The 66,042-nt window shown below is 36.7% G+C and overlaps 1 protein-coding gene and 1 long non-coding RNA gene across 2 annotated transcripts; one reads left to right on the top strand and one right to left on the bottom strand.

The window, feature by feature from the left end:
* The first annotated feature begins 5,761 nt into the window (after positions 1-5,761).
* Positions 5,762-7,557, top strand: LOC134310651 (uncharacterized). Its single transcript, XM_062992284.1, has 5 exons — positions 5,762-5,854; positions 6,555-6,648; positions 6,852-6,939; positions 7,033-7,056; positions 7,177-7,557. Exons 1-5 carry the CDS (start codon positions 5,764-5,766, stop codon positions 7,555-7,557), a joined length of 678 nt encoding a protein of 225 aa, XP_062848354.1. The 5' UTR covers positions 5,762-5,763.
* Positions 7,558-9,856: 2,299 nt separating this feature from the next.
* On the bottom strand, positions 9,857-32,392 carry LOC134310402 (uncharacterized). Its single transcript, XR_010011300.1, has 3 exons — positions 32,278-32,392; positions 31,481-31,813; positions 9,857-9,928 (listed from the first exon to the last, which is right to left on the bottom strand). It is a non-coding gene; the product is annotated as an uncharacterized LOC134310402 (long non-coding RNA).
* Positions 32,393-66,042: the final 33,650 nt, after the last annotated feature.

Raw genomic sequence — 66,042 nt, 5'->3', positions numbered from 1 at the left:
GCGCCGGGTTAAGTCGAACAAGCCTAATAGGAGCGTGGCTCCGCACGGGATCTCCAGACACAGTCGTAAACAGCGAAAATAGTAGTGTAAAAACCAAAACAAGCACCAGTTTGGTGTCCATTGTGCATAAAAACAAGTACAACACTTAGCTAACAAAGAGTAAAACTTAAGTACTTACAAGTAAGGAAAAAAAATAAGAAAAAACTCAAACATGTTGCAACAGGCAGCCACCTCCGCGGCGCCTTCCGGAAGTACGTATATCAAAACAAAGTTTTGGAGTTGGTGTTTTTTTTAAAACATGCCTAATACTTTGTTAACAGTGACTTCACAAAATCTATTTTCGACGTCAGAAAAGCTTAACGAATCTCGTTTAGCCCAGTTCTGTAGTGTTTCAGTCTTTTTTTACATTCCTCCAAAACTTTTAAAACGTTTTAAAGCGCTTCTGTGAGCTTGTCTGATACTGAAATGCAATTTGATATGTCACTATGAACGAAAAACTCACAATGTTCAAATACAGTAAAACATTTTAGACCAAAATATGAGAGAAAAAACACCGGAGAACCATACTCAATTGCTTGTCTGATGATGAAAAAAGCATTGTAAATGTCATTATCAATAAAGTCATTGGAATGTACAAAAACAATGAACCTGTCCAGAACTGTGCATAAAACGCTTTTTGAGGTTGTCTGATTCTGAAAAGACATGCTGTAATGTTACAACGAACAAAGTAATAAAAATATACAAAAACACTAAACCACTACAGAACTGGGGTGCGTTTCCCAAAACGTCCGTAACACTAAGTACTTTGTAACCTCGTACTTACAAACATTCTTAAATTTACGAGTGTTTCCCGAAACCCTTCGTAACTAATGTAGTACTTAAAATCGTTCGTATATTACGAGTAGTCTAACCCATTCGTAACTCACTAAGTACTCCTTAACTTGAACTTTACGTGCACAAAAACGTAAAATTCTGTAAATTCAGCCAATTTGCCTTTAAAAAAGCTCACAGACGCACAAGTTCTATACACAGCAACATCACCTTTATAAAAAATATTAACTATCATGAAATATATATATTGAATTGAATTAACTTTATACTTGAATTATGCTTACCTAATATACACACACACACACACACACACACACACACAGATCAGCCATAACATTAAAACCACCTCCTTGTTTCTACACTCACTGTCTATTTTATAAGCTCCACTTACCATGTAGAAGCACTTTGTAGTTCTACAATTACTGACTGTAGTCCATCTGTTTCTCTGCATGCTTTGTTAGCTCCTTTCACCCTGTTCTTCAAAGGTCTGGAACCCCACAGGACCACCACAGAGCAGATATTATTTAGGTGGTGGATCATTCTCAGCACTGCAGTGACACTGACATGGTGGTGGTGTGTTAGTATATGTTGTGCTGGTATGAGTGGATCAAACACAGCAGCGCTGCTGGAGTTTTTAAATACCATGTCCTCACTGTCCACTCTATTAGAAACTCCTACCTAGTTGGTCCACCTTGTAGTCAGAGACGATCGCTCATCTATTGCTGCTGTTTGAGTCGGTCATCTTCTAGACCTTCACAAGTGGTCACAGGATGCTGCCCACGGGGCGCTGTTGGCTGGATATATTTTTGGTTGGTGGACTATTCTCCGTCCAGCAGTGACAGTGAGGTGTTTAAAAACCCCATCAGCGCTGCTGTGTCTGATCCACTCATATCAGCACAACACACACTAACTGGTTTTAATGTTATGGCTGCTCAGTATATAAATAATGCAGGTCATTCATTCTAATTTGACTATAAAATATGCAATGTTGTATTTCAATGTTTAAATCATTTTATTCACTTATAAAAAGTACATGAGATCATTTGTTAATGTACACATCTAAATGAAATAAATTAAATGCTTGTTCAGAGGGCAGTATAACTGGCAAAGAAACTGGCCATTTGACTGGACTGTGCAGAGGAAGGCCCAGGAGATGACCCAGGACTGCTGTAAAGTGAAGGTTGCACAGGGGATGTAAGCAGAGGTGGGAAGATGAGAACTTTAAACATACATCTACTCCCCTAGATATCCCTTCAGTGGCTGTTGGGCCTAGTATTCTCAGTGTTGCTTCCTCTTGCACAGTAAGGCCTGATGCAGATAGCTGACATACACCAGTCTTGGCCCTCTCTTTCCTAAATTGTGCCCCCGTTTGCGCTATAGGCTCGCCATGCTTCTGAATTGATGCATGAAAAGTTAATTGTGCGCCCATTTATAGGCTTGATATGCAACAGATAGCGATTGCAAATGTAATGTTTTTATACCACTAATTTAAAGATCTATTGGTTAGTAGTTTATAAAAAAAATGTTTTCTTAATGAATTATTTGCTTTTTGTGAGGTAATAATGAGAAATTGTATGATAATCGGTGATTCAGTTTTCGGCTGGCGGTGCCTTTTCAGAGGCGGAGCAAACAAAGAACTACTTACACCTTGTTTGTAGTTTCGGAGACTTGCGAGGGCTTTTGGGAAACACTCGCAAAATTGGCGTTCGTCATTCTTAAAGTTGTTCGTAAATCGATCAATCGAGATCAATCGTTATCGGGAAACGCACCCCTGAGCATTAAACGCTTCATAGAGCTTGTCTGATGCTTTTCTGAGCTTGTCTGATAATGAAAAAGACAATGATACAATACAGAAATGTGCTCAAAGCGCTTCTGACGCTAAAAATAATACATTTAACAAAATTTTGGAAAAAACACTTTAGAAGTGTTCTTAATGCTCTTCCTTGAGCTTATCTGACTGAAAAGGCATTATTCAATTACAATATCATCAACGTAATAGGAATGTAAAAAAAGACTAAAACACTACAGAACTGGGCTAAACGAGATTCGTTGAGTTTTTCTGACGTTGAAAATAGATTTTGTGAAGACACTTTTAACAAAATATTAAGCATGTAGAAAAAACACTAACTCCAAAACTTTGTTTTAAAGCACTTCTTTGAGCTTGTCTGATCATGAAATTCATTTTGATATGACACTATGAACGAAAAACTCACAATGTTCAAAAACAGTAAAACACCCGAGAACCATGCTCAAATCGCTTGTGTGATGCTTTTATGAGTTGTCTGATGATGAAAAAAGCATTGTAAATTTCATTATTTATTATGTCATTCGAATGTACAAAAACAATTAAACTCTTCAGAAATGTGCATGAAACTCCTTTTTGATGTTGTGTGATTCTGAAAATGCATGTTGTAATGTTACAATGAACAAAGTAATAAAATTATACAAGAACACTAAAACCACTCCGGAACTGCGCTAAATGCAGGTGTTTGGGCTTGGCAGAGGCTATTTAATGTCACTATCACCAAAGTATAAGAACTGTACAAAACACTGAAACACTCCAGCACTGTGCCAATCGGTTTGTCTGACGCTGAAAATGCTCCCTTTAATGTCACTATCATCAAAGTAAAATGAATGTAAAAAAAAAACACTGAAAAACTACAGAAGTAAATTCTATAAGCTTGTCTGATACTGAAATGCATTTTGACATTTCACTATATACGAACATTTTAAAATGTTTTAAAACATTTAAATCTGTGCTCAAAGGGCTTTTATAATCTCGTTAGATGCATTAAATGCATTGTTGAATGTCATTATCAACAAAGTATTATGATTGTAAAAAAAACACGAAACGACTCCAAAACTGTGCTTAAAACTATTCTCTAAACTTGTCTGATGCTGAATATGCATTTTGATTTGTCACTATAAACGAAAAAATAAATATCTTCAAAAACAATGATACACTGCAGAACTGTGCTCAAAGCACTTCTTTGAGCTCGACTGACGCTGAAAATGATATGACATTTAAACAAGTTTTAGAAAAAACACTTCAGAAGTGTTCTTACTGCTCTTCCTTGAGCTTGTCTGACTGAAAAGGCAATAGCAATATCATCAACATAATAGGAATGTAAAAAAGGACTGATACAGAACTGGGCTAAACGAGATTTGTTAAGCGTTTTTGACGTTGAAAATGGATTTTGTGTCACTTTTAACAAAGTATTAAGCATGTACAAAAACACTAACTCCAAAACTTAGTTTAAAAGCGCTTCTTTTAGCTTGTCTGATACTGACATGTCTGACATGTCCCTATGAATGAAAAACTCACAATGTTCAAAAACAGTAAAACACCCCTGAACCATGCTCAAATGGCTTTTCTGAGCTTGTCTGATGATGAAAAAAGCATTGTAAATCAGTAGTCATTGGACTGTACAAAAACAATTAACCTGTCCAGAACTGTGCATTAAACGCTTTTAGAGCTTGTCTGAATGCTTTTCTAAGTTTGTCTAACGATGACAAAAGCATTGTAAATTTCATTATTATTAATGTCAAAGGAATATACAAAAACAATTAAACTCTCCAGAACTGTGCATAAAACGATTTTTGAGGTTGTGTGATTCTGAAAATGCATGTTGTAATGTCACAATAAACAAAGTAATAAAATTATACAAAAACACTAAAACCACTCTTGAACTAAGCTAAACGAACGTGTTTGGCCTGGCTGACGCTATTCAATGTCACTATCACCAACTTTGGTGATAAGATATGTGCATGAACATTGAAACACTCCTGCACTGTTCCAATCAGTTTGTCTGACACTGAAAATGCTCCATTTAATGTCACTATCATCAAAGTAAAAGGAATGTTCAAAACCAGTGAAACACTACAGAACTAAATTCTATAAACTTGTCTGATACTGAAATAGATTTTGACATGTCACTATACACGAACAAAATGTTTTAAAACACTAAAACACTGCTCAAATGGCTTTTTTTAATCTCGTTTAAGATTGTTAAATGTCATTTTCAACAAAATATTATAGTTGTAAAAAAAACTAAATGAATTATATGACATTTAACGAAGTTTTAGAAAAAAACACTTCAGAAGTGTTCTTAATGCTCTGCCTTGAGCTTGTCTGACTGAAAAGGCATTATTCAGTTATAATATCATCATCGTAGTAGGAATGAAAAAAAATAGACTGAAACACTACAGAACTGGGCTAAACGAGATTCGTTAAGCTTTTCTGACGTTGAGACTAGATTTTGTGAAGTCACTTTTAACAAAGTATTAAGCATGTAGAAAAAACACTAACTCCAAAACATTGTTTTCAAGCACTTCTTTGAGCTTGTCTGATACTGAAATGCATTTTGATATGTCCCTATGAACAAAAAACTCACAATGATCAAAAACAGTAAAACACCCATGCTGAAATGGCATTTCTGAGCTTGCCTGATGATGAAAAAAGCATTGTATATGTCATTATCAGTAAAGTCTAAAGCTGCGTCCGGAATCGCATACTTCCATACTCAATAGTACGCGAAATGAGTACGTGAGAGCGGTTAGTATGTCCGAATACATAGTATGCATAAAGAGAAGTACCCGGATGACCTACTTCTTTGGCAGCCATGTTTGAGTATGCAAGCGATGCACACTTGCGGTCCGCTAATGTATCCCATAATGCAACTGGAGCTGCGTAGGCGTTCGAAGCGGAAGAAGAAAGAAGAAGAAAGATGGCTGAAAACGCGAGCTGCGTCCGGAATCGCATACTTCCATACTCAATAGTACGTGAAATAAGTATGCGAGAGCGGTTAGTATGTCCGAATACATAGTATGCATAAAGAGGTACGCGAGAAGTACCCGGATGACCTACTTCTTTGGCAGCCATGTTTGAGTATGCAAGCGATGCACACTTGCGGTCCGCTAATGTATCCCATAATGCAACTGGAGCTGCGTAGGCGTTCGAAGCAGAAGAAGAAAGAAGAAGAAAGATGGCTGAAAACGCGGAGTCCTCTGTGTACAAGTGTAAGTAAGATAAACAAAAAAAATTTTTTATTATTGTGTACAACCCTAAATAACGTTATGATTAGCTTTATGTAAAACGACAGAATTGATTTTGTCTGATTTTAAAATTGTTATACACATTATCTGTGAGTTTTTAACTCAGCCAAGGTTATTGTTGTACACCCGAGAAATATAATCCGATAACGCATGTGCTAGGATTAACGTCGGTGCTGGTAGATTTACATCTTGTCATTCTGGTAGGACAATAAAAGCGATATACTACTTTTTATTCAATGTATTTAACTACATAGTGTTGTACAACTTTACATGTGTACTTAATACATGTATTTTAATACTTGCATACTTTAATACTTGCTTACTAAAATATAATATAATAATATACTATAATATGAGATATATAATATACTATAATATATATATATATATATATATATATATATATATTATGTTATATAACATATTATATTATGTATATATATATATATATATATATATATATATATATATATATATATATATATATATATATATATATATATATACTGTATATTATATAACATAATATAATGCATTAATATATGGGCCAAACTATCCTTAAACATATCTAGCTTTGGGGTTGTTGAGGCTAAATATTCATGATTGTTGTAATGTTGCTGCACAGTCACACTAGCCATCTCTTTTTAAAGTAATGTTTGATATTGCAGGGTCTGATGAAGACACAAAAAATCTTATCCGGTGGAGAGTGGCCAACCAGGCCCTCTTCACCGGAAAACGGAATGCAGCCGTTCGAGGGTTTGAGTAAGTAACTGTTTGTTTGACGTAACACAAAATTTGTGTTACATCTTATGCATAATATTAATTACAAAGGGTGGTATAAAGACAAGTTTTAGTATTTAAGTTTTGCTAACTTTTTCAAAGCATTAAAAACTTTTAATGACCAAACTTTTTTGAAGCAGTGTATGCTATATACATTAATAACTGTTATGTGCATTATATTGTAGAGCCTTTGTGTTGGAGAACAGAATGCAGGGGAAGGTGACTCCCACTTATGTGAAGAGGAAGTGGGAGAACCTCAAACAAAAATACAAAGTAAGCTTTGTTTGTTGGTAAGATCAGTAAAAATATCAGAAAATATTTGTAATACAAGTTAAGGTCCTTGTACTGTGTTTATGAATCTTGTAGGAACTTAAGTGTCCACCTACTGGGGTAAGTACAGAGGGTGGTGAAGTAACAGCAGCATCCTGGAAATGGTACGTGGATATGGATGAGGCAATAGGTGGGAGACCATCAGTTAGCCCACTGACCCTTATTTCCTCATCCGGCCAGGATGCTGCTGAAGCTTCACCATCCTCGAGAAGCATGGAAACCCCAGCCAAAAAGAGACGAGTGGAGACAGATTTTGTTGCATATCTGAGAGAGATGGAAGAAAGGGAAAATGAGAGGCAGATAGAAGCAGCAGAGAAAGAGGAGAGAAGATGGAGAGAGGCTGAGGATAGGGAGGAAAGAAGAGAAAGGGAAAGAATAGAACGAGAGGAGAAGAGGGAGCAAGAGGCGCGCGAGAGAGAGGAAAAGCGAGAGCGAGAGACACGAGAGAGAGAGGAGAGGAGAGAGCAGGAAGCAAGAATGAGGGAGCAAAGGAGAGATAGGGAGGCAAGAGAGAGAGAGGAAAGGTTTATAAAAATTTTAGAGATTCTAATAAAAAAATAAATAGTTGAAAATCAAAAAGTGTTGTAGTGTTATTGCACGTTGTGAGAAAGAAAATGTGTTGGCAATTAATGGAAATAAAGGATTTTCTTTTTAATTTAACATTAATTAAAAATAGAAAAAGTGGTAAAATTGGAAATTGTAATTAAAAAAATATTCAAGAAATGAAAAATTTTGCTAAGAAAGTTTTACTTTTAAATAATGCATAAACTGTAAATGTAAATAGACAATCAAGAACTGTACAACTAAACGTAAAAACAAACAACATGAACCTATTAACAAAACATTTTTCTAAACATAGTCATGCTCATAAAGAGCTGGTATGCGGTGCTGTGGTGCTGAGACAGCTGCAGCTAGACGCTTTCTTGCATCTTCACCTGACGTAATGTCATTTATTACAGGCTCTGGTTGGTCAACATGTACCTCTGTTAATTCTGGCTCAATGTCTCCATGAGCGATACAGAGGTTGTGGAGCACCGCACAGCATGCAACAACCTCCGGGGCGAAGACAGGGCTCACCTCAAGGGCTTTAAAGAAAATGGAACGCCAACCTGTCTTCATCATTCCAAAAGCCCTTTCCACCACATTCCTGGCCTTGGACAGTTTGCTGTTAAAACGAGCCTGTACAGGGTTCTGCACAGGCTCTCGATAGGGGGTCAGGAGCCGGATGGGCGTGTTAATGCAGGGATAACCCCCATCCCCAAGAACGTATAGGCTGTTCTTTAGTACCCTTGCATCATGAACCGACCCAGGGTAACCAACAAAAATGTCTCTGAACTTCCCCAGGTGGTCACAGATGGCTTGAAGCTGAATTGAGTGGAACAGCTTCCTGTTTAGGTAGCACTGTGCGTTGGCAGAAGGGGGTTTTATACGAATGTGGCACCCATCAATAGCACCAACTGCCACTTTAAAACATTCGGATCCGGCCAAGTGGGCAAACCCAGCTCCTACACACTCTAGTTCATCACCAGTTGGTAGGGTGATGATCCTCCTGACTAGCCCTCTGACAGCCCTACTCATTCTGTGTACAATGTCGTGCACAGACGATTTGGGTATGGCAAAGGCTCATGACACAACACGATAAGATGCTGCATGTGCCAGCCAATAGAGGAACACCAACACTTCAATGTCCCTGCTCCACCCATGATCAGCTTCAGTTTTTAATGAAGTGATGAGTGAGGCGATGGTGTCCCGGGAGAGACGAAGGTCAGCCCTGAGGTCTGCACCACTAAAATACAGCTGCAAGATAGGCACAGCTGTGTTCAGGTTGCAGTACGATCTCGGGTTCACATGCTGTAAAATAAATGTACATAGTTTAGTTTTTGTTCTTACTGGTTTTGCATTGTTTTATTTATTATTATTATCATTATTATTATTGTTATTATAATTGTTTTTATGTTAACTATCTAAAATAAAATCAATGTGTGTTGAACTTCAATCTTCACTCATAAGTTTTTTGTCCTTTTTCGAAAAATTATTCTACCATAATTATTAAGAAGAAGAACCTTTATTGTCATTATACTTGCATACAACGAAATTTAGTTAGACACTCTCCGAAAGATAAAAAGAAGAAGCAAAGTATTTACATAAGCATATGGTTATTTAAAAAGAGGCAAACATATTTACATAAGCATATGGATATTTACACAATAACCAGTACAATCTAAAGTATGGATTTCAAGATAAATAATAAAATAAAATATGGGTGAATATGTAAAGTGACTGTGCTGTGTGGAGATACCAGTTCAGTTTCAGAAATGATTTATGTTGAGTGAGAGAATGGTTGTATGAAGATGTGCAAATACGCAATGTTCAAGTTCACAGTCTATGAGGTGTTGGGAGGGGTGATGGAGGCCACAGCTCTTGGAAAAAAGCTGTTTCTCAGTCTGTTCGTGTGTGCACGAATAGCTCTGTACCGCCTCCCAGATGGTAGCAGGGAGAACAGATAGTTCCCAGGGTGTGTTGCATCCTTACTGATGCTGTCGGCCTTGTTCTGTAAACGGCTGTTGTAAACACTGTCCAAGTTGGGGAGTTCGGTCCCGATTATACGTTCCGCCGCTCTGACCACCCGATGTAGGTCCTTCCTCTCTGAGGCTGTGCAGCTGGAGTACCACACAGTCATACAGTTGGATAGGACGCTCTCGATGGTGCTGCGGTAGAAGTTCATGTGTCAGATCTATCATTTTGTCATGTTTTTTTATTGTATTAGTCTAATCATGGTAACTAATCATGGTAATGTTACTGTTGCTAAAAAGGTTAGTAGTACTTACATTATTTCTGAGGTAAAAAATCTATAATTTTCTTAGTTCTCTTCTGCGATTTACTGCTCTCTGCCGTCTCAGTGTGGAGTCGGGATACATGACTATGGATTAATCTGTAAGTGGCGCAAAAAGACAAGATAAATACTGTTAGAATAATTAAAATTGGACACCCCACCAATTAGCAAAGTGAAGGATGTAGCAAAGTAAAACAGTGAGTTCCAATTAAGTTGGTGCAAGGTCGGTGTGAATAGCTACAGGTAGGGAGTGAACAGATAATTGGTAGCACACAGCTCCATAGAAGAACTCCCTAAATACCTTATACCGATAAGGCCGGTTCGGTGCCTCGGACAAGGTCAATGGCGCTGAGAAAGCAACATCTGAAAGAATTAATTAGGACTGGTTTGAACAGACCATGAGAACAAAGAACTCAGAAGGTGTGGGCAAAATTATAAAAGCACGTTGAACCCTGCGCTCGGGGTCTGTATCTCTCTGACTTGCATTGATTATTCTCTGAAAGCAGAAGTACAGAGGCCTGAGGAGAACCAAACCTTTTCTAAATAAATTTTGTTAGACTTGAGAACTTGGCTAGTTGATCATTTGTCACCCAAAACTCGATTTATCGGTTAATACCCAAAATATTAGCGAGTGGCGCTTGAAATGAGCATGCGGTCTGTAACTATGGTGATATTACGTCATCACGTCCTCACGTCATCACTTGACATTGGTAAGATGGCGGACGTAGTACGTACGGGTATTGTGTGCATACTGCGTACTTACGTACTGAAAGTACGTACATCTTTACCGGCCGAGTAGTGCATACTTCCTCCAATCTGGTACGTACTCAGTAAGTATGCGATTCCGGACGCAGCTATTGTGTTGTGTTCATTATTCATATAATTGCTTCAGTGTACCGATAGATGGCACTGTTGTAGTGGAGTAACTGTGATATGTGTAGGAAAAAAGAAAAAGTGAATAAGAGATGATGGCTGCTGCATAGTGTATGATGTGATGTTGTAGACGAGACTGTGTTTATTGATATTTGTTTGCCTTCTCAGTAAACTGTTCTTTGAGACTTCGGTGTAGCCTTTTTCATTCATAAGTCAATACCACATTTTGGCGACGAGTGGACCTACATATTTTTTTACTGAGTCAGCATGTCGGCAAACGTGCCTCCGCCTCTCCTGTTTTTGCCTTGCCCGGGAGACCCACAGATGCCTTTCGATACGTGGATGCGGATTTTCAACAACTATTTGGTGGCGATTAATGCAACCGGAAATGCGTGGCCTGATGTTCGCAAGAAAGCGACGCTACTTCATTGCCTCGGGGCCGAAGGTCAACGAATTTTCTACACATTGCCAGATACAGGTGACACCTTTTCCTCTGCTGTTGCTGCATTAAAGAAACAATTTACACCCAAAATTAATGTTGTTGTGGAAAGGCACACTTTCAGAAAACGAAGTCAAGCATCTCATGAGACTATTGCACAGTATATGGCTGCACTGCGTGACCTTGCTTCAAACTGTGGATTTGATGATAAAACAGATGAAATGATCCGTGACCAGCTAGTTGAGCACGTGGCTAACCCAAGCATCAGAGAGAGACTTTTGCTTGAACCAGATCTGACACTGGACAAAGCAGTTACATTTGCAATACAAGTAGAATCTGCTGTTCAACAAGCCAAAGCAATTTCAACAGATGGTAGGATCTCAGTACAGGCTGTTCAGCCCCGTCCACAGGACTCTAAAAAGAAGTACAAACGGTACACCCGTGGGGATAAATCCTCCAAAGCTTCTGCTTCCTCCTCTCGTACCTGTTTCAGGTGTGGCTCTGACAAACATCTGGCCAACTTCCCTCAGTGTCCTGCTGCCAAGGTAACCTGTAAGACTTGTCATAAAGTTGGACATTTTGCTTGTGTTTGTCGCTCATCTAAGACCACTGATGTGGGTGAGATACAGCTACCTTAACTGACTGTGCTATACTTAAAAGACCCTTACCATGCACCAGAGACACTTAAGTGTAAAATGTACCTGCTTCCCTTCCCTCTGAACATGACTTAGTAGTGGATACTGGCTCTGCAGTGTCTATTTTGCCACATCACATATATGCTCAGTACTTTAATAGTTCACCACTGCTTCCACCTGTTAATCGTTTAGTGACTTACACAGGAAAAATAATTCCAGTACTTGGCTGTCTGCAAGTCCAAGCTAGTAGAGGTGTTTCAACTGCCACAGTTACATTTTTTGTAGTAAAGAAGGGCACCCCTCTCCTAGGAAGAGATCTACTGGAATCATTAAATATTTGCATCAAAGGCAATACAGTCCTTCCTCCACCTGCTTCTCCTTCCACTGCTCCACCTGCTCCTGTGTTGACTACCGACGCTACTCCTGCTTCCTGCATTCCCGCTGCTCCTGACATTGGTTGCGCACGCAACTTTGTACATAAGGTAAAAGTTGACCCTACTGTGAAACCTGTACGTCAGAAACTACGACGCCTACCATTTGCCGTGAGGGCTTCCCTCTCAGCAGAATTGGACCGCTTGCTGAAAGCTGGCGTCATTCGCCTATCGTAGTCACAGGACGGAAAACTGGAGGAATACGTATGTGTGCAGATCTTCGTGAACCAAACAAAGCTGTAGTCACAGGTTCCTACCCCTTGCCTCATATCGAAGAATTATTTGCAAGTTTACAGGGTGCTAAGATGTTTTCTACAGTCGACCTGGCTAATGCATACTACCAGCTGCCCCTCCATGAAGACAGCAAAGACCACAGCATTTATTACACATGATGGTCTTTTTAGATTCTGTAGAGTTCCCTATGGCCTTGCTTCTGCTCCTTCAGCCTTTCAAAAAATGATGGCTGACATTCTTACAGGACTCCCTGGTGTCCAAAATTATTTGGATGACCTAATTATACAGGGGTTGGACAAAATAACTGAAACACCTGTCATTTTAGTGTGGGAGGTTTCATGGCTAAATTGGACCAGTCTGGTGGCCAATCTTCATTAATTGCACATTGCACCAGTAAGAGCAGAGTGTGAAGGTTCAATTAACAGGGTAAGAGCACAGTTTTGCTCAAAATATTGCAATGCACACAACATTATGGGTGACATACCAGAGTTCAAAAGAGGACAAATTGTTAGTGCACGTCTTGCTGGCGCATCTGTGACCAAGACAGGAAGTCTTTGTGATGTATCAAGAGCCACGGTATCCAGGGTAATGTCAGCATACCACCAAGAAGGACAAACCACATCCAACAGGATTAACTGTGGACTCAAGAGGAAGCTGTCTGAAAGGGATGTTCGGGTGCTAACCCGGATTGTATCCAAAAAACATAAAACCACGGCTGCCCAAATCACGGCAGAATTAAATGTGCACCTCAACTCTCCTGTTTCCACCAGAACTGTCCGTCGGGAGCTCCACAGGGTCAATATACACGGCCGGGCTGCTATAGCCAAACCTTTGGTCACTCGTGCCAATGCCAAACGTCGGTTTCAATGGTGCAAGGAGCGCAAATCTTTGGCTGTGGACAATGTGAAACATGTATTGTTCTCTGATGAGTCCACCTTTACTGTTTTCCCCACATCCGGGAGAGTTACGGTGTGGAGAAGCCCCAAAGAAGCGTACCACCCAGACTGTTGCATGCCCAGAGTGAAGCATGGGGGTGGATCAGTGATGGTTTGGGCTGCCATATCATGGCATTCCCTTGGCCCAATACTTGTGCTAGATGGGCGCGTCACTGCCAAGGACTACCGAACCATTCTGGAGAACCATGTGCATCCAATGGCGGTGCCGTGTATCAGGATGACAATGCACCAATACACACAGCAAGACTGGTGAAAGATTGATTTGATGAACATGAAAGTGAAGTTGAACATCTCCCATGGCCTGCACAGTCACCAGATCTAAATATTATTGAGCCACTTTGGGGTGTTTTGGAGAAGCGAGTCAGGAAACGTTTTCCTCCACCAGCATCACGTAGTGACCTGGCCACTATCCTGCAAGAAGAATGGCTTAAAATCCCTCTGACCACTGTGCAGGACTTGCACATATGTCATTTCCAAGACGAATTGACGCTGTATTGGCCTCAAAAGGAGGCCCTACACCATACTAATAAATTATTGTGGTCTAAAACCAGGTGTTTCAGTTATTTTGTCCAACCCCTGTATATGGTAGCACTCCTGTTGAACATGACAAAAATCTCAGAAGTGTCCTCCAAAAGCTGAAAGAAGCGGGACTGGTGCTCAATGACAATAAATGTCACTTCAGAAAACCCTCTTTACGCTTCTTAGGTCATATCATCACTACAGATGGCATCCTGCCTGACCAAGAGCATATTGATGCTGTCCTAAAAGCTCCTTCTCCTTCTGACATTGTTGCTCTACGATCTTTCCTAGGCCTTGTCTCTTGGTACTCATAGTTTCTGCCTAACTTTGCAACAGTTGTGGCTCCTATGCGTGCATGTGCCAGTGACAAGAATACCTTCACATGGACTCCCGCAGCACAGACCAGCTTTGAGGAAATTAAGCAACTCCTTGTGGCCAGTCCTGCACTTGCCTTATTCAACCCTTCTCTACGCTCTGTCATATCTACAGATGCTAGTGATTATGGACTTGGTGCTGTCTTTGCACAAGTACAGCTTGATGGCACTGAGAAGCCCGTAGCTTTTGCTTCTCGCACACTGACTGCAACAGAACGGAAATATTCTATTGTTGAAAAAGAAGCTCTCGCCTGCATGTGGGCTGCAGAAAAATGGAGAACATACCTCTGGGGACGTCGTTTCACTCTTCGTACAGACCACCAGGCACTAACAACACTGCTCAGCACAAAAGGTATTGGTCGAGCTGGAATGCGTGTTGCTCGATGGTCTGCACGCCTGCTCTGTTTCGACTACGATGTCATCTACCGACCCGGTTCCCAGAACTACACCGCTGATTGCCTCTCACGCCTTCCATTGCCTGTGCCTCCTGATTCCACTCTAGATGCAGAACCTGAGTTGGTGGCATAGATCTCTGCTGCACTGAGCTCCCTGCCAGTGACTGATTTTGATTCTGCCTGCTCCTCTTGTCCTGAACTGGCAACCCTACGCTCACAAATGGAAAGTGGATGGCCTCCCTCCATTAAGTCGGTGAGTGAATCATTGTCTCCATACTACAAAATAAGAGATGAGCTCTCAGTCAAGGACCACTACATCCTCAGAGGCTCGAGACTCATTGCTCCACTCTCCCTGCGGCACAAACTGATTACACTAGCACATGAGAGTCACCAAGGGATTGTCCGCACAAAACAACGCCTACGAGATCTCTACTGGTGGCCAAAAATTGACACACAAGTACAGTCCTGTATAGCTTCATGTACAGTCTGCCAGTTTAATGATAAAACAGCATGCACTCGTCCTGCTCCTTTGCAACCTGTCCCATTGCCTGATGGGCCATGGAAGAAACTTGGTCTGGACCATTCGAAACAGCTGTCCCTGCCTGCAGGTATGCAATTACATTGATAGACTATTACTCCAAGTGGCCTGAACTTGCCTTTTCACGAACTGCCACCACTGGGGATGTTATAGACTTCCTGACTTCTGTTTTCAGTCGTCATGGCAACCCAGAGAACGTTGTTACAGATAATGGACCACAATTCACATCGGCAGTTTTTTCTTCATTCCTGCATGACCGAGGCATATGGCATAGCAAAACGTCTGTCTACTACCCAGCTGCTAATGGTGCTATTGAGAGGTTCCATCGTGCCCTCAGAAGTTGCATCCAAACTGCAATCCAACAGTCACAGCCGTGGAAAGAAACTGTTATGAATTGGCTTCAAGTGTATCGTGCAACACCACATGATACAACTACAATCTCACCACATGAGCTCCTGTATGGCAGAAAGATGCGTACTAAACTGGACATCCTTCCCCTGCCATCCGCCATGTCTTCTTTGGACGTTTCTGCCCGTTATGCAGTTCAGAGACAACAATACAAAATGAAGCATTATACTGATGCCAAACGTGGTGCTCACATTCCTTCTTTTCGACCAGGGGAGAGGGTAAGGATAAAGAAGCCTTACCACGTCCCTAAAGCACATCCGAGATTCACTTCCCTAGCAACTGTGAAAAAGACAGTTGGCCCAAACTCTTTATTACTGAGTGATGGGAAGACTTGGAATGCGTCTTGCCTAGCTTCCTTTCCTTGTGTGGTTGGACAAGACTGTGATGCTTCAAGATCACAGAATGGTCATACTGATCATCGCACAGCTCACAAACAACCACGTGTTAAATACAAACCCAATTGGCTTAAGGACTATGTTACACTATAAGGGTATAAATTAATTTAAAAATAACTTGATTATTGCAGTCAAAAAATGGTTAACATGGTTCAAAACATTGTTGTTAATGTTCTACAGAAATTGTGGTTTAGCTTGGGAGTAAATTTAATTCCTCATTCATATACACTGTTTACTTGTTGATGTGCCTTATGTGAAGTTACTCTATTCCTCTTGTTTTATGCTAATGGCACCTTAAGAGATGATATTACTACTGAAGGAATTTACTTTTGTGATCTGTTCTGTACTATAAGCTCTTATTTTATATGGGAGTGTAATCTTTTACAGAGAGGGGAGATGTTGTGTTCATTATTCATATAATTGCTTCAGTGTACCGATAGATGGCACTGTTGTAGTGGAGTAACTGTGATATGTGTAGGAAAAAAGAAAAAGTGAATAAGAGATGATGGCTGCTGCATAGTGTATGATGTGATGTTGTAGACGAGACTGTGTTTATTGATATTTGTTTGCCTTCTCAGTAAACTGTTCTTTGAGACTTCGGTGTAGTCTTTTTCATTCATAAGTCAATACCACACATTGGAATGTACAAAAACTATTAACCTCTCCAGAACTGTGCATTAAACGCTTTTTTGAGGTTGTCTGATTCTGAAAATGCATGTTGTAATGTTTTTAATGAACAAAGTAAAACAATATACATTAAACCACTAACAATATACACAAAATCATTACAGAATTGTGCATTAAACGCTTTTTAGAGCTTGTCTGATTCTTTTTTTTTTTTAGTTTGTCTGATGATGAAAAAAGCATTGTAAATGTCATTTTTAATAATGGCATTGGAATGTACAAAAAGAATTAAACTATCCAGAACTGTGCATAAAATGTTTTATTGAGGTTGTCTAATTCTGAAAATGCACGTTGTAAGTAAGTAAGTAATTTATTTATAAAGCACATTTACAACCAAAGTGCTGTACATGTTGAAACATAAAACACACATATAAAACACAAAGTATAAAACAGTAGAACAACAGAAACGTAGACCATGACACTCATCCAGGAAACGCTAGATGGTAGAAGTGCGTTTTTAGTCTAGATTTAAAAACAGAAAAGGAGGAAGCGGCCCTGATGTCCAAAGGTAGACTGTTCCACAACCTCGGAGCAGCAACTGCAAAGGCTCGATCACCTTTGAGCTTTGACCGTGACCGTGGCACAGCCAAGAGCAATTGATCGGATGACCTAAGAGATCTAGGAGAACAATAGAAATGGAGCAAGTCTCTTATGTAAGATGGTGCCAATCCATATAAGGACTTAAAAACAAACAGAAGAACTTTAAATTGGATCCTGTAGCTTACAGGAAGCCAATGGAGAGATGCCAGGACCGGGGTAATGTGGTCAAACTTCTTTGTACCTGTGAGCAGACGTGCTGCTGCATTTTGGACTAGCTGTAACCGAGCTAATGAAGACTTACTTATACCCATATACAAACTGTTACAGTAGTCTAGGCGACATGAAATAAGTGCATGAATTACCTTTTCCAGGTCTTGTGGTGACAAAATTGATTTGATCTTAGCAATTGATCTAAGGTGAAAAAAGCTGCTTCTAACAACAGAGTTTATTTGTTTATCGAATTTCAGGTCAGAATCAAATATTACCCCAAGATTCTTTACCTGTGATTTCACATAGTCTGACAGTTCCCCAATGTTTTCTATTAAAGGATCTGTATATTTGGGAGAGCCAAAGAGAATAACTTCTGTTTTATCCTCATTCAGTTGAGGAAAACTATTTGCTAACCAACACTTAATCTCTTTCAAACATTCCTTCAGGCGTTTAAAAGAGCACAAATCGGTTGGACGCAGGGGGAGGTACAGCTGGGTATCGTCGGCATAACAATGAAATTGAATACCATACTTCCTGATGATTTTCCCCAAAGGAAGCATATATAAAGCAAACAGTACCGGCCCCAGGATAGATCCTTGAGGAACCCCACAGCCAATGGTAGAAACAGAAGAAAAGAAATTACCGACATGTACTGAGAAGGTCCTATTGCAAAGATAAGACTTAAACCAACTCAGTGCTGCCCCCCTAAGGCCAACCACATGCTCAAGACGTTGAATGAGCAAATTGTGGTCAACAGTATCAAAAGCGGCGGTAAGGTCTAATAAGACTAAAATAGCACACTTTCCTGCATCTGCAGCAAGCAGCAGGTCATTAGTCACCTTTAGGAGGGCTGATTCTGTACTATGAAAAGGTTTAAAACCAGACTGAAAAATTTCAAAGATGTCATTTTTTGTCAAATGAGCCCACAGCTGTGAAAGCACCACTTTCTCCAATACTTTAGAAAGGAAGGGTAGTTTTGAGATTGGTCGATAATTATTAAGTATAGAGATATTAAGATTATGTTTTTTAAGTAAGGGCTGCACAGCAGCATGCTTAAAACACACAGGAACAGTACCAGAAGATAGACAGGCATTTATTATAGTCAACAGAGTAGGACCAATTGTATTAAATGTTTCCATAAGGAGGGAAGTGGGGATAATATCACCAGGAGACGTTGTGCAAAAAACCACATCTTTCAATGCATAAAGAGAGATGGGCTCAAAAAGATAGAAGCTATCCGAACACCCCAAATTTGGATGGGGGTCATTATTAGAGGGTGTTATATTTAATTTGATTGTCTCAATTTTCCCCATGAAAAACTGCAAAAAATCCTCACAAATTTTAGAGGACTCGACAGGGTAACAAATTGGTGGATTTAGAACAGAGTTAATAGTAGTGAATAAAACTCTGGGTTTGTTACTGTGCCTAGATATAATATTTGAAAAATAGCTTTCTCTAGCCAGCCTAGTAGCTTCTTGAAAAGCAAACAGGCAGCTCTTTAAAATCTCAAAAGATATCTGAAGCCTGTCTTTCTTCCATTTCCGCTCTGCTTTCCGACACTCTTTTCTAAGGATGTGGATATTATCATTTACCCATGGCTGATTGGGTTTACCCTTAGCCCGCCTGGTTGTGAAGGGAGCCACAGAGTCATGGATTGATGAGCAGGTGGAGTTAAACATGGTGACCAATTCATCAGCAGTTGAATTAGATAAAGGAGGCACATTGCACTCTAGAGGGGACATCTTAAGAAAAGATTCTGAAAAAATGCTTGCTGTAGCAGAGTTTATAGGCCGATAACGACAGCTTGTAGCTCTGGTGCTGGTGGCTTGCATTGGCAATGTGATATTAAAAAATACTGATTTATGATCAGAAAACCCAACATCCTCGATTACAGTATTATTAATAGGAAAACCATAAGATAAAACAAGATCAAGAGTATGACCGAGACTATGAGTGGGACCACTGATTGACTGTACAAGGTTAAAAGATTCTATTAGGTGCATAAATTCACTGACCATAGGTTTGTTTGGGCAACAGACATGAATATTAAAATCCCCCAGAATTAAAAGTCTGTCTGCAGTAGGTATAATCCAAGCCAAGAAGTTAGAAAATTCATTGATAAAATTACCAACCACTTTAGGTGCTCTATATATAAGAGCACAAATCAGAGGATTACTACAATCCAGTTGTATAAGCTGCACTTTAAAACTAGTAAAATGTTCGACTGAAAGAGCTTCACATTTAAATCGGTTATTAAAAACCACAGCCACACCCCCTCCTCTACCAGTGGCTCTTGGACAGCTTAAAAAGGAACAGTCCGGAGGGCACAGTTCCAGTAGAGGGCTAAATTCGTCAACACTGAGCCATGTTTCAGTTAAAAATATAAAATCTAACTGATGATTTAAGAAGAAATCTTTCAGGATAAAAGTTTTGTTCGTGAGCGATCTCACATTGGCCAGTGCCAATTTCATCGGGGTGTATACAGCGGCCGAGCTCGGTTCCGGGACGAATTCTCGTAGGTTTGCGAGTACCGCTCCCTCTCTTCTACGGCGAAGTGGGCGTACCCGGACAGGCCAGCTGAGCGCCGATTTGTCAGGCTGAACACACCTGAGATGAACAGGTTTGAAATCTAATGAGTAGTCGCGGACAAGATCAGGTGCAAAGTCCACTCCGCGTTTCCCATCCCACTCCGTGGACAGCGTTGTCATTGAGACTAAACCGCTACTATTGTGCAAGGCAGCAGTGCTCTGAAGATGTGTTTGCGGAGCGGCAGTGCGCACGGCTGACCAGAAGGATGGAATAGCGTTACCGTTACGAAAATAAACAAGCTTTCTCCGGGAGCCCCTGTGAATATAACGAGGCCGGCGAAGGAGTCCAAGCTGTTTGATGACTAGAATACACGATGGAGTAGTGCAATTGTTGAACTTCATCAGCTGGTCAACGGAATAGTTCAACATTGTGCCGATCCCAGGAAAACTCATCCACCGTTCGCCACCAGCCGCAGACGCGATGTACAGTAGAAAGAACAAAAGTATCAAAGAACAAATGAAAGTATCAAAAGTAACATAAAAAGAAATAGAGCCACAAAATGTGTAAAAAGATGAAAACGAAAAACGATAAAAATACAATAAAATACGATAAAATACGGTAACGGTAGCGGCAGCCAAATGCGCCAGCGTCCACCATTACCATGTTGTAATGTTTTTAATGAACAAAGTAAAAAAATATACATTAAACCACTAACAATATACACAAAATCATTACAGAATTGTGCATTAAACGCTTTTTAGAGCTTGTCTGATTCTTTTTTTTTTTAGTTTGTCTGATGATGAAAAAAGCATTGTAAATGTCATTTTTAATAATGGCATTGGAATGTACAAAAATAATTAAACTCTCCAGAACTGTGCATAAAACGTTTTATTGAGGTTGTCTAATTCTGAAAATGCACGTTGTAAAAACGTGCAACAAAAATTAAAAACTTTGTTGTTTTTAATGAACAAAGTAAAAAAATATACATTAAACCACTAACAATATACACAAAATCATTACAGAATTGTGCATTAAACGCTTTTTAGAGCTTGTCTGATTCTTTTTTTTTTTAGTTTGTCTGATGATGAAAAAAGCATTGTAAATGTCATTTTTAATAATGGCATTGGAATGTACAAAAAGAATTAAACTCTCCAGAACTGTGCATAAAACGTTTTATTGAGGTTGTCTAATTCTGAAAATGCACATTGTAATGTTTTTAATGAACAAAGTAAAAAAATATACATTAAACCAGTAACAATATACACAAAATCATTACAGAATTGTGCATTAAACGCTTTTTAGAGCTTGTCTGATTCTTTTTTTTTTTTAGTTTGTCTGATGATGAAAAAAGCATTGTAAATGTCATTTTTAATAATGGCATTGGAATGTACAAAAAGAATTAAACTCTCCAGAACTGTGCATAAAACATTTTATTGAGGTTGTCTAATTCTGAAAATGCACGTTGTAATGTTACAATGAACAACAGGCACGTGCACAGACATTGTTGGGGACAGGTGCTCAAGCCAAAAAAAAGGGCACCTATCGCCAAAATTATTAATAAAATTAAAAAAAAAACAGTAGGATATTTAACTTATATATTTATTTTCACAATCAGTACACATCTAATCAAATAACTAAAATTATCAAATTGCATAAATAAATGAAAAACAGGCAAAAACAAGGCCATATTGTGCACACTTTTTAATAACCAAACAATATATTAAATAATCATCAAAAATAGCTGAACCCACTTTGGGTATTTAATGTTACTATGCCAATAAAATAAAATAAACAGCTAAATAACATTTTCCTATTTATTCATAATTTTTTTGTATGCTGTTCTATATCATAGAGCATTATATTTAGCCTCTACATATATTAGTTTGTAATGTTAATTACCTAGCAAAATTATTCCTCATTTGTAAACCTCAACTGTTGAAGTGGCCAGTGATAGCTCAGTGTTTAAGGTACTAGACTAGTAAACAGAAGGTTGCCGGTTCAAGTCCCACCACCACCAAGTTGCCACTGTTGGGTCCCTGAGCAAGGCCCTTAACTCTCAATTGCTCATCGTGCTCCGCTCATTGTGTAAGTCGCTTTGGATAAAAGTGTCTGCTAAAAATGTAAATGTAAGTATAAATGTTTGCATGAAAATAACTCCTTGACTAAAAGGAGTTTAGTGACTTTTCCTGCACAGTGTTCTGGCCAGGATGCTGTAATTATAAAATATTGTATGTTTGTATCTATTTTCAACACTTTACTGTGGGAGCTACTTGACATTCTCCTGCAAAATATTTGTGCTCATGCTTTTTTTTTCTTCAGGCTTTCACATCAAAATGGGTAAGATTTTAAATGAAGCAAAACTAGTGAACTTGTCTAATTTGTAAAACAGTTAAACACTTTTGGGGGGAATTGATGACAGAGAGGGTAATTTTTATTTTTAAATATTGATGAATGTAGAAAAAAATTGGGCTCCAGCAAAAAGGGCACTTTTATCATCCAGGGCAAAAGGGCAGGTGCTTGAGCACCACTAGGGGTCTATCTGTGCACGTGCCTGATGAACAAAGTAATAAAATTATACAAAAACACTGAAACCACTCCGGAAATGTGCTTGGCTTGGCTGACGCTATTCAATGTCACTATCAACAAAGTATAAGAAATGTACATAAACACAACCTACCGATCTGACGCCGAGATGCTCCTTTTAATGTCACTATCATCAAAGTAAAAGGAATGTTCAAAACCAGTGAAACACTAAGAACTAAATTCTATGAGCTTGTCTGATACTGAAATGCATTTTGACATGTCACTAAATGTTTCAAAACACTGAAACACTACAGAACTGTGCTCAAATGACTTTTTTAATCACGTCTGATGCTTTAAATGCATTGTTGAATGTCATTATCAACAAAGTTTTATGATTGTAAAAAACACTAAACGACTCCAAAACTGTGCTTAAAACTATTCTCTAAACTTGTCTGATGCTGAATATGCATGTTGATTTGTCACTATAAACAAAAAATAAATATCTTCAAAAACAATGATACACTACAGAACTGTGCTCAAAGTGCTTCTATGAGCTAGACTGACGCTGAAAATTAATAATAATAATAATAATAATAATAAGTTACATTTTTATAGCGCCTTTCACAGACCCAAGGACGCTTTACAAGGCAATATCAAAAAAAAGTAGTGGAGGAGGAAGAAAAATATGCATTAAAGAGAAAGAGGAAAAGGAAGAGCAGTTCCGAAGAGATTGAGGAAGTGAAAAAAGGACCTCCCTCCCAAAGTGGAGAGTCTGGTGCATGGGACAACAAGTAAATTATAACAAGAAGACCCAAGAGAGCGAGAGGGAGTGTAAGAGGTCAGCAGTTCTCTGAGGTAGGGTGGAGCAAGGTTATGCAAGGCTTTGAAAGTAAGTAGTAAAATTTTAAACTTTATCCGGGACGAGACTGGCAGCCAATGTAACTAAAAAAGAATGGGGGTGATGTGAGCTGAACGCTTAGTGTGGGTAAGAACTCTAGCCGCAGAGTTCTGAATGTACTTTGACAATAGATGTTTAGGGCTTTTGTATAGATTTTACAGGGAGATCAACAAAAAGGTCTTCTTTATCGGTCAGGAACGGTCGAAGATGAGCAATGTTACATAAATGAAAGTATCCTGTCTTAGTGAGGAACTTGATATGCAGATCAAAATTAAGTGATGAGTCGAATAAAACACCAAGATTCCTAACAACAGGTGCAGGCTTAACGAGCAGGCCATCAATACTAGCTGAAAAATTGGATGACTGTCAATAGATGTTTAGGGCCAACCAGTAAGACTTTTTTCCGTTTTGTCCGTATTTAGCATAAGAAAGTTATTGTGCATCCAGAGCTTTAAATCAGAAATACAGTTAGTTAATTCAGTTCTAAGCCGGCTGGGAGGGGAAACTGAGGATGTATGTGTACTGAGATATAACTGAATATCGTCAGCATAAGAATTAAAATTTAGGCCATGGGTACAAATGATCTGGCCAAGGGGTAAAATGTAAATTAAGAAAAGTAGGGGTCCAAGAACTGAGCCCTGCGGGATGCTACATGTAACAGTAAAAGTGGAGGACTTCTGTGAACCTAATGTGATGAACTGCTGCAAGATACGACCTGAACCACTGTAAAGCTGTGTCAGTGTTAGAGAGAAAGCGAGAAATGAGAACTGTTAACAGTATCAAAAGCTGCACTTAAGTCGAGGAGAAGGAGAATATTGAGAGAACCACTATCAGCAGACTGGAGAAGATCATTAACTACTCGCAGAAGAGCTGTTTCAGTACTGTGGTGAGTACGGAAACCCGACTGAAATGGCTCATAGAGAGCATTATCACTCAGAAATGTCTGGAGTTGGGAAGCAACCACTCTTTCCATTACTTTAGCTAAGAATGGAAGGTGTGAGATGGGTCTGTAATTAGAAAGTGAAGTCGGGTCCAATTCAGGTTTCTTAAGTATAGGAGTAACTGCAGCAGTTTTAAGGGCACAACCAGAAGAGAGACATGAATTTATCACTGTAACAATTGAGATGTTAATTACAGATGAACAGGCCTTAAGTAGAGGGGTGGGAGCAGGGTCAAGCTGACAGGAGGAAGCATTAGACTTAGTGATGAGTTCAGAGACAGAGAAAGTGTCAGCAGGTGTGAAACAAGTTAGCTTTGTGTCCAAAGTAAAAGGAGTAAAAGGAGAGTCAGTAAAGACGAATGACTGAGAAGTAGAAGGAAAGAGACTATAGATCTGATTAATTTTCTTTACAAAAAAATGTAGAAAGTCCTGACATTGCTCAGCTGAATGGGGGCACGCTGATACAGCAGGATGGAGAAGTTTGTTAACAGTTCGGAAGAGAGTTTTTGGCCTAGACTTAGCATTATTAATGATGGAGGAGTAGTAGTTAGAGCGGGCAGTATTAAGGGCATCCCTATATTTGTGGGTGTGTTTACTGTACTGTAGAGAGTGGACAGTTAGGTCAGTTTTTTTTATACAGGCGCTCAAGGCGCCGACCAATGGCCTTCAGCACCCTTAGTTCAGGGGTAAAACACGGACAAGAGCGAGTGGTAGGGAGAAGTCTGTTCTTAAAAGGGGCAAAATCATTAAGTAGTCCAGAGATTCATTATAAAGAGAAACCATACTCTCAGGGGATGATAGGTTATGTAAGTCAGACAGGGTTATGTAAGTCAGACAGACTGAAGAGAAGCAGCAAACAGATAAAGATTGACAGACCTAATATCACGATAGACAACAGGGATTTTTCCACAGGGGGAAGGAGTAGAAGTATGAAAACTACATTCAATGAGCTTATGGTCAGAAATACCAGAAACTGAACCAGAGACAGAGATATCATTCAAACCAGTAGAACAGAGTAAATCAAGAGTATGACCATGAGTATGAGTTGGAAAGTCAACATGCTGCAACAGGTTAAAACACTCTAAAGCTGAAATGAACTCAGATGTAAAAGAGCATTTAGTATCAACATGGATATTAAAGTCATCAAGCACAATTATGACAGAGCAAAGAGATGAGATGATTGTAAGAAAATCATTAAGTTCAGACAAGAAATTTGCAGCAGGTTTGGGAGGGCGATAAACTAACAGAAGTAGTAAAGGTGAGGAGGAGACAACCTTTAAAGCAATATATTCAAAGGTTGTGGTATTGAATAGTGAAAGTTCTTTAACTGTCAAACCAGAAGCCACAGCCAGACCACCTCCTCTCCCTTTCAGTCGGGGTTTTGAGAGATAACTGTAGCCTGGGGGTGTCAACATGTTTAAATTTAAATAGTCACCAGGTTGTTGCCAGGTTTCAGAAAGAAAAAACATATCCACTTTACTTTTTTCTGGATGATGGGGTCATTGATTAACAAGGCTTTATTGGTTATGGATCGCGCGTTAAGATGGGCGAGGTTAAAGTAGCGACAGCTTGGGAGGGAAGTTTCAACCAGTTTTGAAAGTGGACGAAGATGGCCATGATTTACTCCACGGATGGCTTTAGTGTCACACCGGCGAGCACGATTATATGTCCATGTAGTCGAGAACCGCGCATCAGAGCCATCATAGCCATAACTAAACGAGAATGCTCTTTTTAAACGGTGGATGTAACGTGGACCTTGTGTTTAAGTCGATGTGTTTAAGTTCAGACCGTGAGTATTTAAACATTGCCAGAGCGTAAAAAATAAAAAAATGCACAGCACAACTCTAGGCCAACAACAAAAACTCTTTTATATGACATTTAACAAAGTTTTAGAAAAAACACTTCAGAAGTTGTCTGACTGAAAAGGCATTATTCAATTACAATATCATCAACTTAATAGGAATTTAAAAAATGACTAAAAGACTACAGAAATGGGCTAAACGAGATTCGTTGAGCTTTTCTGAAGTTGAAACTAGATTTTGTGAAGTCACTTTTAACAAAGTATTAGGCTAGTAGAAAAAACACTAACTCCAAAACTTTGTTTTCAAGCACTTCTTTGAGCTTGTCTGATACTGAAATGCATTTTGATATTTCCCTGTGAATGAAAAACTCACAATGTTCAAAAACAGTAAAACACCACAGAACTAATGGCTCTTCTGAGCTTGTCTGATGATGAAAAAAGCATTGTAAATGTCATTATCAGTAAAGTCATTGGAATGTACAAAAAACTATTAACCTCTCCAGAACTGTGCATGAAACGATTTTTTGAGGTCTGATTCTGTAAATTCATGTTGTAATGTTTCAATGAAAAAAAGAGTAACAAAATTTAAAAAAACACCAAAACAGAACTGTGCAGTACACGCTTCTTAAAGGTAAATTCAATGAGCTTGTCTGATACTGAAATGCATTCAATTACAATATCATCAACGTAATAGCAATGGAAAAAAACACTAAAACACTGAAACAAAGTAGTAAAAATATACGAAAAGACACTAAACCACTACAGAAATGTGCAGTACACGCTTTTAATAGCTTGTCCGATGGTTTTATGAGTTTGTCTGATGATGAAAAAATTATTGTAAATGTCATTATCATTAAAGTCATTGGAATGTACAAAAACAATTAAACTCTCCAGAACTGTGCATGAAACGCTTTTTTGAGGTTGTCTGATTCTGAAAATGCATGTTGTGATGTTTCAATGAACAAAGTAATAAAAAATACAAAAACACTAAAAATGAACTGTGCAATACAAGCTTGTTAAAGCTTGTCTGATGGTTTTCTGAGTTTGTCTAATGATGAAACAAGCATTGTAAATGTCATTTTTAATAATGGCATTGGAATGTACAAAAACCATTAACCTCTGCATGAAACGCGAGCTCTTTTAATCACGTCTGATGCTTTAAATGCATTGTTAAATGTAATTATCAACAAAGTATTATGATTGTAAAAACACTAAATGACTCCAATACGGTGCTTAAAACTATTCTCTAAAGTTGTCTGATGCTGAATATGCATTTTGATTTGTCACTATAAACGAAAAAATAAATGTCTTCAAAAACAATGACACACTACAGAACTGTGCTCAAAGCGCTTCTGTGAGCTAGACTGAGGCTGAAAATGAATTATATGACATTTAGCGTAGTTTAAGAAAAAACACTTCACACAGAAGTGTTCTTAATGCTTAATGTTCTTAATGCTTCCTTGTGCTTGTCTGACTGAAAAGGCATTACAAAATCATCAACGTAATAGGAATGTATAAAAAGACTGAAACACTACAGAACTGGGCTAAACGAGATTCGTTGAGCTTTTCTGACGTTGAAAATAGATTTTGTAAAGTCACTTTTAACAAAGTATTAGGCATGTAGAAAAAAACCCTAATTCCAAAACTTTGTTTTCAAGCACTTCTTTGAGCTTGTCTGATACTGAAATGTATTTTGATATGTCTCTATGAACGAAAAACTCAGAATGTTCAAAAACAGTGAAACGCACTAGAACCATGCTGAAATTGCTTTTCTGAGTTTGTCTGATGATGAAAAAAGCATTGTAAATGTCATTATCAGTAAAGTCATTGGAATGTACAAAAACTATTAACCTCTCCAGAATAGTGCATGAAACGCTTTTTTGAGGTTGTCTGTTTCTGAAAATGCATGTTGTAATGTTTTAATGAACAAAGTTATAAAAATATACAAAAACAATACAATCTGACGTTGAAAATGCTCATTTTAATGTCACTATCATGAAAGTAAAAGGAATGTTCAAAGTGATACACTAAGAACTGAATTATATGACAATACAGACAAGTATTATATGAACTGAATTATATGAGCTTGTAATTGAATGCATTGAATGATATGCATTCAAATACAATATCATCAACAAATAGGAATGTAAAAAAAGGCTGAAACACTACAGAACTAGCCAAAACGAGATTCGTTGAGCTTTTCTCACGTTGAAACTAGATTTTGTGAAGTCACTTTTAACAAAGTATTAGGCATGTAGAACAAACACTAACTCCAAAATTTTGTTTTCAAGCACTTCTTTGAGCTTGTCTGATACTGAAATGCATTTTGATATGTCCCTATGAAGGAAAAACTCACAATTTTCAAAAACAGTAAAACACCCCAGAACCATGCTCAAATGGCGTTTCTGAGTTTGTGTGATGATGAAAAAAGCATTGTAAATGTCATTATCAGTAAAGTCATTGGAATGTACAAAAACTATTAACCTCTCCAGAACTGTCCATAAAACGTTTTTTTAGGTTGTCTGATTCTGAAAATGCATGTTGTAATATTTCAATGAAAAAAGTAATAAAAAACACTAAACCATGACAGAACTGTGCATTAAACGCTTTTTAGAGCTTGTTTGATGCTTTTCTGAGTTTGTCTGATGAATGATGAAAAAAACATTGTAAATGTAATTTTTATTAATGGCATTTGAATGTACAAAAACTATTAAACTCACCAGAACTGTGCATAAAACGCTTGTTTGAGGTTTTCTGATTTCTGAAAATGCACTGTAATGTTACAATGAACTAAGTAATACAATTATACAAAAACACTAAACCACTACAGAACTGTGCTAAACATACGTATTTGGACTTGGCTGACGCTATTCAATGTCACTATCAACAAAGTATAAGAAATGTACATAAACACTGAAACACTCCAGCACTATGCCAATCGGTTTGTCTGACGCTGAAAATGCTCCTTTAAATGTCACTATCATCAAAGTAAAAGGAATGTTCAAAACCAGTGAAACACTAAGAACTAAATTCTATGAGCTTGACTGATACTGAAATGCATTCATATACAATATCATCAACGTAATAGGAATGGAAAAAAAGACTGAAACACTACAAAACTGGGCTAAACAAGATTCTTTGAGCTTTTTGTGTAGTCACGTTTAAATAAGTTTTAGGCATGTAGATAACACACTAACTCCAAAACTTTGTTTTCAAGCACGTCTTTGAGCTTGTCTGATACTGAAATGCATTTTGATATGTCCCTATGAACGAAAAACTCAGAATGTTCAGAAACAGTAAAACACCCCAGAACCATGCTCAAATGGCTTTTCTGAGCTTATCTGATGATGAAAAAAGCATTGTAAAAATCATTTCAGTAAAGTCATTGGAATGTACAAAAACTATTAACCTCTCCAGAACTATCTGGAGTCACTATCATCAAAATGTCACTATCATCAAAATAAAAGGAATGTTCAAAACCAGTGAAACAATAAGAACTAAATTCTATGATCTAGTCTTGCACTGAAATGCATTTTGACATGTCACTATATACGAACATTTCAAAATGTTTCAAAACACTAATACTACAGAAGTGTGCTCAAAAGGCTTTTTTAATCTCGTCTGATGCTTTAAATGCATTGTTGAATGTCATTATCAACAAAGTATTATGATTGTAAAAAGCACTAAACGACTCCAGAACTGTGCTTCTCAATTCTCACAATTCTCTAAACTTGTCTGATGGTGAATATGCATTTTGATTTGTCACTACAGTAATCCCTCCTCGATCGCGGGGGTTGCGTTCCAGAACCCTCCGCGAAAGGTGAAAATCCGCGAAGTAAAAACCATGTGTTTATATGGTTATTTTTATAACCCGATTCCATTGGCTTTAGCATATAGCATCTTGTCATTAAAACCAATGGATTGAGGTAGCACACCATGCTAACGTCAATATAACATTTCCCTTCATGTAACGATAACAGTTACATTTCCTGACAAGCCCAAACTTGCAAATAAAAACACTCAAGTGTCATGCAACGTGGCATTTTCAGGGTCTCTAACAATTAATACCCCTCGCCCCGGAACACACTGCCCAAGGACCTCTACGTCCAACTCAATGTAGCCTATGTAAGGAATTTCTGACCCATTTGCTGCCTTAAGTCTTAACCATTTACAATCTTTCGCTAACAAATGTGAAAAATGTTGAGAAAAGAACCACTCCGTAATAGTGGTAACCATCGACCCTGTGTCCACCAGACAAGGGGCACACACCCCTCCCATGGATACACGCAAAACCGGACACTTTCCAATCAACTGATCATAGGAATGAACTGAGCCAAAAACCTCCATTCCCAGTGTGTGGCTCTGCACACTGGGGACCTCTAGTTTTCCGGATGACTAGGGGACTCATGGGTTACATGAGCGAGTAGGCTATCGCCGCCTGAAGAGGGACCAAACTGACAATACCGAGCTATATGCCCTGGTTTGTCACACCTTAAACAAATGGGTTGCCCATCAGCAGTGCGTCTAAAGCGACCACCCCTAGATGAGACGGCCGGCCTTCGGTCACCAGCGTGGGGGCTCAAACGTCCAACTAGCGTATCTAATTGGGCTTGTTGCTTCAACACCATACTCTTCAATTCAGCCAGTTCAGAGGGTTGAGCGATGGTGGCCTCACACAAAGAAGAAAAGGGAGGCTCGCTACTGCGTGACAAGGTACGCTGTCCCCGGTCACGACCAGAGTGTCCCTCCTCCACCCACCGAATAGCTTCACTTCGCACGTCTAAAAGAGACGCTTTGTCATTAGTACGAATGAACCTCTTAAGTTCCCTCCGTAAAGCAGGATCCCGGACGTTTTCACAAAACTGGTCCCTTAAAACTACCTCTGGGTCACCCAGGGAATTACTTTTACATTGTTTTATCCGATCTATTAGTTCCATTAATACATGAGAGAACTCAAATAAAGATTCCCCCTCCCGCTGCTTTCGATCAAAAAACCATTGCTGCCAGTACACATAAGATTTAGTACACCTATACACTTCCTTTAACACCCTTATCATCTCAACAGGATTTTCTTTAACATCAGAAGACCTATATTTGATTTCATTGCGGGCTTCCCCCTCTAGATGGTCATAAAGGAACAGAGCTCTATCCGAGTCCGACATATGCCTCGACCTGATACAACTCTGTACCTCATCTGCCCATTCCTCTACAGAGCGGGCACCACCTACTGCTGAACCCGAAAATTTGGGGCATTTTCTCTCGCGGGGCAAGTAGAACGCCTGTTCCCGACGTGCAGGCTGAGCACCACTTTCAACATTTTCCCCAGTACCTCTAGAGCTACTCGCAGACAGTCTTTCGTTTTCGCTTTGAAGACGTCCTACTCGCTCCCGTAGCCTCTGCAGCTCCTCCTCCATCGGTAGCCTTTCCGGGTGAGGTATCCTCTCTAGAATGCCAGCTGCTGTTCTCTCCTCAGAAAAAAAATAATAATAAAAAAAAACACAAACGCTAAAACTGCTCCAACTGTCCAATAGACCTTACCATTCAAACAAACTGACAGTAACAATGAACTAGGAACGGTCGATCCTGCCGACAACGCCAAAATGTGGCGGTCGCACCTCTATATCACGATACAAACCCGACAACGCCACCCCTTGGTTTAGACCTAGAGCAAAGGGGAGCTCTGACTTAATGAATGCACAGACACAGATTGAAAGTACATACAATATTTCCTTTATTACAGTTTAAGATTTTACACGTCACTGTCAGTTTATTCCTTTAAAAGAGATAGCTAAAACGTAATTATCTACGGGTTGGTCAGGCATTAACAAAGTTGGGGGACTAACCCCAAAGCGCTCAGCTTAACACACGTGTATAAGAGCAAATCAAAGGACTAAAATCGGTTTGGCACTTCCAAATCACTGCAAGCGTTACACAACAATATTAATCACTCTGTGACCACAGCACACAAGTTAATTATTTAGTTCCCCCACAAATGTAGTCCTGACCAAGACCCACTATAGTTAGATATTTTAATGTTAAAAACTATTTTGTTGGAGCAGCAAAGAAAAAAAGGAAAAAGAAAAAAACCAGAGAGAGAACAGCAACTAGCACTCAATATACTGCCACCTTCCAGTCCTCCGTGTTCCTGGTCGGCAACCGGCGGATGCAACCGTCCCCCTGGACTCGTCCGTAAACACACACCCCAACGCCGTGCCGCGTGGCTCACAAAATGTGCCGTCTTCTCGAGCACGCTGCTCCTAGCTCCCTTAGCTTAGCAGCCAGCCGGTACAAACACTCCATGGACCCCAAAGGCGCCCGCCTAAATGCCTTCCCCAAATCATTAGGGCAGCTACCTCATTGCCTGTTCCGCCCCGCAATAATTAGAGATGCATTACACCTGCTACATAAACAAAGTAATAAAATTATACAAAAACACTGAAACCACTCCGGAACTGTGTTTTGTCCGGAAACGTATTTGGGCTTGGCTGATGCTATTCAATGTCACTATCAACAAAGTATAAGAAATGTACATAAACACTCCAGCACTGTGCCAATCGGTTTGTCTGACGCTGAAAATGCTCCTTTTAATGTCACTATCATCAAAATAAAAGGAATGTTCAAAACCAGTGAAACACTAAGAACTAAATTCTATAAGCTTGTCTGGTACTGAAATGCATTTTCCCATGTCACTGTATACACAAATTTCAAAATGTTTTAAAACACTAAAACTACAGAAGTGTGCTCAATGGGCTTTTTTAATCTCGTCTTATGCTTTAAATGAATTGTTGAATGTCATTATCAACAAAATATTATGATTGTAAAAAACACTAAACGACTCCAAAACTGTGCTTAAAACTATTCTCTAAACTTGTCTGATGGTGAATATGCATGTTGATTTGTCACTATAAACGAAAAAATAAATATCTTCAAAAACAATGATACTACAGAACTGTGCTCAAAGCGCTTCTATGAGCTCGAGTGACGCTGAAAATGAATTATATGACGCTTTGCAAAGTTTTAGAGAAAACATTTCAGAAGTGTTCTTAATGCACTTCCTTGAGCTTGTCTGACTGAAAAAGCATTATGCAATTACAAAATCATCAACGTAATAGGAATATAGAAAATTATTAAACACTACAGAACTGGGCTAAACGAGATTGGTTGAGCTTTTCTGACGTTGAAACTACATTTTGTAAAGTCACTTTTAACAATGTATTAGGCATGCAGAACAAACACTAATTTCAAAACTTTGTTTTCAAGCACTTCTTTGAACTTCTCTGATACTGAAATGCATTTTTATATGTCCCAATGAATGAAAAACTCACAATGTTCAAAAACAGTAAAACACACCAGAACCATGCTGAAATGGCTTTTCTGAGCTTGTCTGATGATGACAAAATGTCATTATCATTTAACTCATTGGAAGTTACAAAAACTTTTAACCTTTTAACTTTTAACTGTGCATGAAACACTTTTTAAAGGTTGTCTGATTCTGAAAATGCATGTTGTAAGTAATAAAAAATACAAAAACACTAAACCCCTACAGAACTGTTCATTAAACGCTTTTTAGAGATTGTCTGATGCTTTTCTGAGTTTGTCTGATGATGAAAAAGCATTGTAAATGTCATTTTTAATAATTGCCTTGGAATGTACAAAAACAATTAATTTGAATTAATCAGATGATTTTCTGAGTTTGTCTGATGATGAGAAAAGTACGGTGGCCGAGAAGTGCAAAACAAATTTACATTTCAGAAAACAAAATTACAAAAAAACAAAAACAAATTTACAACAAAAGCAAAAACAAATTTACAAGTGCTCGGGTACCCAGTGTTTGTAAATTTGTTTTGGCATATGTAAAAGTGTTTCAGCACTTGTAAATTTATTTTCGGCATATGTAATTTTGTTTTCTAAAATGTATATTTGTTTTGCACTTCCCGGCCGCACATTTCTGACGGAAAAGGCAGGGACAATAAACCGGAAGTGCGTGTTGCTTACCTGCTGTCAATCAAACTGTTTCTCAGCGATAAAGTGAACGGAGTTTGTGATGGTGACGATAAACAAGGTTTTGTCTAGTTTGTGGAAATCATTTTATCCAGTTGATCCGCTATTGTTTTTCTTGTGGAAAGTTTTGTGCAGATGTTTAGACGTGGCGTGTGCATCTCTATTTACCGTCCGCTCTTCTAAACATCTAAGGAATTCCCACAAGAACAACAAAAGCGAAATAATGAAAATAATTAACACAAAATGGACAAAACATTGTTTATTAGGGACGGAACATTTGATACCGAGGCTTTAAAACTTGTTTCACTTTTGTAACACTGGACTCAGTGTATCGGAGCTTATATTAAAGCAGCATGTGCGGGACTGATGAAGCTTTGTGCTGAGTTTTTATCTCACTCACTATATAAGAGACAATCAAACCAGGGTTACCCACCGTCCTGTAACATACACAATCCTTCTTTATCTGGAGACCAAACGCCGCGTTCAGTACTGAACTGATACAGGACGCTTTGTTCCGTATTTTTATCAATGGGAGACTGAGGGAATTATATTAAGTAGTGTTCACTTTTATTCTTAGTAACGGTGTGTGTGCGCTGGTTATAGCAGCAGGGGGGACCTTACACAGTCATGAGAACAAAGGTTTTATTTATGGTGTTTAACATTTATTATTTTCATTCTTTATAATAAGTCAGAACCATATTTTAGGCAAAACAACGCACTCCGCCCACTGTGATACTCATACAGCGGTGTATTAAACAGGTTATGTCACGTTACTAAGAATAAAAGTGAACACTACTTAATATAATGAATTAAGCAGCAGTTTCCTTCTGTTTTATACACCACACCGTCTCCCATTGATAAAAATACAGAACAAAGCGTCCTGTATCAGTTCAGTACTGAACGCGGCGTTTGGTCTCCAGATAAAGAAGGATTGTGTATGTTACAGGACGGTGGGTAACCCTGGTTTGATTGTCTCTTATATAGTGAGTGAGATAAAACTCAGCACCAAAGCTTCATCAGTCCCGCACATTCTGCTTTAATATAAGCTCCGATACACTGAGTCCAGTGTTACAAAAGTGAAACAAGTTTTAAAGCCTCGGTATCAAATGTTCCGTCCCTAATAAACAATGTTTTGTCCATTTTGTGTTAATTATTTTTATTATTTCGCTTTTGTTGTTCTTGTGGGAATTCCTTAGATGTTTAGAAGAGCGGACGGTAAATAGAGATGCACACGCCACGTCTAAACATCTGCACAAAACTTTCCACAAGAAAAACAATAGCGGGTTAACTGGATAAAATGATTTCCACAAACTAGACAAAACCTTGTTTATCGTCACCATCACAAACTCCGTTCACTTTATCGCTGAGAAACAGTTTGATTGACAGCAGGTAAGCAACACGCACTTCCGGTTTATTGTCCCTGCCTTTTCCGTCAGAAATGTGCGGCCGGGAAGTGCAAAACAAATATACATTTTAGAAAACAAAATTACATATGCCGAAAATAAATTTACAAGTGCTGAAACACTTTTACATATGCCAAAACAAATTTACAAACACTGGGTACCCGAGCACTTGTAAATTAGTTTTTGCTTTTGTTGTAAATTTGTTTTTGTTTTTTTGTAATTTTGTTTTCTGAAATGTAAATTTGTTTTGCACTTCTCGGCCACCATAGAAAAGCATTGTAAATGACATTTTTAGGAATTGAAATGGATTGTACAAAAACAATAAGAACTCTCCAGAACTGTGCATGAAACGCTTTTTTGAGGTGGTCTGATTCTAAAAATGAACGTTGTAATGTTACAATGAACAAAGTAATAAAATTATACAAATACACTTAAACCACTCAGGAACTGTGTATTAAACGTTTTAAAGATCTTGTATGCTGCTTTTCTGAGTTTGACTGATGATTAAAAAAGCATTGTTATTTTCATCATCAGTAAAGTCATTGGAATGTACAAAAAGTATTAACCTCTCCAGAACCGTGCATGAAACGCTTTTTTGAGGATGTCTGATTCTTAAAATGCATGTTGTAATGTTTCAATGAACAAAGTAGTAAAATTAAACAAAGACACTAAAACCACTCAGGAACTGTGCTAAACACACTAATTTGGGCTTGGCTGACGCTATTTAATGTCACTATCAACAAATTATAAGAAATGTTCATAAACACTGAAACATTCTAGCACTGTGCCAATCGGGTTGTCTTACGCTGAAATTGCTCTTTTTAATGTAGAACAAACAATAACTCCAAAACTTTGTTTTCAAGCACCACTTTGAGCTTGTCTAATACTAAAATGCATTTTGATAAGTCCCAATGAACGAAAAACTCAGAATGTACAAAAATAGTAAAACACACCAGAACCATGCTGAAACGGCTATTCTGAGCTTGACTGATGATAAAAAAAGCATTGTAAATGTAATCATCAGTAAAGTCATTAAAAAATACAAAAACTATTAACCTGTCCAGAACTGTGCATGAAACGCTTTTTTGAGGATGTCTGATTCTTAAAATGCATGTTGTAATGTTACAATGAACAAAGTAATAAAAATATACAAAAACACTAAACCACGACAGAACTGTGTATTAAACATTTTAAAGATCTTGTCTGCTGCTTTTCTGAGATTGACTGATGATAAAAGCATTGTAAATTTAATCATCAGTAAAGTCATTGGAATGTACAAAAAGTATTAACCTCTCCAGAACCGTGCATGAAACGCTTTTTTGAGGATGTCTGATTCTTAAAATGCATGTTGTAATGTTTCAATGAATAAAGTAATAAAATAAAACAAAGACACTAAAACCACTCATGAACTGTGCTAAACACACTTATTTGGGCTTAGCTTACGCTATTCAATGTCCCCTTCATTAAAGTATAAGAAATGTTCATAAACACTGAAACAATCCAGCACTTTGTCAATCGATTTGTCTTACGCTGAAATTGCTCTTTTTAATGTCACTATCATCAAAGTAAAAGGAATAATTAAAGAAACAGTGAAAAACTAAGGAACTAAACTTTATAAGCTTGTGTGATACTGACACGCATTCAGTAACAATATCATCAACGTAATAAGATGGGGAACAATTTCTGAAACACTACAGAATTCGTTGAGCTTTTTGTGAAGTCACTTTTAACAAAGTATAAGACATGTAGAACAAACACTAACACCATAACTTTGTTTTCAAGCACTACTTTGAGCTTGTCTAATACTGAAATACATTTTTATAAGTCCCAATGAACGAAAAACTCAGGATGTTCAAAAACAGTAAAACACACCAGAACCATGCTGAAACGGCTTTTCTGAGCTTGTCTGGTGATGAAAAAAGCGTTGTAAATGTCATCATCAGTAAAGTCATTGGAAAATACAAAAACTATTAACCTGTCCAGAACTGTGCATGAAACGCTTTTTTGAGGTTGTCTTATTCTAAAAATGCATGTCGTAATGTGAACAAATTATTAAAAATATACAATAACACTAAACCACGTCAGAACTGTGCATTAAACACTATTTAAAGCTTGTCTGAGTTTGTCTGATGATAAAAAAAGCATTGTAAATGACATTTTTAAGAATTGAAATGGATTGTACAAAAACAATTAGAACTCTCCAGAACTGTGCATGAAACGCTTTTTTGAGGTGGTCTGATTTTAAAAATGAACGTTGTAATGTTACAATGAACAAAGTAATAAAATTATACAAAAACACTTAAACCACTCAGGAACTGTGTATTAAACGTTTTAAAGATCTTGTATGCTGCTTTTCTGAGTTTGACTGATGATTAAAATAGCATTGTTATTTTCATCATCAGTAAAGTCATTGGAATGTACAAAAAGTATTAACCTCTCCAGAACCGAAAATGCACTTTGTAATGTTACAATGAACAAAGTAATAAAACTATACAAAAACATTAAACAAGCTTGTCTGATGCTTTTCTGAGTTTTTCTGATGATGAACAAAGCATTGTAAATATCATCATCAATAAAGTCATGTACAAAAACTTTTAACCTCTCCAGAACCTTGCATGAAACGCTTTTTTGAGGATGTCTGATTCTTAAAATGCATGTTGTAATGTTTCAATGAACAAAGTAATAAAACTATACAAAAAAACTTAAACCACTCAGGAACTGTGTATTAAACGTTTTAAAGAGCTTGTCTGCTGCTTTTCTGAGTTTGACTGATGACACTAAAACCACAAACTGTGCTAAACACACTTATTTGGGCTTAGCTGACGCTATTCAATGTCACTATCAACAAATTATAAGAAATAATTATAAACACTGAAACATTCCAGCACTGTGCCAATCGGTTTGTCTGACGCTGAAACTATTTTTTAAATGTCACTATCATCAAAGTAAAAAGAATATTTAAGGAAACAGTGAAAAGCAACAGAACTAAATTTTATAAACATGTGTGATACTGAAACGCATTCAATTACAATATCATCAACGTAATAGGATGGGCAACAAATTCTGAAACACTACAGAACTGGGCTAAACGAGATTCGTTGAGCTTTTTGTGAAGTCACTTTTAACAAAGTATTAGACATGTAGAACAAAAAATAACTCCAAAACTTTGTTTTCAAGCACTTCTTTCAGCTTGTCTGATACTGAAATGCATTTTGATAAGTCCCAAAGAACGAAAAACTCAGGATGTTCAAAAACAGTAAAACACACCAGAACCATGCTAAAACGGTTTTTCTGAGCTTGTCTGATGATTAAAAAAGCATTGTTAATGACATCATCAGTAAAGTCATTGGAAAGTACAAAAACTATTAACCTGTGCAGAACTGTGCATGAAACGCTTTTTTGAGGTTGTCTGATTCTTAAAATGCATGTTGTAATGTTTCAATTAAAAAAGTAATAAATTTAAACAAAGACACTAAAACCACTTAGAAACTGTGCTAAACAAACTAATTTGGGCTTGGCTGACGCTATTCAATGTCACTATCAACATTTGTCACTATAACAAATGTTCATAAACAGTGAAACATTCCAGCACTGTGCCAATCGGTTTTTCCGTCATTGAAACTGCTGTTTTTAATGTCACTATCATCAAAGTAAAAACAATAATTAGGGAAACAGTGAAAAACTACAGAACTAAATTTTTTAAACTTGTGTGATACTGAAACGCATTTAATTACAATATCATCAACGTAATTGGATGGGCAACAAATTCTGAAACACTACAGAACTGGGCTAAACGAGATTCGTTGAGCTTTTTGTGAAGTCACTTTTAACAAAGTATTAGACATGTAGAACAAACAATAACTCCGAAACTTTGTTTTCAAGCACTTCTTTGAGCTTGTCTGATACTGAAATACATTTTGATAAGTCCCAATGAACGAAAAACTCTTGTAAATTTCATCATCAGTAAAGTCCCAATGAACGAAAAACTCAGGATGTTCAAAAACAGTAAAACACACCAGAACCATGCTGAAACGGCTTTTCTGAGCTTGTCTGGTGATGAAAAAAGCGTTGTAAATGTCATCATCAGTAAAGTCATTGGAAATTACAAAAACTATTAACCTGTCCAGAACTGTGCATGAATCGCTTTTTTGAGGTTGTCAGATTCTGAAAATGCATGTTGTAATGTTTCAGTGAACAAAGTAATAAAAATATACAATAACACTAAACCACGTCAGAACTGTGCATTAAACACTATTTAAAGCTTGTCTGATGATTTTCTGAGTTTGTCTGATGATGAAAAAAGCATTGTAAATGACATTTTTTAGAATTGAAATGGATTGTACAAAAACAATTAGAACTCTCCAGAACTGTGCATGAAACGCTTTATTGAGGTGGTCTGATTCTAAAAATGAACGTTGTAATGTTTCAATGAACAAAGTAATAAAATTATACAAAAACACTTAAACCACTCAGGAACTGTGTATTAAACGTTTTAAAGATCTTGTATGCTGCTTTTCTGAGTTTGACTGATGATTAAAAAAGCATTGTTATTTTCATCATCAGTAAAGTCATTGGAATGTACAAAAAGTATTAACCTCTCCAGGACCGTGCATGAAACGCTTTTTTGAGGATGTCTGATTCTTAAAATGCATGTTGTAATGTTTCAATGATTAAAGTAATACAATTAAACAAAGACACTAAAACCACTCATGAACTGTGCTAAACACACTTATTTGGGCTTGGCTTAAGCTATTCAATGTCCCCTTCATCAAAGTATAAGAAATGTTTATAAACACTGAAACAATCCAGCACTGTGTCAATCGGTTTGTCTGACGCTGAAATTGCTCTTTTTAATGTCACTATCATCAAAGTAAAAGGAATAACTAAAGAAACATTGAAAAACTAAAGAACTAAATTTTATAAGCTTGTGTGATACTGACACGCATTCAATTACAATATCATCAACGTAATAAGATGGGGAACAATTTCTGAAACACTACAGAATTCGTTAAGCTTTATGTGAAGTCAGTTTTAACAAAGTATAAGACATGTAGAACAAACAATAACTCAAAAACTTTGTTTTCAAGCACTTCTTTAATTTTGTCTAATACTAAAATGCATTTTGATAAGTCCAAATGAACGAAAAACTTAGGATGTTCATAAACATTAAAACACACCAGAACCATGCTGAAACGGCTTTTCTGAGCTTGACTGATGATAAAAAAAGCATTGTAAATGTCATCATCAGTAAAGTCATTGGAAAGTACAAAAACTATTAACCTGTCCAAAACTGTGCATGAAACGCTTTTTTGAGGATGTCTGATTCTGAAAATGCATGTTGTAATGTTTCAGTGAACAAAGTAATAAAAATATACAATAACACTAAACCACGTCAGAACTGTGCATTAAACACTATTTAAAGCTTGTCTGATGATTTTCTGAGTTTGTCTGATGATGAAAATTGCATTGTAAATGACATTTTTTAGAATTGAAATGGATTGTACAAAAACAATTAGAACTCTCCAGAACCGTGCATGAAACGCTTTTTTGAGGATGTCTGATTCTTAAAATGCATGTTGGAATGCTTCAATGAACAAAGTAATAAAAATATACAAAAACAACTAAACCACGACCGAACTGTGTATTAAACATTTTAAAGATCTTGTCCGCTGCTTTTCTGAGATTGACTGATGATAAAAGCATTGTAAATTTAATCATCAGTAAAGTCATTGGAATGAGAATAAGAAATGTTCATAAACACTGAAACATTCCAGCACTGTGCCAATCGGTTTGTCTGACGCTGAAACTGCTCTTTTTAATGTCACTATCATCAAAATAAAAAGAATAATTAAGGAAACAGTGAAAAACTACAGAACTAAATTTTATAAGCTTGTGTGATACTGAAATGCATTCAGTTACAAAATAATCGAAGTAAAAGGATGGGGAACAATTTCTGAAACACTACAGAACTGGGCTAAACGAGATTCGTTGAGCTTTTTGTGAAGTCACTTTTAACAAAGTTTTAGACATGTAGAACAAACACTAACTCCAAAACTTTGTTTTCAAGCACTTCTTTGAGCTTGTCTGATACTGAAATGCATTTTGATATGTCCCAATGAACGAAAAACTCAGAATGTTCGAAAACAATAAAACACACCAGAACCATGCTTAAACGGCTATTCTGAGCTTGACTGATGATAAGAAAAGCATTGTAAATGTCATCATCAGTAAAGTCATTAAAAAATACAAAAACTATTAACCTGTCCAGAACTGTGCATGAAACGCTTCTTTGAGGTGGTCTGATTCTGAAAATGAACGTTGTAATGTTACAATGAACAAAGTAATAAAAATATACAAAAACACTAAACCACGACAGAACTGTGTATTAAACATTTTAAAGATCTTGTCTGCTGCTTTTCTGAGTTTTTCTGATGATGAACAAAGCATTTTAAATTTCATCATCAATAAAGTCATTGAAAATACAAAAACTATTAACCTGTCCAGAACTGTGCATGAAACGCTTTTTTGAGGATGTCTGATTCTTAAAATGCATGTTGTAATGCTTCAATGAACAAAGTAATAAAAATATACAAAAACACTAAACCACGACATTCGTGTATTAAACATTTTAAAGCTCTTGTCTGCTGCTTTTCTGAGATTGACTGATGATAAAAGCATTGTAAATTTAATCATCAGTAAAGTCATTGGAATGTACAAAAAGTATGAACCTCTCCAGAACCGTGCATGAAACGCTTTTTTGAGGATGTCTGATTCTTAAAATGCATGTTGTAATGTTTCAATGAATAAAGTAATAAAATAAAACAAAGACACTAAAACCACTCATGAACTGTGCTAAACACACTTATTTGGGCTTAGCTTACGCTATTCAATGTCCCCTTCATTAAAGTATAAGAAATGTTCATAAACACTGAAACAATCCAGCACTTTGTCAATCGGTTTGTCTTACGCTGAAATTGCTCTTTTTAATGTCACTATCATCAAAGTAAAAGGAATAATTAAAGAAACAGTGAAAAACTAAGGAACTAAACTTTATAAGCTTGTGTGATACTGACACGCGTTCAGTAACAATATCATCAACGTAATAAGATGGGGAACAATTTCTGAAACACTACAGAATTCGTTGAGCTTTTTGTGAAGTCACTTTTAACAAAGTATAAGACATGTAGAACAAACACTAACTCCATAACTTTGTTTTCAAGCACTACTTTGAGCTTGTCTAATACTGAAATACATTTTGATAAGTCCCAATGAACGAAAAACTCAGGATGTTTAAAAACAGTAAAACACACCAGAACCATGCTGAAACGGCTTTTCTAAAAGCATTGTAAATGTCATCATCAGTAAAGTCATTGGAAAGTACAAAAACTATTAACCTGTCCAAAACTGTGCATGAAACGCTTTTTTTGAGGTTGTCTAATTCTGAAAATGCATGTTGTAATGTTTCAGTAAACAAAGTAATAAAAATATACAATAACACTAAACCACGTCAGAACTGTGCATTAAACACTATTTAAAGCTTGTCTGATGATTTTCTGAGTTTGTCTGATGATGAAAAAAGCATTGTAAATGACATTTTTAAGAATTGAAATAAATTGTACAAAAACAATTAGAACTCTCCAGAACTGTGCATAAAACGCTTTTTTGAGGTGGTCTGATTCTAACAATGAACGTTGTAATGTTACAATGAACAAAGTAATAAAATTAAACAAAGACACTAAAACCACTCAGGAACTGTGCTAAACACACTTATTTGGGCTTAGCTGACGCTATTCAATGTCACTATCAACAAATTATAAGAAATGTTCATAAACACTGAAACATTCCAGCACTGTGCCAATCGCTTTGTATGACGCTGAAACTGCTCTTTTTAATGTCACTATCATCAAAGTAAAAGGAATAATTAAGGAAACAGTGAAAAACTACAGAACTAAATTTTATAAGCTTGAGTGATACTGAAATGCATTCAGTTACAAAATTATCGAAGTAAAAGGATGGGGAACAATTTCTGAAACACTACAGAACTGGGCTGAACGAGATTCGTTGAGCTTTTTGTAAAAGTCACTTTTAACAAAGTATTAGACATGTAATACAAACACTAACTCCAAAACTTTGTTTTCAAGCACTTCTTTGAGCTTGTCTGATACTGAAATGCATTTTGATAAGTCCCAATGAACGAAAAACTCAGGATGTTCAAAAACAGTAAAACACACCAGAACCATGCTGAAACGGCTTTTCTGAGCTTGTCTGGTGATGAAAAAAGCGTTGTAAATGTCATCATCAGTAAAGTCATTGGAAAATACAAAAACTATTAACCTGTCCAGAACTGTGCATGAAACGCTTTTTTGAGGTTGTCAGATTCTGAAAATGCATGTCGTAATGTTTCAGTGAACAAATTATTAAAAATATACAATAACACTAAACCACGTCAGAACTGTGCATTAAACACTATTTAAAGCTTGTCTGATGATTTTCTGAGTTTGTCTGATGATGAAAAAAGCATTGTAAATGACATTTTTAAGAATTGAAATGGATTGCACAAAAACAATTAGAACTCTCCAAACTGGTCTGTTTCTAAAAATGAACGTTGTAATGTTACAATGAACAAAGTAATAAAATTATACAAAAACACTTAAACCACTCAGGAACTGTGTATTAAACGTTTTAAAGATCTTGTATGCTGCTTTTCTGAGTTTGACTGATGATTAAAAAAGCATTGTTTTTTTTATCAACAGTAGTCATTGGAATGTACAAAAAGTATTAACCTCTCCAGAACCGAAAATGCACTTTGTAATGTTACAATGAACAAAGTAATAAAACTATACAAAAACATTAAACAAGCTTGTCTGATGCTTTTCTGAGTTTTTCTGATGATGAACAAAGCATTGTAAATATCATCATCAATAAAGTCATTGGAATGTACAAAAACTTTTAACCTCTCCAGAACCTTGCATGAAACGCTTTTTTGAGGATGTCTGATTCTTAAAATGCATGTTGTAATGTTTCAATGAACAAAGTAATAAAACTATACAAAAAAACTTAAACCACTCAGGAACTGTGTATTAAACGTTTTAAAGAGCTTGTCTGCTGCTTTTCTGAGTTTGACTGATGACACTAAAACCACAAACTGTGCTAAACACACTTATTTGGGCTTAGCTGACGCTATTCAATGTCACTATCAACAAATTATAAGAAATAATTATAAACACTGAAACATTCCAGCACTGTGCCAATCGGTTTGTCTGACGCTGAAACTGTTTTTTTAAATGTCACTATCATCAAAGTAAAAAGAATATTTAAGGAAACAGTGAAAAGCAACAGAACTAAATTTTATTAACATGTGTGAAGTATCACACATGTTAATAAAATTTAGTTCTGTTGCTTTTGTAATTGAATGCGTTCAGTAGAAACGCATTCAATTACAATATCATCAACGTAATAGGATGGGCAACAAATTCTGAAACACTACAGAACTGGGCTAAACGAGATTCGTTGAGGTTTTTGTGAAGTCACTTTTAACAAAGTATTAGACATGTAGAACAAAAACTAACTCCAAAACTTTGTTTTCAAGCACTTCTTTCAGCTTGTCTGATACTGAAATGCATTTTGATAAGTCCCAAAGAACGAAAAACTCAGGATGTTCAAAAACAGTAAAACACACCAGAACCATGCTAAAACGGTTTTTCTGAGCTTGTCTGATGATGAAAAAAGCATTGTTAATGACATCATCAGTAAAGTCATTGGAAAGTACAAAAACTATTAACCTGTCCAGAACTGTGCATGAAATGCTTTTTTGAGGTTGTCTGATTCTTAAAATGCATGTTGTAATGTTTCAATGAACAAAGTAATAAAACTATACAAAAAAACTTAAACCACTCAGGAACTGTGTATTAAACGTTTTAAAGAGCTTGTCTGCTGCTTTTCTGAGTTTGACTGATGACACTAAAACCACTCAGAAACTGTGCTAAACACACTTATTTGGGCTTAGCTGACGCTATTCAATGTCACTATCAACAAATTATAAGAAATAATTATAAACACTGAAACATTCCAGCACTGTGCCAATCGGTTTGTCTGACGCTGAAACTGTTTTTTTAAATGTCACTATCATCAAAGTAAAAAGAATATTTAAGGAAACAGTGAAAAGCAACAGAACTAAATTTTATTAACATGTGTGATACTGAAACGCATTCAATTACAATATCATCAACGTAATAGGATGGGCAACAAATTCTGAAACACTACAGAACTGGGCTAAACGAGATTCGTTGAGCTTTTTGTGAAGTCACTTTTAACAAAGTATTAGACATGTAGAACAAAAAATAACTCCAAAACTTTGTTTTCAAGCACTTCTTTCAGCTTGTCTGATACTGAAATGCATTTTGATAAGTCCCAAAGAACGAAAAACTCAGGATGTTCAAAAACAGTAAAACACACCAGAACCATGCTAAAACGGTTTTTCTGAGCTTGTCTGATGATTAAAAAAGCATTGTTAATGACATCATCAGTAAAGTCATTGGAAAGTACAAAAACTATTAACCTGTCCAGAACTGTGCATGAAACGCTTTTTTGAGGTTGTCTGATTCTTAAAATGCATGTTGTAATGTTTCAATTAAAAAAGTAATAAATTTAAACAAAGGCACTAAAACCACTCAGAAACTGTGCTAAACAAACTAATTTGGGCTTGGCTGACGCTATTCAATGTCACTATCAACAAAGTATAACAAATGTTCATAAACAGTGAAACATTCCAGCACTGTGCCAATCGGTTTTTCCGTCATTGAAACTGCTGTTTTTAATGTCACTATCATCAAAGTAAAAACAATAATTAGGGAAACAGTGAAAAACTACAGAACTAAATTTTTTAAACTTGTGTGATACTGAAACGCATTTAATTACAATATCATCAACGTAATTGGATGGGCAACTAATTCTGAAACACTACAGAACTGGGCTAAACGAGATTCGTTGAGCTTTTTGTGAAGTCACTTTTAACAAAGTATTAGACATGTAGAACAAACAATAACTCCGAAACTTTGTTTTCAAGCACTTCTTTGAGCTTGTCTGATACTGAAATACATTTTGATAAGTCCCAATGAACGAAAAACTCTTGTAAATTTCATCATCAGTAAAGTCATTGGAAAATACAAAAACTATTAACCGTCCAGAACTGTGCATGAAACGCTTTTTTGAGGTTGTCTGATTCTGAAAAGGCATGTTGTAATGTTTCAGTGAACAAAGTAATAAAAATATACAATAACACTAAACCACGTCAGAACTGTGCATTAAACACGATTTAAAGCTTGTCTGATGATTTTCTGAGTTTGTCTGATGATGAAAAAAGCATTGTAAATGACATTTTTAAGAATTGAAATGGATTGTACAAAAACAATTAGAACTGACGCTATTCATTGTCACTATCAACAAATTATAAGAAATGTTCATAAACACTGAAACATTCTAGTACTGTGCCAATCGCTTTGTCTTACGCTGAAATTGCTCTTTTTAATGTCACTATCATCAAAGTAAAAGGAATAATTAAAGAAACAGTGAACAATGAACAAAGTAATAAAATTATACAAAAACACTTAAACCACTCAGGAACTGTGTATTAAACGTTTTAAAGAGCTTGTCTGCTACTTTTCTGAGTTTGACTGATGATAAAAAAAGCATTGTTAAATTCATCATCAGTAAAGTCATTGGAATGTACAAAAAGTATTAATCTCTCCAGAACCGTGCATGAAACGCTTTTTTGAGGATGTCTGATTCTTAAAATGCATGTTGTAATGCTTCAATGATAAAAATATACAAAAACACTAAACCACGACAAAACTGTGTATTAAACATTTTAAAGATCTTGTCTGCTGCTTTTCTGAGATTGACTGATGATAAAAGCATTGTAAATTTAATCATCAGTAAAGTCATTGGAATGTACAAAAAGTATTAACCTCTCCAGAACCGTGCATGAAACGCTTTTTTGAGGATGTCTGATTCTTAAAATGCATGTTGTAATGTTTCAATGATTAAAGTAATGAAACAAAACAAAGACACTAAAGCCACTCATGAATTTTGCTAAAAACACTTATTTGGGCTTGGCTTACGCTATTCAATGTCCCCTTCATCAAAGTACAAGAAATGTTCATAAACACTGAAAAAATCCAGCACTGTGTCAATCGATTTGTCTGACGCTGAAATTGCTCTTTTTAATGTCACTATCATCAAAGTAAAAGGAATAATTAAAGAAACAGTGAAAAACTAAAGAACTAAATTTTATGAACTTGTGTGATACTGAAACGCATTCAGTTACAATATCATCAACGTAATTAGATGGGGAACAATTTCTGAAACACTATAGAAATCGTTGAGCTTTTTGTGAAGTCACTTTTAACAAAGTATTAGACATGTAGAACAAACACTAACTCCAAAACTTTGTTTTCAAGCACTTCTTTGAGCTTGAGTGATACTGAAATGCATTCAGTTACAAAATAATCGAAGTAAAAGGATGGGGAACAATTTCTGAAACACTACAGAACTGGGCTAAACGAGATTCGTTGAGCTTTTTGTGAAGTCACTTTTAACAAAGTATTAGACATGTAAAACAAACACTAACTCCAAAACTTAGTTTTCAAGCACTTCTTTGTCTGATACTGAAATACATTTTGATAAGTCCCAATGAACGAAAAACTCAGGATGTTCAAAAACAGTAAAACACACCAGAACCATGCTGAAACGGCTTTTCTGAGCTTGTCTGGTGTTGTAAATGTCATCATCAGTAAAGTCATTGGAAATTACAAAAACTATTAACCTGTCCAGAACTGTGCATGAATCGCTTTTTTGAGGTTGTCAGATTCTGAAAATGCATGTTGTAATGTTTCAGTGAACAAAGTAATAAAAATATACAATAACACTAAACCACGACAGAACTGTGCATTAAACACTATTTAAAGCTTGTCTGATAATTTTCTGAGTTTGTCTGATGATGAAAAAAGCATTGTAAATGACATTTTTTAGAATTGAAATGGATTGTACAAAAACAATTAGAACTCTCCAGAACTGTGCATGAAACGCTTTTTTGAGGTGGTCTGATTCTAAAAATTAACGTTGTAATGTTACAATTGAGGTGTCTGGAAGGTTCATATAAAATAATTTGGTCAGATATCTCTTTTTAATATTCCTTTTAAAACAATCTCATATATAGGTTATTGTGTAGAAGTGTTTCCCACACTTCTGGGATGCCTCTCATGAGACCTCTACATTCCATAAGGAGGCCGGGGTGTATTCGGTTGCAATCCCACATCTGGGATCCATTTTAAATGCATACATTTCTGTTATTCTATAGAAAATATATTAATCACACAGAGGCCCTAACTGTCAGTAGGAGTGTGGGAACCTCTGCTGAGTTGTAAGAAAATTACCCACCCTATGATTTTGTCTGGATATTCAAGTATTTAAGGAGAAGCAAATTTCATTGGAGTCAGAGAGCAGCAGATCCGAACACAAGCTCTCTCCGGACAAAGCCAGGCTGTCCGAGCGACACTGCTATTATTCTGTAATAAACTTCTTAATTGCAAATAAACTGTGTCAACGGAGTCGTCATTTCATCATCGGCACCTCATCGCTAAGACAAAGACACCTCAGATGGCGACGAGGATGGGATGTCTGCTGTGGCTACTTCACTACTGATGTCATAACAACATCAGGTGAGCGTTCTATTTTGTGACATTGGGCGCGAGCCTGTGTGTTGTAATCTGTGGTGTTTGGCTGCACTGCAACGTTCTTGTGTGTGCTGTGAGGTGTGGACGGTGGAATGATGCTCCGTCCAAATTCAAGGTTTATTGTGATATGGACATCACAATAGGGGGGTAAAGTGAAAATAGAGACAATATGGGATGGAAAAGGAAAAAGTTTAAGTAGGAAAAAAAAGTTGAAGTATGTGGAATAGCCTTGATTATTAACGAGTAAGAGTGTTAATTAGCGCCATGCGAGTGACTTAGTATAGGCCTATTAACTTTGTTGACTGTAAGACATGAGCAATTATCCTCTCTCGTTAGCAATTAATAAGGTGCTAATTAATTAAAGTTAAGGATTAAGAGAAATTTAAGGTTAAAAGGAAACAGAGAAGAATAGAGAATACAAAGGTAAATAAGAGGAAAGTGTGTTTTAAGGAAAAAAGAGAAGAGTTAAAAAGAATTAAGAAGATTAAATGAGAGTAAAGGAAGAAGCATGCATTAAGGAAAATATGAATTAGTCGACTTTGCAGCATTAAATGTTTTTAGGAATGTATGTGAGAGCTCTAAGTGTGTGTGTGTGTGTATGTCAGATGGAAGAGCAGGAAAAAGTGAGTGCATAAGGGCGTTAAGTCTATGTGTGTGTGCTCTATGTAATGTATATTTGTGTGTGTTAGGATTGAGTTTGTGTGTCTAAGACTATGTGTGTGCGTGCAAAGAGCTGGGCTCTTTGGATTCTGTGTGTGTGTTTGTGTTTGTTTGAGAGGCAGAGCTTTAGGTTGGGGTGTGTGTGTGCAGGAGAGAGCTCCCATGAGAGAAGCCCCTTTGCATGAGAGAGATACAGAAGTATGTGTGCATATGTGTAATGTGTGGCGCCTGTCTTAATTGTCAGTGGGTGATTATTGTAATAGATTGCTGTAGTGGTCAATAGGATATTTAGTTAGAAATAAAATGAGCCCTTGAAGAAGACTTTTGTTTGATTTTTATTGAGTAATAATTAATAAGTAAAGATAATAAGCTTCTTCAAGAGGACAGCTTAATGCTAATTGAGTAATTAATGATAATTAATGAGCTTTCTTTGGGAGGTTAATTAATTAAAAATTTATGAGCCTCAGAAATGATGAGGACATTTGAAATGTAAGCAATAAACTCCCAAGAAAGATTTTTAAAGAATGGATATAGTATTAAGGTGAGAAGTATAGTGTGAATCATGGCTTAGTGTTTAGATGAAGTGCTGACAGCTAAGTTGCATTGAATTCTTATAAGTAACAAAGTCCTGTTTTTTGCTCCCTGATCCCTTTGTGTGTGTGTGAGAGGGGGAGAAAAAGTGGGGGCTGCCCAGACTTAGAGAGCTGCGTAAGGTGACGTCAGAGGTGCTGCTTCTATGTGCGTATGGGAGAGAGAGACAGTATCCCACGTTTAGGGGGAGTTTTTTGGCCTAGGGAGTAAGGAAATCAAATGGTATGGAGACCTGTCAATCATAGTGATTGGAGGGTGTCGTCTAGTGTGAGGTTGAGTGTAATGTGAGTAATGATGGAAACCAGATGATGCGAAGTGTGGTAAGGGCAGGCTTTAAAAAAAAATAAAAGGAGAAAAAAAAGACTCCTAAGTCCACCTTTATGAAGAATTAGGATAAGTAAACCAATAAATTGTAAAGTTATGTGTGAGTGTGTGTAATATGCCATGAATCTATGTGATTTTTGCTGCTGCTGGCTGTGGTTTGGTTTTAAGTTAAAGTATGTTTAAAGTTGAGTTTTTGACACCACAGACATTGGAGAGCCAGCCTCAGGAGGTTTGAAGGATGAGGAGCAGATAGCAAATAGTTAAGATAGCAGAAGAATAGAATGCATGTAATTCAGATTTGCAGAGATCCGAGGACGTAAAAATTTATTAAAAGGAGTTTAAGGAATAGACAATATAAAGGAGTTTAATGTAAACAGAAATAAGGAATATGTAAGGATTTAAGGACTGAAAAGTAGTCAGAGGAACTGAAGGAACTGAACTAAGTAGGCCCATGTACATTAATGTATGTGGTGTGTGTAGTTGAAGTGCCTAACCTTTGTAGGTGTAATGTTTAGCCTGACTGCAAATGCTTGCATGTGTATAAAAGTTTGTTGAAGTGAAGGAAAAAACCTGAGCAAAGTTGTGAATTAATAGAGTGCTGTTTAGTAAAAGACTTTATAAACTTTGCCCTGTCTTCTGATTCCTGTGTGTTCATATGAGACGACTACAAAGTGGGTTTCTGTGAGCAGAGGACAAGGAGGGGTGATTCTCCCCTTGTGTGCGCAGCGCGGAGTGGAGGTGCTGCTGTTCAATAAGGACTGAAGTGTGATGACATCATTCATCTAATCAGGCCAGTGTTCCTGTTTATTATCACAAACTCTGCTATCCAATACCTGCATTTTAAGTGTATTTTATGATTATTATTCATCTATTTGGGTATACAAGAGTATGTGTATTTGTTTACACTATATGATATAGTTTTAGAGAGAAAAGGCTTGGCAACAGACTGATCGTCTATAGGAATATACTAAACTTTGATGGCTAATGTGAGTTTTATTGTCTGTGCATGATTTCTGATCTAAGCTGTGTTGGGGTTTGATATTGAGAAAACTGATGGTTCCCCAATACAGCATCATGCTCAAATAATGAAACTGTTGTATGCTATGATGAAGCCCAAGGAAATAGCAATAGCTAAATGTGCAGCACATAAAAAGGATATGTCAAGGGTCACACAAGGAAATAAAGCAGCTGATGAAGCTGCAAAGGCAGTTACAGGAGCAGACAAAGTGGGTGAAGTGTTTCTGGTTACGCATGAAGTGAATTTGGAAGAAAAAATTACACTTAAGGATGTGATTTTACTTCAGGAAGCTGTTCCTGATGTGGATAAACAGTTGTGGCTAGACCGAGGTGCCACCAAGGATTCTACAGGTCTTTGGAGAAATCATGAGGGATTAATAGTAGCACCTCCAGACCTGTTAGGTCTAATGATTCAGGAAGCACATGGGTTGGCTCATGTTGCAAGGGGGGAAGTTAAACGTAAGATTACAAAGGAGTATGGTTTTTGGGCACCATGTCTGCTTGAGCAGATTGATTATGTTATAGGTAGATGTACTATCTGTCTGAAAAATAATGTTCGAAGGGGAGTGATGGTTCCTCCTGGTTATATTCCAACTCCGAGAGGTCCTATGCGTGAGTTGGTTGTGGACTTTGTGGATATGATAAAGCCAGTTGAAGGAAAGAGGTATATGTTGGTTGTTGTGGATAGATTTTCACGATGGCCTGAGGCTTGTCCAACCAAGCGAAAGGATGCCCAGTCTGTTGCTAAGTTTTTGTGTAGAGAGGTCATAAGCAGGTGGGGACTTCCAGATCGGATATCCTCAGATAATGGGAAAGAGTTTGTGGATAAAACAGTGAAATTGATTTTGCAAAAACTGGGAATTAAACAGCGTCTTGGTGCGGTCTATCATCCGCAAAGTCAAGGGATTTGTGAAAAAATGAATGGTGTTTTGAAAAATCGCATTGTGAAGATTTGCCAGCATACGGGGTTGAATTGGATAGCAGCACTTCCATTGGCGTTAATGGTGTGTCGCTCGAGTGAGCTGCGTGAGTTACATATGACACCTCATGAATTGGTTACAGGTAGATTGATGCCGATGCCTTGTTTGCGTACAAGTGGAAAGGGTCCAAGCTTAGCCCTTTTAGAGGATGAAATGAGAGCATATGTTGCGTATATGGCTAATCTGCATAAAAGAATATCCGCGTACGTTTCTGACAGGCAAAAGAAAGAGGAGGTGCAGGAGAGACTGGACGAACAAAGGAAGTGTTCAGTGCAACCTGGAGACAAGGTGTTTGTGAAGGTATTTAGAAGAAAGTGGTATAACGAACGCCGTGAAGGACCGTTTGAAGTTGTTCGCAGTACGGGAACTGCGGTTCAGGTTAAGGGGTCTCCAACGTGGTACCATTTGTCGCATTGTGTTAAGGCGCCAAGTGAAGAGAGACTAGAGTCACAAAGTCAGGAAGTTGAAGGTTCAAGAAAGTTGGAAGAAAATGTTGTGGAAGATAATGTGGAAGATAATGTGGAAGATGTTGATGGGATTGTGCATGTGTCTGATGATGTCAGAGATGACTCTGCAGTTAGTGAGCAGGAAAGGAGATTTGGAGACGTTGATTTTCAATATGTCCCAGGAACAGCAGAGCCTGTTCCTGAGGAGTGTGAAGCGCCAGAGGTTACAAAGGGAAGTGATTCTGATGCAGGAGAATGCAGAGACACAGGTAAACAAAGGAGTCCAAGACCAGCTAGGAAAAGGGTTAGGCCAAAGCGTTATGACGACTAGAGTGGTAGGAACTTCAGAGAAGTGTAATCTTTCAGCACTGAATGATTCTGAAAGTATGAGTGTGTTATGTTTAACTACGGTAGCGCCTCAGATGGTGACAATGGTGTCAACTCTTAAGAAGAAGGTAGTTAGAGCCAAGTTAGGAGGAGCAGTTTATCTTCCCTGTAAATGCTCGAGGTTTAATGTTGGTGGTAGTAATCCTCCTGTGTGGAGGAATAGTCGTGATGAAGAGTTGTTAATGGGATCTGAGGTTGATACTGTGCCTCTTGATCAGAGGAAATATATTTTGCTGAATGATGTAAGGTGGTTGACAGTCAGTGATGATTGTACACTTTTTGTGAGAAATATTACTAGAGAAGACCTAGGGGAATATACATGTACTTATTATGAGCCGGAGTTTAAATTCATTCCCTTGGTAAATAGTTGGAGAGGAGGTTATATAACTCGTAAAGTGGTGGTTATGATAGTAGATTTGAGTCCTGTGGAGATGTTTACGGTTGCTAAGAGAATTGAGGAGCAAGCTACTACAGCGACTACTCTAGGGGTAAATAGAACACAGATGAGGAGTATTACTTTAGTTCCGGAAACAACTAAGAGTGTTAAAATATCAGTGGAGATTACTACTGTAGCTTCGACTTTGAAGGGAATGGAAGCTACTACAGTGATGGTGAAAGCATCTACTTTTGTCACTTCTGGAAATACTACAAGTAAGGTTGATACAAGGGCAACCTTTGTTAATAATACGGTGACAACGATGTTGCCTAGGAATTTTGTAAAGGTGACTCAAACACCTGACATGACGACTTTGAACTTTAAGGAAGTGGTGAATATAACTCAGAAGCCTATGTTGAAGCTAGAGCTTAGTGTAAATAGTAGTAGTAAGATATCTAAATCTGGGAAGCAGATGGAAGAAGAGAAGGGTGTAGATTCATCTGTGACAACTCAGAGGACTGTTTTGGATGTTAAAGATCAGTTCTTAGATTTTGACTGGACATCAGAAGAAATGACTGACCAGTATCGTTCATTACAGAAGAGAGAAACTAAGTGGAAAGCATTTGGATTCGATTCTTCAGTGTTACAAATCTCAGACCCATGGGCAAGTAGGAATTTGTGGTTTCAGCAGTTAACTCATTCAGTAAGATCAGTTAGACGACTGAATGGTCCATGTATAGTGAAAGTTCCAACACCAGGTACATGGCCTTCAATTTTGGAAACGGAACCAGAGCCGTTGCTTTCTATATGTCAATACTATGTGCTATCATGGTTATTATTTCAGCAGCAATCAGGAGGAGATAGATTGATGGCTTTGTCAGTGCATTTGTTTAGACCTAAGAATAATTGTTCTTGGTTGAGAGATTTACCATATGTGAATTTACTTGATCAGCATGAAAATGTATTGACAGCAGTTCCTGATGCAATAGAGGTAAGATCTGTTGGAGCTAAAGATTGTTTTTGTTCGAATGAAACTAGTAAAGGAACTAGAATGTTTATGGGAATATCAGATTGTGACAATTATATAATGGATTTGGGTGAGCGTAAGCAGAAGGCTAAGAGTGATTTATTTAAGGTGACTTTTTATATGCCACACCGTAAACAAAGCAGAACTTTGATGGTGAGGAATCAGATTTTGCCTGGAAATGTGACTATAGGAAATTTTAAAGATATTTGGTGGGTTTGTGGTGATAAAGCTTATATATTTCTGCCATATGGATGGATAGGATGTTGTTACATGGCAACATTGAAGCTGCCATATGAGGTTTTTACTGTTCAGAGAGGTGAAAGACCGGATGAGAGCCAATCTGAGGCTGTTTCTGGAAGTAGAAAGAAAGGGACATGGCACAATTTCATAATCTAGAGGCCTACCATTGGAGAATAAGTATAGGAGAAAAGTGGGGTATAGGCTTATTTCCATGGTATGGTGTGACATTTTTAGCAGATCACATTGATAATATTACCTACACCCTACAGGGTTTTGCTAATGAGACTGTGAGAGGGTTTGAATACTTATCAAATACTCAGAAAAGTCACAGATTGACGTTACTGAAACATGATATGGCTCTTGATTACATTTTGGCCAAACAGGGTGGCCTGTGTGTAGCTTTGAACTTGACAGGAGATGCTTGTTATACTTTGATTCCTGATAGTTCAGATAATATGACTAGTGTCATAGATGCATTGAAGAATATAAGGGATGCGTTTGGAGCGTCAGCAGGAGCTGGATGGTCTGCGAATGCTTGGTTGCAAGAGAAATTAGGACCGTTGGGAGCAGTGTTGGTTCAGATTTTGGTAGCGGTTCTTCTGTCATTGTGTGTAATGTTTTGTTTTTGTACGCTGTTATTGACCTTTGCAAAGGCTATGATAATGAGATGGGTAGGTGTTGTGATGCCTGGTGATAGGATACAGATGCCTTTATTACGAGGGACTGACATGGACGATGTCGAGGAACTGATGGTAGAAGGTGAACTGATGGAGACGTATCCATTTTGAATATGTAATTTCGTTATAATCTCGTTATATGACTGTAGTCCTACCGTTTATTTTAGTTATTTTGTTTGGTAGTTTTACCATAGAGTAATGAGATTGGGGGAATATGAGAGTATGATATTGTGATTTTACATTTTTGTATAAGGAGTTAATTGATGTTTCAATTTGCATCTGTTGTTTATGCAAAAGATACTGGTTGGTGTTTTTTCTTTCCTTTTAGTATGGAAGGGGGGAGACCACTTTTTGGTTGATTGATTAGTCGAGGACCCTGATGTGCTGAAGGGGTTCATACAGCTCACATGAGGACAATAAGAATGGACTGATAGACTCTGAACAAGGACTCTGTGATGAATGTCAAGATTCAATACATCATCAAGACTTCATGGAGTCACATGGAGAGTCAGCGCTGCTGAGGAGCTGCAGTGTGATACATTCTTATGTCTTTCTTATGTTATTCTATGCTAATAAGATGTGTGCTGTTATAATTGTAGTATGTAATTATGAGTACTTAATGTGATATTATGTTGTTTTTGGAGGTATTAGTCTTTAATGAAAAATGTTCGGTTATGAGGTAGGTACATTTGGGGACCTCAGAGTTTTTTGTTTGTTTCTCGATGGATTAGGGACAGATTGATTGATAGGTAGGAACAAGGTCCAATAGGTCAATCCGAGGGGTCGACCCGTTGACCTTTGGACATTATTGATTTTCTTTTCTGAGGTTTTCGAATGTATTTGCTAAAATCTTAATCCTATCAAATATAATAGTTTCGTTTGTAATTTGGGGTAGAATTGGATGTGATCCTTTCAAATATAATAGTTCCTCCTTTAGATTCTGGGGAAAATTGGACTGGAGTACAATATGTGGCCGCCTGGGCAGAGGGGTCGCGAGTGAGTTTTTCCTGTCTAAATTGATTGATTGATTGATGGACATTTCAGAAGGATGACACTGCCTGATAGGTTTTTCGCTCCTTGCACTCCATAAAAGTTGCTAAGTGCTACATTTAAGTTGGGGAAACATACATGTGGGAGGAACTAGATTATGTTATGTCTATAACCATTGTTCATTATGTTATTCTTTTGATTTTTGAGACTAATTAGTCCCAAAGGGGGGAATATGAGGTGTCTGGAAGGTTCATATAAAATAATTTGGTCAGATATCTCTTTTTAATATTCCTTTTAAAACAATCTCATATATAGGTTATTGTGTAGAAGTGTTTCCCACACTTCTGGGATGCCTCTCATGAGACCTCTACATTCCATAAGGAGGCCGGGGTGTATTCGGTTGCAATCCCACATCTGGGATCCATTTTAAATGCATACATTTCTGTTATTCTATAGAAAATATATTAATCACACAGAGGCCCTAACTGTCAGTAGGAGTGTGGGAACCTCTGCTGAGTTGTAAGAAAATTACCCACCCTATGATTTTGTCTGGATATTCAAGTATTTAAGGAGAAGCAAATTTCATTGGAGTCAGAGAGCAGCAGATCCGAACACAAGCTCTCTCCGGACAAAGCCAGGCTGTCCGAGCGACACTGCTATTATTCTGTAATAAACTTCTTAATTGCAAATAAACTGTGTCAACGGAGTCGTCATTTCATCATCGGCACCTCATCGCTAAGACAAAGACACCTCACAATGAACAAAGTAATACAATTATACAAAAACACTTAAACCACTCAAGAACTGTGTATTAAACGTTTTAAAGATCTTGTATGCTGCTTTTCTGAGTTTGACTGATGATTTAAAAAGCATTGTTATTTTCTATCATCAGTAAAGTCATTGGAATGTACAAAAAGTATTAACCTCTCCATGACCGTGCATGAAACGCTTTTTTGAGGATGTCTGATTCTTAAAATGCATGTTGTAATGTTTCAATGATTAAAGTAACACAATTAAACAAAGACACTAAAACCACTCAGGAACTGTGCTAAACACACTTATTTGGGCTTGGCTTACGCTATTCAATGTCCCCTTCATCAAAGTATAAGAAATGTTCATAAACACTGAAACAATCCAGCACTGTGTCAATCGATTTGTCTTACGCTGAAATTGCTCTTTTTAATGTCACTATCATCAAAGTAAAAGGAATAATTTAAGAAACAGTGAAAAACTAAAGAACTAAATTTTATAAGCTTGTGTGATACTGACACGCATTCAATTACAATATCATCAACGTAATAAGATGGGGAACAATTTCTGAAACACTACAGAATTCGTTGAGCTATTTGTGAAGTCACTTTTAACAAAGTATAAGACATGTAGAACAAACACTAACTCCAAAACTTTGTTTTCAAGCACTACTTTGAGCTTGTCTAATACTAAAAAACATTTTGATAAGTCCCAATGAACGAAAAACTCTGAATGTACAAAAATAGTAAAACACACCAGAACCATGCTGAAACGGCTTTTCTGAGCTTGTCAGATGATGAAAAAAGCATTGTAAATGTCATCATCAGTAAAGTCATTGGAAAGTACAAAAACTATTAACCTGTCCAAAACTCTGCATGAAACGCTTTTTTGAGGTTGTCAGATTCTGAAAATGCATGTTGTAATGTTTCAGTGAACAAATTATTAAAAATATACAATAACACTGAACCACGTCAGAACTGTGCATTAAACACTATTTAAAGCTTGTCTGATGCTTTTCTGAGTTTGTCTGATGATGAAAAAAGCATTGTAAATGACATTTTTAAGAATTGAAATGGATTGTACAAAAACAATTAGAACTCTCCAGAACTGTGCATGAAACGCTTTTTTGAGGATGTCTGATTCTTAAAATGCATGTTGTAATGTTTCAGTGAACAAAGTAATAAAATTAAACAAAGACACTAAAACCACTCAAGAACTGTGCTAAACACACTATTTTGCGCTTGGCTGACGCTATTCAATGTCACTGTCAACAAATTATAAGAAATGTTCATTAACACTGAAACATTCTAGCACTGTGCCAATCGGTTTGTCTTACGCTGAAATTGCTCTTTTTAATGTCACTATCATCAAAGTAAAAGGAATAATTAAAGAAACAGTGAAAAACTAAAGAACTAAATTGTATAAGCTTGTGTGATACTGACACGCATTCAATTACAATATCATCAACGTAATAAGATGGGGAACAATTTCTGAAACACTACAGAAATTTTGAACTTTTTGTGAAGTCACTTTTAACAAAGTATTAGACATGTAGAACAAACACTAACTGCAAAACTTTGTTTTCAAGCACTTCTTTGAGCTTGAGTGATACTGAAATGCATTCAGTTACAAAATAATCGAAGTAAAAGGATGGGGAACAATTTCTGAAACACTACAGAAATGGGCTAAACGAGATTCGTTGAGATTTTTGTGAAGTCACTTTTAACAAAGTATTAGACATGTAAAACAAACACTAACTCCAAAACTTTGTTTTCAAGCACTTCTTTGAGCTTGTCTGATACTGAAATACATTTTGATAAGTCCCAATGAACGAAAAACTCTGGATGTTCAAAAACAGTAAAACACACCAGAACCATGCTGAAACGGCTTTTCTGAGCTTGTCAGATGATGAAAAAAGCGTTGTAAATGTCATCATCAGTAAAGTCATTGGAAATTACAAAAACTATTAACCTGTCCAGAACTGTGCATGAATCGCTATTTTGCGGTTGTCAGATTCTGAAAAGGCATGTTGTAATGTTTCAGTGAACAAAGTAATAAAAATATACAATAACACTAAAAGACGTCAGAACTGTGCATTAAACACTATTTAAAGCTTGTCTGATGATTTTCTGAGTTTGTCTGATGATGAAAAAAGCATTGTAAATGACATTTTTTAGAATTGAAATGGATTGTACAAAAACAATTAGAACTCTCCAGAACTGTGCATGAAAGGCTTTTTTGAGGTGGTCTGATTCTAAAAATGAACGTTGTAATGTTACAATGAACAAAGTAATAAAATTATACAAAAACACTTAAACCACTGGAACTGTGTATTAAACGTTTTAAAGATCTTGTATGCTGCTTTTCTGAGTTTGACTGATGATTAAAAAAGCATTGTTATTTTCATCATCAGTAAAGTCGTTGGAATGTACAAAAAGTATTAACCTCTCCAGGACCGTGCATGAAACGCTTTTTTGAGGATGTCTGATTCTTAAAATGCATGTTGTAATGTTTCAATGATTAAAGTAATCAAATTAAACAAAGACACTAAAACCACTCAGGAACTGTGCTAAACACACTTATTCGGGCTTGGCTTACGCTATTCAATGTCCCCTTCATCAAAGTATAAGAAATGTTCATAAACACTGAAAAATTCCAGCACTGTGCCAATCGATTTGTCTGACGCTGAAACTGCTCTTTTTAATGTCACTATCATCATAGTAAAATGAATAATTAAGGAAACAGTGAAAAACTAGAGAAATAAATTTTATAAGCTTAATTGATACTGTGATACAAACATTGGAAAGTACAAAAACTATTAACCTGTCCAAAACTGTGCATGAAACGCTTTTTTGAGGTTGTCTGATTCTGAAAATGCATGTTGTAATGTTTCAGTGAACAAAGTAAAAAAAAAATAAAAAAACATTAATCCACGTCAGAACTGTGCATTAAACACTATTTAAAGCTTGTCTGATGCTTTTCTGAGTTTGTCTGATGATGAAAAAAGCATTGTAAATGATATTTTTAAGAATTGAAATGGATTGTACAAAACCAATTAAAACGCTCCAGAACTGTGCATGAAACGCTTTTTTGAGGTGGTCTGATTCTGAAAATGCATGATGTAATGTTTCAATGAACAAAGTAATGAAAATATACAAAAACATTAAACCACGTAAGAACTGTGCATTAAACGCTATTTACAGCTTGTCTGATGCTTTTCTGAGTTTTTCTGATAATGATCAAAGCATTGTAAATATCATCATCAATAAAGTCACTGGAAAATACAAAAACTATTAACCTGTTTAGAACTGCGCATTAAACGCTCTTTTGAGGGTGTCGGATTCTTAAAATGCATGTTGTAATGTTTCAATGAACAAAGTAATAAAAGTATACAAAGACACTAAACCACGACAGAACTGTGTATTGAACGTTTTAAAGATCTTATCTGCTGCTTTTCTGAGTTTGACTGATGATGAAAAAAGCATTGTTATTTTCATCATCAGTAAAGTCATTGGAATGTACAAAAAGTAATAACCTCTCCAGAACCGTGCATGAAACGCATTGTTGAGGATGTCTGATTCTGAAAAAGCACGTTGTAATGTTACAATTAACAAAGTAATAAAATTAAACAAAGACACTAAAACCACTCAGGAACTGTGCTAAACACACATATTTGGGCTTAGCTGACGCTATTCAATGTCACTATCAACAAATTATAAGAAATGTTCATAAACACTGAAACATTCTAGCACTGTGCCAATCGGTTTGTCTTACGCTGAAATTGCTCTTTTTAATGTCACTATCATCAAAGTAAAAGGAATAATTAAAGAAACAGTGAAAAACTAAAGAACTTCATTTTATAAGCTTGTGTGATACTGACACGCATTCAATTACAATATCATCAACGTAATAAGATGGGGAACAATTTAAGAAACACTACAGAACTGGGCTAAACGAGATTCGTTGAGCTTTTTGTGAAGTCGCTTTTAACAAAGTATTAGACATGTAAAACAAACACTAACTCCAAAACTTTGTTTTCAAGCACTTCTTTCAGCTTGTCTGATACTGAAATACATTTTGATGAGTCCCAATGAACGAAAAACTCAGGATGTTCAAAAACAGTAAAACACACCAGAACCATGCTGAAACGGCTTTTCTGAGCTTGTCAGATGATGAAAAAAAACATTGTAAATGTCATCAATCAGTAAAGTCATTGGAAAGTACAAAAACTATTAACCTGTCCAAAACTGTGCATGAAACGCTTTATTGAGGTTGTCTGATTCTGAAAAGGCATGTTGTAATGTTTCAGTGAACAAATTATTAAAAATATACAGTAACACTAAACAACGTCAGAACTGTGCATTAAACACTATTTAAAGCTTGTCTGATGATTTTCTGAGTTTGTCAGATGATGAAAAAAAGCATTGTAAATGTCATCAATCAGTAAAGTCATTGAAATGTACAAAAAGTAAACCTCTCCAGAACCGTGCATGAAACGCTTTTTTGAGGATGTCTGATTCTGAAAATGCACGTTGTAATGTTACAATGAACAAAGTAATAAAATTAAACAAAGACACTAAAACCACTCAGGAACTGTGCTAAACACACTTATTTGGGCTTAGCTGACGCTATTCATTGTCACTATCAACAAATTATAAGAAATGTTCATAAACACTGAAGCATTCCAGCACTGTGCCAATCGGTTTGTCTGACGCTGAAACTGCTCTTTTTAATGTCAATATCATCAAAGTAAAAGGAATAATTAAGGAAACAGTGAAAAACTACAGAACTAAATTTTATAAGCTTGTGTGATACTGAAATGCATTCAGTTACAAAATAATCGAAGTAAAAGGATGGGGAACAATTTCTGAAACACATTTTGATAAGTCCCAATGAACGAAAAACTCTGAATGTACAAAAATAGTAAAACACACCAGAACCATGCTGAAACGGCTTTTCTGAGCTTGTCAGATGATGAAAAAAGCATTGTAAATGTCATCATCAGTAAAGTCATTGGAAAATACAAGTGGTCAGGTGGTCTGATTCTTAATAAACACTTAAACCACTCAGGAACTGTGTATTAAACGTTTTAAAGAGCTTGTCTGCTACTTTTCTGAGTTTGACTGATGATAAAAAAAAGCATTGGTAATTTCATCATCAGTAAAGTCATTGGAATGTACAAAAAGTATTAATCTCTCCAGAACCGTGCATGAAACGCTTTTTTGAGGATGTCTGATTCTTAAAATGCATGTTGTAATGCTTCAATGATAAAAATATACAAAAACACTAAACCACGACAGAACTGTGTATTAAACATTTTAAAGATCTTGTCTGCTGCTTTTCTGAGATTGACTGATGATAAAAGCATTATAAATTTAATCATCAGTAAAGTCATTGGAATGTACAAAAAGTATTAACCTCTCCAGTACCGTGCATGAAACGCTTTTTTGAGGATGTCTGATTCTTAAAATGCATGTTGTAATGTTTCAATGATTAAAGTAATAAAATAAAACAAAGACACTAAAGCCACTCATGAACTTTGCTAAACACACTTATTTGGGCTTGGCTTACGCTATTTAATGTTCCCTTCATCAAAGTATAAGAAATGTTCATAAACACTGAAACAATCCAGCACTGTGTCAATCGATTTGTCTGACGCTGAAATTGCTCTTTTTAATGTCACTATCATCAAAGTAAAAGGAATAATTAAAGAAACAGTGAAAAACTAAAGAACTAAATTTTATAAGCTTGTGTGATACTGACACGCATTCAATTACAATATCATCAACGTAATAAGATGGGGAACAATTTCTGAAACACTACAGAATTCGTTGAGCTTTTTGTGAAGTCACTTTTAACAAAGTATAAGACATGTAGAACAAACACTAACTCCAAAACTTTGTTTTCAAGCACTACTTTGAGCTTGTCTAATACTAAAATGCATTTTGATAAGTCCCAATGAACGAAAAACTCAGAATGTACAAAAATAGTAAAACACACCAGAACCATGCTGAAACGGCTTTTCTGAGCTTGTCAGATGATGAAAAAAGCATTGTAAATGTCATCATCAGTAAAGTCATTGGAAAGTACAAAAACTATTAACCTGTCCAAAACTCTGCATGAAACGCTTTTTTGAGGTTGTCAGATTCTGAAAAGGCATGTTGTAATGTTTCAGTGAACAAAGTAAAAAAAAAAAAAAAAAACACTAATCCACGTCAGAACTGTGCATTAAACACTATTTAAAGCTTGTCTGATGCTTTTCTGAGTTTGTCTGATGATGAAAAAAGAATTGTAAATGATATTTTTAAGAATTGAAATGGATTGTACAAAACCAATTAAAACGCTCCAGAACTGTGCATGAAACGCTTTTTTGAGGTGGTCTGATTCTGAAAATGCATGATGTAATGTTTCAATGAACAAAGTAATGAAAATATACAAAAACATTAAACCACGTAAGAACTGTGCATTAAACGCTATTTACAGCTTGTCTGATGCTTTTCTGAGTTTTTCTGATAATGATCAAAGCATTGTAAATATCATCATCAATAAAGTCACTGGAAAATACAAAAACTATTAACCTGTTTAGAACTGCGCATTAAACGCTCTTTTGAGGGTGTCGGATTCTTAAAATGCATGTTGTAATGTTTCAATGAACAAAGTAATAAAAGTATACAAAGACACTAAACCACGACAGAACTGTGTATTGAACGTTTTAAAGATCTTATCTGCTGCTTTTCTGAGTTTGACTGATGATGAAAAAAGCATTGTTATTTTCATCATCAGTAAAGTCATTGGAATGTACAAAAAGTAATAACCTCTCCAGAACCGTGCATGAAACGCATTGTTGAGGATGTCTGATTCTGAAAAAGCACGTTGTAATGTTACAATTAACAAAGTAATAAAATTAAACAAAGACACTAAAACCACTCAGGAACTGTGCTAAACACACTTATTTGGGCTTAGCTGACGCTATTCAATGTCACTATCAACAAATTATAAGAAATGTTCATAAACACTGAAAAATTCCAGCACTGTGCCAATCGGTTTGTCTGACGCTGAAACTGCTCTTTTTAATGTCACTATCATCATAGTAAAATGAATAATTAAGGAAACAGTGAAAAACTACAGAAATAAATTGTATAAGCTTAAGTGATACTGACACGCATTCAATTACAATATCATCAACGTAATAAGATGGGGAACAATTTCTGAAACACTACAGAATTCGTTGAGCTTTTTGTGAAGTCACTTTTAACAAAGTATAAGACATGTAGAACAAACACTAACTCCAAAACTTTGTTTTCAAGCACTTCTTTGAGCTTGTCTGATACTGAAATACATTTTGATAAGTCCCAATGAAAGAAAAACTCAGGATGTTCAAAAACAGTAAAACACACCAGAACCATGCTGAAACGGCTTTTCTGAGCTTGTCAGATGATGAAAAAAAGCATTGTAAATGTCATCATCAGTAAAGTCATTGGAAAGTACAAAAACTATTAACCTGTCCAAAACTGTGCATGAAACGCTTTTTTGAGGTTGTCAGATTCTGAAAATGCATGTTGTAATGTTTCAGTGAACAAATTATTAAAAATATACAATAACACTGAACCACGTCAGAACTGTGCATTAAACACTATTTAAAGCTTGTCTGATGCTTTTCTGAGTTTGTCTGATGATGAAAAAAGCATTGTAAATGACATTTTTAAGAATTGAAATGGATTGTACAAAAACAATTAGAACTCTCCAGAACTGTGCATGAAACGCTTTTTTGAGGATGTCTGATTCTTAAAATGCATGTTGTAATGTTTCAGTGAACAAAGTAATAAAATTAAACAAAGACACTAAAACCACTCAAGAACTGTGCTAAACACACTAATTTGCGCTTGGCTGACGCTATTCAATGTCACTGTCAACAAATTATAAGAAATGTTCATAAACACTGAAACATTCTAGCACTGTGCCAATCGGTTTGTCTTACGCTGAAATTGCTCTTTTTAATGTCACTATCATCAAAGTAAAAGGAATAATTAAAGAAACAGTGAAAAACTAAAGAACTAAATTTTATAAGCTTGTGTGATACTGACACGCATTCAATTACAATATCATCAACGTAATAAGATGGGGAACAATTTCTGAAACACTACAGAATTCGTTGAGCTTTTTGTGAAGTCACTTTTAACAAAGTATAAGACATGTAGAACAAACACTAACTCCAAAACTTTGTTTTCAAGCACTACTTTGAGCTTGTCTAATACTAAAATGCATTTTGATAAGTCCCAATGAACGAAA

This window comes from Trichomycterus rosablanca, chromosome 3 (assembly GCF_030014385.1).
Source record: "Trichomycterus rosablanca isolate fTriRos1 chromosome 3, fTriRos1.hap1, whole genome shotgun sequence".
NCBI classification, from domain to species: domain Eukaryota; kingdom Metazoa; phylum Chordata; class Actinopteri; order Siluriformes; family Trichomycteridae; genus Trichomycterus; species Trichomycterus rosablanca.
The sequence above is the reverse complement of the archived record's forward strand: the minus strand, read 5'-3'. Positions and strand labels throughout refer to the sequence as shown.

Coding starts and splice junctions, on each gene's coding strand:
- LOC134310651 (XM_062992284.1), top strand. CDS start 5,764: ATGCAACTGGAGCTGCGTAGGCGTTCGAAGCAGAAGAAGAAAGAAGAA. Junction 6,649..6,851: donor GCAGCCGTTCGAGGGTTTGA/GTAAGTAACTGT, acceptor ATTATATTGTAG/AGCCTTTGTGTTGGAGAACA. Junction 7,057..7,176: donor TTAAGTGTCCACCTACTGGG/GTAAGTACAGAG, acceptor TCATCCGGCCAG/GATGCTGCTGAAGCTTCACC.